This window comes from Dermacentor albipictus, chromosome 5 (genome assembly GCF_038994185.2).
Source record: "Dermacentor albipictus isolate Rhodes 1998 colony chromosome 5, USDA_Dalb.pri_finalv2, whole genome shotgun sequence".
Lineage (NCBI taxonomy): Eukaryota > Metazoa > Arthropoda > Arachnida > Ixodida > Ixodidae > Dermacentor > Dermacentor albipictus.
This window is the reverse complement of record NC_091825.1, coordinates 128,258,724-128,330,812: the sequence shown is the minus strand read 5'-3', so window position 1 is coordinate 128,330,812 and position 72,089 is coordinate 128,258,724. Positions and strand designations below refer to the sequence as shown.

At 46.0% G+C, this 72,089-nt stretch overlaps 2 protein-coding genes and 1 long non-coding RNA gene across 5 annotated transcripts; all 3 read right to left on the bottom strand.

Annotated features, from left to right (window-relative positions):
- Nucleotides 1–5,649: 5,649 nt before the first annotated feature.
- On the bottom strand, nucleotides 5,650–8,390 carry LOC135906342 (uncharacterized). Its single transcript, XM_065437681.1, has one exon. It carries the CDS (start codon nucleotides 7,837–7,839, stop codon nucleotides 7,468–7,470), a length of 372 nt encoding a protein of 123 aa, XP_065293753.1. The 5' UTR covers nucleotides 7,840–8,390; the 3' UTR covers nucleotides 5,650–7,467.
- A 4,298-nt stretch (nucleotides 8,391–12,688) lies between these two features.
- Nucleotides 12,689–45,254, bottom strand: LOC135906412 (uncharacterized). Its single transcript, XR_011514943.1, has 2 exons — nucleotides 44,947–45,254; nucleotides 12,689–13,635 (listed from the first exon to the last, which is right to left on the bottom strand). It is a non-coding gene; the product is annotated as an uncharacterized lncRNA (long non-coding RNA).
- A 16,650-nt stretch (nucleotides 45,255–61,904) lies between these two features.
- On the bottom strand, nucleotides 61,905–67,450 carry LOC139060086 (uncharacterized). Of its 3 annotated transcripts, XM_070538882.1 has the most exons (10): nucleotides 66,926–67,446; nucleotides 65,408–65,500; nucleotides 64,821–64,998; nucleotides 64,641–64,759; nucleotides 64,388–64,559; nucleotides 64,124–64,306; nucleotides 63,860–64,042; nucleotides 63,596–63,778; nucleotides 63,332–63,514; nucleotides 61,905–63,249 (listed from the first exon to the last, which is right to left on the bottom strand). In XM_070538882.1, exons 4-10 carry the CDS (start codon nucleotides 64,672–64,674, stop codon nucleotides 63,177–63,179), a joined length of 1,011 nt encoding a protein of 336 aa, XP_070394983.1. In that variant the 5' UTR covers nucleotides 64,675–64,759; nucleotides 64,821–64,998; nucleotides 65,408–65,500; nucleotides 66,926–67,446; the 3' UTR covers nucleotides 61,905–63,176. The 3 variants fall into 3 exon arrangements, with proteins under 3 accessions (XP_070394983.1, XP_070394984.1, XP_070394985.1); XM_070538883.1 differs by having other exon boundaries at nucleotides 61,905–63,246; nucleotides 64,821–65,500; nucleotides 66,926–67,449; XM_070538884.1 differs by lacking the exon at nucleotides 64,124–64,306 and having other exon boundaries at nucleotides 64,821–65,500; nucleotides 66,926–67,450.
- Nucleotides 67,451–72,089: the final 4,639 nt, after the last annotated feature.

The window sequence follows — 72,089 nt, the reverse complement described above, 5'->3', positions numbered from 1 at the left end:
AAAAATGGGTCGTACTTTCCCCATTGAAGCTACAGTATGTTTTTAAAATGTTGAAGGAATATGTCCCCATTGGGGGGGGGGGGGGGGGGCAATTAGGTGGCAATACAAAATTATGTCTGACTGCTTCCCTCGTGGAACAAAACTACTGATATTTTCTGTGTGGTACGAGTAAATGACGTGCCTAGAAGTAGTTTGCAATTGATTTCACTTCTGTAGAACAGGCCGCGTTTATTTAAAAAAAAAAAGTAGGACTCGTTCGTCCCACCGATGTTCTATACGGTCTCGACGAAAAATCACATGTACACCACTTTCCTCGTAATATGGACCGAAGCACGCTTGGCCAAGTGGCACAGGGGCGACCACACAGAAAAAGCCGGTGCGCACTTCTCACCCTAGCGTGAAACAACACCGGCACCAGCACTTTAATTTTTTTTCACGTGTATTCACTACAAAGGGCGAGAATTGCTGACTGTCTATCACCTCGAAATGCAAGAAAGAGAAATAAAGAAATTTCTTTCTTTCGAAAGAAAGAAAGAAAGAAAGAGAAATGCTTATTTCGAACACAAAATGTAAATCTAAATGCAGCAACGGGCAATAAACTCATCACCTTGAAAGCTTTCTTCTCGCTAGCAAATGTGAGTCATATTCAGGAAACCCGTTCCAACAATAGAAACAATATTTCCAGCTGTTGAGCGCTTGTCGGCAGCTGGTATACCCTCTCCTGAAAACAATTCTCGCATAAAATGTTGAAACCGTTATGTATAAGGCAGCGCCAAAGAAATCGGGTAAATGCGTGTTTTCATTTTCTTTTTTTCCCGCTGAGAAGTGTTTTTCGCGCACATGACGAAGTGGGGCGTGTGTGCCACATTGTCCTACACAGCGTTAGGGTAATTTTGTTGCACCCTTTGTTTCGTTGATCGTAACCTATCAAAATCATTCCGTACCCGCCGCAGCATAGCTCATGTGGCTACGGCGTTGCGCAGCTGAGCTCGAGGTCTCGGGTTCGTCACCAACCGCAGCGGCCGCATTTCTATGGGGGTCGAATGCAAAAACGCTCGTGCACATATGTTTAGGTGCACGTTGAAAAAAAAATCATTGATTTTTCTAAGCGCCACAACCACGATTAGGTCATGAGCCACGACGTACTAGTGGCGCTCCGGATTAATTTGCTCATCCGCGGTTCTTTAACGCGTACCAAATTGTATGGTATGGTATGGTATGGTATGGTATGGTATGGTATGGTATGGTATGGTATGGTTGGTGTGGTATGGAATGGTATGGTATGGTATGGTAAATTTTATTGAGGTGCTGCAGATCGCGAGTCATCACGAAGCGTTCGGCTTCCACGTGGGAACTGGAAGTCCGAGCCTCTTGGCAGCATCGCGGGCCTGCTGGACGGCCCAGAGTTGGTCAGCCAGAAGAGGGCTGCGGAGAACCGGCTCCCTTCTGGCCGAGCTGTTATCGATGATAGAGCGTGACCGGGCACACCGCCAGCGCATGCGTTCTAACGTGGCTATTTATCCGCATTTGCGGTAAGTACCATCGGTGTAAGTATCCGGATAGATTATATGTGAGAGCGACGGATCGGGATACGTATTCGTCTGTAGTAGACAGAGCGCTAGTGCTTGAGATCTTTGAGCCACGGATGAGAAACGAAGTAGGTTCTACGGCTGATGTTCAGTAACCTCGTTGTAGGTCGAGGGGGTGTCCCTGTCCTCTGGGGAGTCGTCTTCCGAGTGGTCGGGGGTAGCGTGGTGGGCAAATTCACGCGCAGTCCCGTGACCCGACTCGTTCAGCTTGGAAGGAGCACCCTCTAGCTGACCCTGATGTGCGGGGAACCAATAAATGAATAATACTGAGGACCTATTTGGAAACGATGCCTTTTTCAAAAGCTCTAACTGCAGACCTCGAATCGCTGTTGATAACATCCCGTGGACTATCCAACAGGGCTATAGTGCAATAATCATGTGTTCAGCAATTTTCGAGCTCCTAGTCCGTACAGAGGCAGCATTGGTGATTCCTTGCCGACCATCGACATTGACTATGGTGAACGCCCGACATCCCTTACAAGAGGCGGCATCCACAAGGCTGACCTGTCGCTGATCACTGTAGATTAGCCGCCCTTGCCCTCCTTCTGCCACGATTCTGTTCGGGTAGCATGTTCCAAGGTATTGGCACGACCATAATGTTCTCACGAATCGACGTAGGAATGTTAGAGAACTCTTCCTCTACTCTATCGGGCTGACGTTCGAGTTCCTGCAAGATGGATCTCCCTGCCTTAGTTGTAGTGAGACGAGTTAGCTGTGCACGCTCCTAGGCATCTCCAATCTCTTCCAGCGCATTGTGAATGCCAAGCTGCGTTAAGCGCTTTGTACAAGTGTATACGGGTAATCCGAGAACCCACTTAGTAATCTTCCAAAGCTCTGGATTCAATTTATCCCGCTCTGTCCGTTTCCATCGATGCATGGCTGCCACGTATGTAACGTGGCACAGAACGAAAGCATGCATTAGTTGGATGAGGTTATCCTTCTTGAGTCCATGATGCCGAGTTGATACCCTCCGAACTAAACAAACGGCACTTTCAGTTTTAGCAATTAGCTTCCCTCTAGTCTTGCCATTTGTACCCCGTCACTCAACTATCATGCCCAAAACCTTCAGTGAATCGACTCTGAACATGCGGCAACCGTTTATAGTATATAGGTTGATGTCTATGTCTTCTAACGCTGTCCAACCCTTGGCCTTTGGACCAGCTTTTTTCGGACTATACAGTAGGAGTTCCGACTTCAAGGGGGAGCATCTGAGGCCGGTGGGTTTGAGATAGGTTTTGATAGTGTCTACGGCCTACAGCAAGGCTCCCTCAAGATGGCCATCATTGCCTCCTGTGTACCATATAGTGTTATCATTAGCATACATGGTGTGTTTGATGTCTTTAATCTCGACAAGCTTTCTGCTGAGACCGACCACGGCTATATTGAACAAACAGGGGGAAATGACCGCCCCCTGTGGCGTGCCCCTATCGCCAAGTTCCAGCAGTTGTGATTTGAGATCGGCCACGCGGACGGTAGCTTTCCTCGCCCAGATTGAGCCGAGATATCGAGTGTGGAATATGCGAATCTAGAACGTTATCGAAGGCCTTCTCAAGAGAAAGTCCCAAAATGGCCTGATTGTCGCTAGAGCTAGTCGTAGCCTACGATTTGACACTTTATCAGTTTCATAGTGTCTTGGGTGGATAAGCCCGCTCAGAATCCTATAATACTATGGGGTCAAATGGCGTTATTCCCCAAGAACCGGGAGAGTAGATTGAGGACCGCGTGCTCCACTACCTTACCGACACAGGATGTAAGTGGGATAGGCCTCAAGTTGTCAACGTTAGATGTTTTGTCAGGTTTGGGGGTGAGAACTGCGAGAGCAGTCTTCGAAGGCAATGGGACGGTTCCATTCCCCCGAATTTCATTATATTCCTCTATGAGGTATGCGAATGGTTTATTATGTAGTTTTCGCAACGTCTAGTTGGAGATGCCATTCGGCACGGTGCGGATCTACCACTGAGTCCATGCAGAGCCCTACGCATCTCCTCAACGCCAAACTCCGCATCCAGGTAGGAATCGGCCCAGCCCTTGTAAACGAGAGGCACGGGAGACCGCCTCGATCCGACTAGGAGATATTTGTCAGCAAGCGTAAGGCTTAACTCATCCTCGGAGGTCAATGCGCGGTACACGAGTGTTTTTTCTTTTTCTTTTTGCATTCAGCTTTCGTTAGAACACGGCTGCCGCGGCCTGGACGAGTTGGGCGCACGCTAAAGAATCCCAGGTGGTCAAAATTAATACGCAGCCCCCAATTACGGCCTATCTAATAGCCCTAGTGTTTCTTTGGGACGTTAAATTCTACGAATAAATCAATTAATCAATCAATCAACACATGTACTAGCTTTCTTTTTACTCGTTGCTGTGGGCGAACGTCTCGCGTTTTTGCTCGTCTTCCGAAGTGCTCTGCACAGTGCGCACCATTGCATATTTTTAAAATTTCATGTCATTCATTCATTCATTCATTCATTCATTCATTCATTCATTCATTCATTCATTCATTCATTCATTCATTCATTCATTCTATTCGCTACTGCACCCTCCGTTGTTCTTAGACCCAGTATATGCTTGTCCCATGTTATATTACTATTATTTTTAAAGGCACCAAGTGAAGAAGACTAGCAGTCATCACGATGCCTGAAACTCTCGTTAGTGGTTTTTCTTCTTTTTTTTTTTTCAGGTGGAAGAGGAAGTAACCCACGAAGTATCAGCGAATGCCGTCGCCACTCTACATCAGAAGCGGCGCCGGCAAGCAAGATCGTTTTTTTTTTTTCATCATTATTACTATTTTTTGCACAGCTATACATCCTGGCGCCACGCATCGTCCCGCAAAACGCGCGTACGTATGCATTCCGGGGACAGAAGGGGTGGGGGGGGGGGGGGGTGGTAGGAGCGGCGAGCAACGTTTTCATCGGTCTCTGCAACCATCAGTGAGACACGTACGCATACGCGACACCGGCTTCACGCTGACGTTGCGCGACGAGTCTAACGACCTCCAGCGCTCTGCGCTGTCTGATTCCACATGCACGATCGCCTCTACACCACCTCTTCTACGTGCCTTACTAAAACAGTGCGAGACAATGAGTAAAACGAGAACAAGGTAAAAGCAGTGGCGAGGAAAGCATATGTCGCCTTGAAGAAGACAAGTTCACTTGTCGAAACGTTGGCTGCTGCTTTCACCTTGTGCTGAGCACGAGGTCGCGGGATCGAATCCCGGACACGGCGGCCGCATTTCGATGGGGGCGAAATGCGAAAACACTCGTGTACTTAGATTTAGGTGCACGTTAAAGAACCCCAGGGGGTCGAAATTTCCGGAGCCCTCCACTACGGCGTGCCTCATAATCAGAAAGTGGTTTTGGCACGTAACACCCCATAATTTTTTTTTCACCTTGTTCTCGTTTTGCTCATCGTCTTGAATTTTCGTCTCCCGCCTTCCCCGTGTTTTCCATGAAAACAGTACGAGTCACCTTATGTGTCACGAAGAGTGCAACAGTCTTGCCAAAATTCTTTACCTGAGCTAACGGCACCAAAATTTCATTTCACACGCGACAATATAGTACTATGTGCAATATATCTACTCTGCAATATATAAATACTTTTTTTTCATTACGAACTAAAGCGACATTTTAAATGAGTAAAAAGATTATTAAAATGATGCTGACGTCATACATATGACGTAAAATCAACCGATATGCGCTGTACTTGATGCTGAACCACAGAAGTGTGACTTGCTGTATTGTGCCTCGCGTTCTTCATCTTCGTCGTTAGTTCGGCTTACGTTGTTGCACGATTCTGGGCTTGCTTGGATCTCCCTCCATCTTATTTTCAGTTGCTCTCAGTGCAACACAATCTCAACGCTCACGCTAAAGTAATTTCTCACCCAAATAATGAACCTCATAAAATATATGCGTTCTGTAATTCACGATATCTAATACGTTCTTTTTAGCCGAGTCGATTACGACACGAAACGTGTGCAGATAACCGGGCAGTGTCCACTTTGCGGGTGCAACGGCCCCATGGGACTGATAACAACATTATGCTCGCAGACAGAGGCAACGACGTGAACTCAAGGAGGTATAGATCATTTATTCGCCTTGTACGAAATCCATGGTAAAGTCAGTGCTTAAGAAAATAAATAGACTAAAACATCGTTGGTGCTTGTGTGTGCATGTGCAGCACTAAATCAACAATTTATGACTATTATTATTACTATTTTGTTTGTGAAGACCTAGTTCACTGAAACAAAAGCATGACTCATTAAAACTCCAGTTCCGCAACCAGCGATGGAAAGTGCACCAAAATCTTAAAAGTCCGCAAGAAAATAAAAGAGGAAGAAGTCGAAGTGTAATGAAGCAAAGTACAAAAGCAGCGCAGGGCAGCAACTAAAACATCTCGGAATCTTAAAATAATTTGTTTTTTTTTACGAGAGAGCACCCCGATATTAGTCATTGAGGGTTTGATTCTTTTGTATGACTGCCCATAACCCGAATGCAGAGCCAATTCTAATAAATACAAAGAACAACAAAATTTAACATTGAGATCACTGTTACCATAACAGGCACTCACATGTGTTGTTGTGACATCAAAGAGGGATAAATGCGTCGGGTTTCTTTAGCTCGAATATTGCACCAGGAGAGAAGATCGTACGTGCGATTTTTTCTGCAGGCTCTTGTTGTCAAAAGCTGCTTTGTTTTGACTGCTTTCCTTTGAGACTGGTCCTCCGGATTCTTCGAAAGCTCCGAAATGTTCCCGAAAACCTTAGAGCCTCAGCATGCATGCAGAAGGAGACTAGATAATGCACTGATTGACATAGATGGGATACTCGTGATGAACGGTGTTTGTTCCAACATAATCAACCTTTCATTTGGCATGGTCACTCTCGCTCCACAAACATAGTGTAAGGTGTAAATTAGGCATGTTTAGATCTCCTTCTCAAAAGAATGTGACGTGGATAATCAAGAGAAAGGGTAAATAAGACCAAATGAAAAAAAATTACCAGCAAGGAATTCCAGTGCAGGGCAAGACTTCCTCCATGCGTTCGACAACTACGCTGTGCCCTGTGCCAAAGCCATTGCACAGGCAAAAAAATTTAAAAAAATAGAAGGAAACAATGGATGAAAACAGGCAAGGCATCTCGTTTTTCTCTCGACCTCGTCATACGCAACCATTGGTGGCTGCCGAAAGAAAAACGCGATAGAGAAGAAACGAAAGAAGAAGAAAAAAGAATTGCACGCGTAGTGGTTTTCGCTAGGCACGTTGTCCTGCTAGACTCGTTGTCTCGCGTCTAGCAGGAAGGCCGCTGCAATGGTCTCACACATGTTGACACGGCGCGTATTTCCACACTCGAATGCACCTTAGCGCAAGGCACGCCCATCAAGGCGGCGATGCAGTTACACCCCTCGAAGGTTCTTTTCACGCACCGCCACCCTCAAAATCACGATCTTTCGGCATGATCAACACGGCTTCACGGTCAGTCTCGGACACGAAGCACACGCAATCATGCACGCATACACATATACAATCACGCCACCCAGTAAGTCGATAAAAAAATATTCCGTGAGTTGAACACGTGGCGGCCGCCCTTGACACATTGACCGATGCCGCTGCTGAGAATACAACAAAGTACAGCTGCCCGGACTAGCATTCTGACAGCAGATGCGACGAACAAATTAAAGTTTCTCTCAACCTTGCGACAATTGCATTGCGTAGCCGTGCGCACAGCTGTGGGACTCAGTGAGGCCTTCGACTGCTGCTTGCTGCCAGTTCGGGCTGCCGTGTAGTTCAGTTTTCCGGCGGCAGACGCCCACAGAAATGTTGGTCCCATCGTGATGTCGAATGCACCGCTGGTCGCAACGAAACGTTGCGCTGAAAAAAGTCTGCGGAATCACCTTATCCGATGAAACAAATGACAGAACACTCTAATGTCCAGTTCCTTCGCCAGCAAGTCCGCGAGTTCGTAGAGGTCCATGTCCGTGAAGATGTGCACCGACGAATCTTTCGTCGCGTGGCTGCTGCCCGCTGCGTTCCAGCGGTCTCGGCCGAGTGCCTTGGAGATGTCCTTGACCAGCAGGTCGACGTTAGGCGGAGAGATCATCTTGGTGCCGTTGGTCGGCCGGTACACGAGGAATTCCTCGTCAACCAAGATCACGACCAATCTTCCGCGCTTCTTGGACAACACTAGCTCCTCCAGCAGGTCCTGACGCAGGAGGCGAACGTAAACCTGGCCCGGGTTCTCGGGGTCCTCGTAGCACTCCATTACTTCCTTCCTGCGAAGCAGCTTCGCTCTCGTATACTGCACCGCTGCTGTGCGAAGGTAATAAGGAACTGACGGCGTCGCAGGTGTCACGTGTACTTTCTTCTCCAAGGGGTTTCGCCGCTTGCACTCCCGAGAACAATGCCTCTCGAGAGGAAGGGTTCGCGGCTCCGAGCCGGCCGATGCGGAGAGCGAAGGCTCGCTTTGTAGTCCTCGCTGTGTGAGGCGGCAGCGGTGGGCCTGCCTTGCGGGAGAGACCGGAGCGGCTGTTGAAGGCCGGCGTTGTCACAGTCACCCGACGAGCGCCGGACGGTGCGCGCTGCTTACAGGTGTTCCGGCCGCCTAGCGCCGACCGAAAGGAGCCGAGCCACGTAGCAGAGAGAGAAGATGCACACGCCGCGGTTCGGGGAGCCGTCGTCCTTTAATAGAGGCGCCACGATAGCGTAGAACGCCGGCCAGGGGCTGTAGGGGTCGGCGGAGCGCACTTTGAGACCATCGTATATGGGCGCCGAGCTCGTGCGGGCCGACGGCGTTATCAGCGCAGGAAACGCCGCGCTATTGCGGCCGTCCTCTCTCACGCCCCCCCCCTCCTCCTCTCCCCCCCCCCTTCACACACGCCACCCGACGGCGCAAGCCCTCCACTTCAAAGCCCCGCACGTCAGCTCCGACGTGGCCCAACTATACGCTCGCGCATGCTTGCCTCGTGAGAGCGCTTTTCCAGCGTATACCGCACTGCCGCCCCCCCCCCCCCTTACCCCATCTCTTCCCCACTCCTCGCCTCCTTGGCTTCTCTTTCCGTTCCCGTTACGGCTCTCGCTTAATCCTTTTTCCTTGTGTGTCGTGTTTTCACGCCCTCTCCCACTGTTTTTGTCTCTTCTGATCCGACTACACTTTATTTTTTGTCTGTGACAACGCGTCGTTGCTTTTCCAGTTTTGTACCTCATCTTTCACAATACATCTTCACCGTTGGCACGCGCCGCCCTGACGTCTCCGAATCCGGCGAGCGTCAGCCGGTCGCCAAGATTATCTGTTCGAAATGCGATCCCTTCCTGGGGTGAACGGCGGTTGCCCAAAACAGAGCTGGCATGCACCTCGACGTCGGGACCTTTGTACCGTGTGAGCTAAATTGTTAAGGGCCCGGGCCGGGCCCTCTGATATGTCGGGCTCGCAGGCAACGTGCATTAGCGGCAAGATATAAAACGGTGATCTCGGCTAGAGCTACTCTGGCTGATTTCAGGAATCCACGTGCTTACTACAACGGCTTGGCTTGTGTACGCCACGTTCCCTTTTGGCAGAGTTGACAAGGAAGCACTCTTTAGTAAAAACGTCGAAGCGAAACCCTTGTAACTTCGCAGCGTTCTTTAACTAGTTTCACGTGCCAGAACTAGCTACTTCTGTACACGACGCATCCCCGTTCGCCAGAGTTGACAATCAAACACTCTTTAGTAAGAACGTCGAAGGAAAACCCTTATAATTTCGTGGCGTTCTTTCACTAGCTTCACGCGCCAGAACTACCTTCTTCTATTTAGACTCTGGGGTTGCAAAATAAAGAACGCGGAAAGTCTAATTCCTTCTTCTGTGAAGGCTTGAGGCAATTTCAAAAAAGAAAAAAAGAAAGAAATGGGCGTCGAAGTCATCGTGCTTCGCTTCGTAAGCAGCTTTCTTTTTTTTTTTCAAACAATTTACTTTAACAACGTTGGCTGTCTTTCTGGTGAAGGTCAGACGAGAGTCCGGTTTCGCGGGTATCGCGCAGTCGACGGCATGTCGCGGACAGGCCTATGCGAAAGAGGACAGCTCGAGGAAATAGTTGACGCTCGCCTCGCGGGAACGTTCAGTCGTGCTCCCAGGGGCTCTGAAGCTGCAAACTTCCTGCTTCCGGTAGCGATCCGCTCTTATTTGGCGACTACGCCAGCGTTTCCGGTTTAACCAAGGCGGAACACTTGTTTTATCATTCTGTCAATATCCGCCTGTTCCGGGCAAGTTCAACGCTTCGCGATGGTGGTGTGACGCCCACATTCACCCAAGAGGCCTGGTTGCACATGTGTTTATGAATACTCAGAGACCGTTTTATTGAAAAATATCAGTCTTTTTTTTTCTACCACTCTTTTTTACAAATAAACTGCGGCGGAGTGCTTGAGTAGGCCGATTTTATTGCAGAAAGAATGACAGAGGACGGTGTACTATACACACGGAATGAAACGCGTCAGTTTAGGAATCACTAATGCTCATTCTTTCGTTTTTAGCATATATCCAGTTGGTGCAACGTCAGCGTGGTTTTGGCGCGATACATTTAGACCAAAGTCCAAATCGCCTTTAGTTATCAGGGGTAGAATACAGAAAGATTTTTGTTCGTAGGTGCTCTTTGCCATTGTTTACGGCCGCCTTCACTGATTATATGCCCAGCATCAGAATTGGCTGGAATTTGTTCTTAAACGTAATTATAGCGTAAGAGCTTTCTGTGAATACAGCCCAGATACCTAGCGAAATGACGAGGCACTCTCGAGTAATTGCAAACATGGAGTGTTCCACTTAAAGGTGCCGTGTCGCGTTTTGTTCCGCGAGTATAGTACATGCAGCTAACAGACGAAAGTTATGAAATTATAATTTTAATTATTTACTTTAAGACACCATCTTACAGCGCCGGCGCAAGGAAACAACTCAAATAATAATAATAATATTTGGGGTTTTACGTGCCAAAACCACTTTATGGTTATGAGGCACGCCGTGGTGGAGGACTCCGGAAATTTTGACCACCTGGGGTTCTTTAACGTGCACCTAAATCTAAGCACACGGGTGTTTTTGCATTTCGCCCCCATCGAAATGCGGCCGCCGTGGCCGGGATTCAATCCCGCGACCTCGTGCTCAGCAGTCCAACACCATAGCCACTGAGCAACCACGGCGGGTAACTCAAACAAGGATGTACATAGAAGACCCGGCGCAGTAGCTTACTGGCTAGGACGTCGCGCTGCCGATTCGAGGTAGCGGGGTCGAAGCTGGTCACGGGCGCTGCATTTTGATGATGGAGAAATGCAAAAACGATCGTGGACTTAGGTTTAGGTGAACCTCAAGGAGCCCCAGGCGATCAAAATTAAACCAAAGGACTTTACTACGCCGTGTCTCATAATCAGTTCATGGTTTTGGCACGTGAAATCCCAGAACTTCAATGAACACAGACGAACGAGACTGAACAAGTGAAGCGCAAACGACTGTCGTTCACTTCAAAACGTATTGAAATAATAATTTTAATTTAATCATGGGGTTTTACGTGCCAAAACCACTTTCTGATTATGAGGCACGCCATAGTGGAGGACTCCGGAAATTTCGACCACCTGGGGTTCTTTAACGTGCACCTAAATCTAAGTACACGGGTGTTTTCGCATTTCGCCCCCATCGGAAATGCGGCCGCCGTGGCCGGGATTCGATCCCGCGACCTTGTGCTCAGCAGCCTAATCGTATTGTAAAAGAAAAGAGAAACCATGAAAAATTAGTGACTGTCTTCCGTTTAGAGAATTCACTTCTTGCCTTGTCGAAGTCACAGAAGGGGCGCTGACACACGCCTACGGTTCCAGATAACATGGCGAGTCTTTCAGAATTTTTCACCTTGTTTTTATCCATGACGTTCATAGGACTGAAGTGTCAGCGATATTGGGCTTACGTTTGCATCTGTCGCAGGGCGCTTCCAAGTGCTCTGGGGCGTTAACGAGGTCAGATGCGTACTTGTGCTGAGCGCTAGGCTAGTTGGCGAACTTCCAATAAAATGAAACTCCACCAAATAGCCCAATTTAAAGCATTACTTTCACAAAAATTTACAATTTCAAAACTGAAGTCAGTCAGTGTACAAGGTATCACAGCGACTCGAATTTACATTGAACTGGCTATTTAAAAAAGAAAGTCTTGCTTACGGTTTGTGAGACGAAGTACTTCGAAGCCAATGTATTTGAGGACAGATATTTAGGAAGGGTATAACGAAGCTTCCATTGGGGGAGGAGGGGGGAGGAGGAGGCGATGTTGATGCCTTTTGTACAGCCAGGCTTCACCTGAGAGCCTTCGAATACGAGAACTTATCAGGGACACCTTTTTTTTTTTTTACAGCTGGCCTTTTTGCGTATTGGTATTATGACGAGTAATATTTAATGCTTCACTATTCAGTCTAGCAGAGCAAGTCGAACCGTGTTGTCTGTCACCTCCTTGACTCCCCCCCCCCCCCCCCCCCCATTCTCAGAGGCACAGCAGCCTACTCGGATTACAAAATACACATAATAGGAGCTGCAAAAGCAAACTTCAGCATGTATTACTGCTGTATCCCTGTAGTTCGTAAAGGGACAATTAACATAGTTTTCTTCCTTTGTGCGTGCTCTTCGCCATTGGACAAGCACTTTTGCTAATGGTAAACTCAACATCGCATTCGCTGGCATCTGCTCTCACGAGCAGGTTTAGCATATGAACATTTTTTTGTGTGAATATGGGCCAGTTACGCAACCACTAGCCTGACTGCGCCACAGGCATGTGAATGGCATCCGGCATCGGGCAGTAACGGTTACGGTAAGCAAGTGAAGCTGCGAAAAATCCTCAAAGTGTTAACAACTGTAAAGGTTTGCGCAACATTAAAGTGATTCTTAAACACTTCTGAAGTCTGTTAGAGGGGCTTTAGTTTCTCAGAAACAATAACCCCGCTAACGAAAATGCCCTTTGTAACGACTGAGTGTTGTGGTGGCCAGGTCCCCGCAAGCTGTCCTAAAAAAGCTTTTCTTTCCTGGTCAACAGCAGCGCTGCCTTTGTTGCTCTTTCCAGCAAGTAAATTCGAATTCATAGTACTAACTCATCGGAATTTGAGAATCAGACACAATGTTACTTTTGTTGAAAAGACGTTTAGCGTTTATTCTGGAGAAAAAGTGTACGCCGCAGATCAAAACTGATGGCTCGTTTGTACAGCACAGTTCCATGACGACACAAACGGAGTCAAGCCTCAAGATGCAACTGGAGATTTCCATGACAACTTGACAGACATCGAATGAGGTGATTAGTTTTTACGTTCCCCTCCCCATCTTCACCCGCATCGCGAGAAGGGCCGGAGGGATGACGTCTCTTTAATCTTAGTTTGCATCCCTACTTGGATGATAACTATTGAAGCTCGGTTCACCCAGCACCGTGTCACTATCTAGGCAGCACCGGAAACAAATCGTGTGATCCGTGAATAAAGGCTCAGGCGCCACAATGTGTGGATCACCCTCCGGCAATTCACGCAATCACCCACTCACTTTCCAGTGCCCTCAAAAACCTCCAGTCCGCGCCGCTCATGCTTTCTAATTTCACCCCTGTCTCCGACACTCGAGCGCGGAAGTCGTTCAACGACTCCCTGTGCCACACCGCGGCGTACTTGACGTCGAAACTGTGCAGTGCCCTCCCCAAATCCCGGCACTGCGTTTCGAGGTCGTCCATGAAGAGCTTCGAGAAGCTGGGAAAATGGCTGACGTAGATCTCGATCGAGCAATGCTCCAGCGCGTATCTCTCGGTCAGCAGAAGCATGACCAGGTCGAGCGTCAGGAGCTGCTGACCTCCGCGGTGGCTGCTTCTCGAGTGCCTCACGATGCGCTGGGCTATGGTGCGGCCGAACCAGCTCGCGACACCCATGATCACAACTTGCGCGGGCCGGTAACTCGATGAAAGCGTGCAGGTGGTGGTCTCGCCAAGAAAGGCTTCCATGTCAGAGGTCGAAGGCACGTCGTAATTGTCGAAGCGTAGTGGCTCCAACGTGGTAGCCCTCGTATGACTCAACACCGGATGCGAGGAAAGAGTAAGCTGGAAAATAAAACGAGATCTTCATTGTAAATCATCCAGCCAAGCTTTTGCGTAAACTGTGTTACGGTAATGCCTTAGGAGTAATTGCGGGGACAAGTTGGTCTTGCATTGTGACTTGCATGTGTTATCGGTAAATGCTATAAGGGACACAAACACAAAACAGAAGAGTACAAAATGCGTTGTCCTTGTCTATTTCGTGTTTGTGTCTGTTCCAGCATTTTGGTAGAATATGCGCTAATGTTAGAACGATGCTTGTGTTGTTCTCGTACACACAACTTTCTTTTCCTTTTCTCTATTATTTTTACGTTGTATACGGGCTTGCTTTTTTAGCGTTTTGTGATTTCGTTAAACGTTATGAATGCGTAGTTACTTCCTCATATATCTTTGTTTTGTGATGTTTGTCTTAGCCAAGATAATGACACGGCCAAGTTCTTCTGTAGCCAAACTTTACCATACTTCACATCTATTAAAGGAACGGAAGATAACCCCAATATGACAATGAAACAAGAAGACAGCTCTGAAGACGTACAGCCTCATGCACCACATGTCTCCTTTAGTGCGCGTGCGTTAATATTTAGCAGTTTATCAATGATTATAATGACACTCGCAAAAAATGGTCGATTCAATGAGATGAAGTATTCACGGCGTGGCATACTCCCAAAGACAGCAAAGAGCGAACAACATGTAACACAGAAGCTAACGGAGAGTAAGCTAAAAAAAAACATACTTAAACTTTTATGCAACTAGTATGGGCACTACGTTGCTATTTGGCACTTAGGTTTCATCGGACTTGACGTGGTTATTTAGTGGCTATGGTGTTGCTCTGCTAAGCGTAAGGTTACCGGATCGAATCCCGGCCCCGGCGGCCACATTTCTATGAGGGCGAAAAGCAAAACATCCGTGTACTTAGATGTAGGTGTATGTTGAAGGACCCCAGGTGGTCAAAATTATTCCGGAGTTCCCCACTACGGAGTGTCTCAAAATGAGACCGCGGCTTTGGCACGTAAAGCCCTATAATTAAAGGATTAATAAAGCGAAAATCAGACATCCACCCGTTCGCAGCAATTGCTACAAAGGAAACCCAGACGCATTCCTCGAAAGGAAAGCCTCGCAATTGAAGAAAAATTCGTCCTGGTCCGGTACTTGAACCCGGGACCGGCGCCTTTCCGGGGCAGCCATTCTACCATCTGTACTAACCAGGCGGCGAGCAGATGGCAGGGCAAAGTCGAATTTGTAGCCAACTCGAAGCAAAGGCAAGAGTTTGAGGCAATAATTCTGCAGAAACCCGCAAGGTGGAGAGAAGTAATTAATAAAGGGAAAATCACGCATCCACCCGTTCGTAGCAATTGCTACAAAGGAAACCCATACGCGCTCCTCAAAAGAAACGCCTTGCAGTTGAAAATTCGTCCTGCTTCGGGACTAGAACTTTTTTCCACCTTCTAAACTACTACCTCAAAGGATTGTTAACATCGGCTTGGTGCTCAACTTGTACGGGCTACAATGACACGTGGTGCCCAGATACACGTATTGAAAGAACGCGCTCTGAAAGCTCACTGGTATACACTTGTTGGAAGTCTCAATTACCCCCCCCCCCCCCACCTTGTTCTTTTTTGTGTGTGTGTTTGGGTGAGCACTATACTCCCGTTATTTAGTTTTCACTCGCTTAGTAGCACGCGTCCTATGGCACAATACAGCAACATTAATTTCCAACGTCATTACTCCAAATACACATGTTTGTTGTTTTTAAATACAAGTGATCCGTTCTCTTAAATATATGTGCGTCTCCTAGGCTCTGCGCAAACAACAGAATTTAAAGGCATACTTCTTTTATTTCCTGAACTTACACCGGCAGATCATCACAGCAAAAAAGGGAAAATATTATAGCCAAGACGTATTTCATGTAATAACACTCGTATATTTGTCAACCTCTAAAAACCCGACAATACGTCACATAACAGTTCTATTTCTCAAATGTTCGTACCGCAAGTGTCATATCTTCTTCTTTTGACTTCAACGCGACACGCTATTCCTTACTTACTGATTTCCTAACTGATTTTCACCTGCTTTTGCGAACAAGATTTACTGTACTAAAAGGTCATCTGATCCCAGCTTTCTAGCACAGGGCTTTTAATTAACAAATCGGAAAACCATGCAAAATATCGCATTCCGTAGCAGCCCGCCTAAGAAAAAAACGTAGCTACAAAATAAAAAAATGGCTGTGGCTTAGCTGAGGTTAAGCCCAGGATGCGAAGCATACTAGCCTTTATTTTAGTTGGTGAACCACTGTTTAGCCTGGTGAACTGCTGTTGCTTGGCTATATTTGGTTCGGCTAGACGAAGAAACAACTCATGCAGGCGAGCGCACGACCTGAGGCCCGGCTATGCAGCTACGCGGCTGCAAGCGAGCGCACGAGTTGAGCCTCCGCTTTTGCAGCTGTTATGACGTCATATGGTAGCTACGCGGCCGCGCGCGGCGCAGCAAGGAAGAGCGTGGTTGTGCGGCTAGTATGCTTCGCATAAAAAGCGAGAGAAAGCTGTCTAAAGAAAGTCTCACCATTTGGCCTCCACTGAAGCGCGGCGTGCTCTTGAAGGCTAAGTGTGTGGCTGCGAGATGCGCTTGTCATTCACGACTTGTCCCGCGCGCAGCGACCCAATTATCGGCATTGAGAGATAGAAGCACGGACGATAGCACGACCTGATTACTTTCAATAGGACAATGGTGTTTCTGGCCGTCAAAGAGCCTTTATCATCCTGCGACCTTTCTCCCGCAGGAGCGGCCTCACCGAGAACTTTCGGTCGAAGTGTCAAGCATGCATGATGCTCAGAGCAGTTGGTTCGGCGCGCGCACGTCGTATCACTCCCCCTGCTAATACATGTGCTGACTGCGATTTCGGCGATGAATAAATGAATGTGCCCTGATTGCCCTGCCTGTCCACTGACTTCTCTGGAAAACGCTGGTTCGTGCCACATACACCAATCTCCATCCTATTGAAAGTGTTTCCGCCTAATCACGCCATGAGTAAATGGATTTCGAAAATAGTCATTTCCGAAGAAAAGGCAAGGCTATGGCCCAGTAAATTATCGAAACAGCCATGTCGACTGACTTCTTTGGAAAACGCTGGTGCGTGGCACATACACCAATCTCCATCCTATTGGAAGTGTTACCGCCTAATCACGCCATGAGTAAATGGATTTCAAAAATAGTCATTTCCGAAGAAAAGGCAAGGCTACGGCCCAGTAAATTATCGAAACAGCCATGTCGACTGACTTCTTTGGAAAACGCTGGTGCGTGGCACATACACCAATCTGTATCCTATTGGATGTGTTTCCGCCACATCACGCCAGGAATGAATGGATTTCGAAAATTGGCACTTCGGAAGAAAAGGTAAGCTATAGCCCAGCAATATATCGAAACAGCCATATCCACTGACTTCTCTGGAAAACGCTGATTCGTGGCACATACATCAATTTCCATTCCATTGAATGTATTGCCGCCTAATCACACCACGAATAACGGGATTTCAAAAATTTGCAATTCCAAAGGAAAGGTAAGACTATAGCCCAGTAAATTATCGAAACAGCCATGTCGACTGACTTCTTTGGAAAACACTGGTGCGTGGCACATACACCAATCTCTATCCTATTGGATGTGTTTCCGCCACATCACGCCAGGAATGAATGGATTTCGAAAATTGGCACTTCGGAAGAAAAGGTAAGCTATAGCCCAGCAATATATCGAAACAGCTATGTCCACTGACTTCTCTGGAAAACGCTGATTCGTGGCACATACATCAATTTCCATTCCATTGAATGTATTGCCGCCTAATCACACCACGAATAACGGGATTTCAAAAATTTGCACTTCCAAAGAAAAGGTAAAACTATAGCCCAGTAAATTATCGAAACAGCCATGTCCACTGACTTCTCTGGAAAACGCTGGTTCGTGGCACATACACCAATCTCCATCCTATTGGAAGTGTTACCGCCTAATCAGGCCATGAATAAATGGATTTTGAAAATTGGCACTTCCGAAGAGAAGGCAAGGCTATAGCCCAGTAAATTATCGAAACAGCCATGTCGACTGACTTCTTTGGAAAACACTGGTGCGTGGCACATACACCAATCTCTATCCTATTGGAAGTATTTCCGCCTAATCACGCCATGAATAAATTGATTTTGAAAATTGGCATTGCCGAAGAAAAGGTAAAGCTATAGCCCAGTATATTATCAAAACAGCCATGTCCACTGACTTCTTTGGAAAACGCTGGTGCGTGGCACATACACCAATCTCTATCCTATTGGATGTGTTTCCGCCTAATCAGGCCATGAATAAAAGGAATTCGAAAATTGGCGCGTCCGAAGAAAAGGTAAGGCTATAGCCCAGTAAATTATCGAAACAGCCATGTGCACTGACTTCTCTGGAAAACGCTGGTGCGTGGCACATACATCAATCTCCATTCTATTGGAACTATTTCCGTCTAATCACGCCATGAATAAATAGATTTCGAAAATTGGCGCTTCCGAAGAAAAGGTAAGGCTATAGCCCAGTAAATTATCAAAACAGCCATGTCCACTGACTTCTCTCGAAAACGCTTCTTCCTGGCACATAAACCAATCTCTATCCTATTGGAAGTATTTCCGCCTAATCAGGCCATGAATACATGGATTTCGAAAATTGGGGCTTCCGAAGAAAAGGTAAGGCTATAGCCCAGTAAATTATCGAAACAGCCATGTGCACTGACTTCTCTGGAAAACGCTGGTGCGTGGCACATACACCAATCTCCATTATATTGGAACTATTTCTGTCTAATCACGCCATGAATAAATAGATTTCGAAAATTGGCGCGTCCGAAGAAAAGGTAAGGCTATATATAGCCCAGTAAATTATCGAAACAGCCATGTGCACTGATTTCTCTGGAAAACGCTGGTGCGTGGCACATACATCAATCTCCATTCTATTGGAACTATTTCCGTCTAATCACGCCATGAATAAATAGATTTGGAAAATTGGCGCGTCCGAAGAAAAGGTAAGGCTATAGCCCAGTAAATTATCGAAACAGCCATGTGCACTGACTTCTCTGGAAAACGCTGGTGCGTGGCACATACATCAATCTCCATTCTATTGGAACTATTTCCGTCTAATCACGCCATGAATAAATAGATTTCGAAAATTGGCGCTTCCGAAGAAAAGGTAAGGCTATAGCCCAGTAAATTATCGAAACAGCCATGTGCACTGATTTCTCTGGAAAACGCTGGTGCGTGGCACATACATCAATCTCCATTCTATTGGAACTATTTCCGTCTAATCACGCCATGAATAAATAGATTTCGAAAATTGGCGCGTCCGAAGAAAAGGTAAGGCTATAGCCCAGTAAATTATCGAAACAGCCATGTGCACTGACTTCTCTGGAAAACGCTGGTGCGTGGCACATACATATATCTACATTCTATTGGAACTATTTCCGTCTAATCACGCCATGAATAAATAGATTTCGAAAATTGGCGCGTCCGAAGAAAAGGTAAGGCTATAGCCCAGTAAATTATCGATATAGCCATGTGCACTGATTTCTCTGGAAAACGCTGGTGCGTGGCACATACACCAATCTCTATCCTATTGGATGTGTTTCCGCCTAATCAGGCCATGAATAAAAGGATTTCGAAAATTGGCGCGTCCGAAGAAAAGGTAAGGCTATAGCCCAGTAAATTATCGAAACAGCCATGTGCACTGATTTCTCTGGAGAACGCTGGTGCGTGGCACATACATCAATCTCCATTCTATTGGAACTATTTCCGTCTAATCACGCCATGAATAAATAGATTTCGAAAATTGGCGCTTCCGAAGAAAAGGTAAGGCTATAGCCCAGTAAATCGAAACAGCCATGTGCACTGATTTCTCTGGAAAACGCTGGTGCGTGGCACATACACCAATCTCCATTCTATTGGAACTATTTCCGTCTAATCACGCCATGAATAAATAGATTTCGAAAATTGGCGCTTCTGAAGAAAAGGTAAGGCAATAGCCCAGTAAATTATCGAAACAGCCATGTGCACTGACTTCTCTGGAAAACGCTGGTGCGTGGCACATACATCAATCTCCATTCTATTGGAACTATTTCCGTCTAATCACGCCATGAATAAATAGATTTCGAAAATTGGCGCGTCCGAAGAAAAGCTAAGGCTATAGCCCAGTAAATTATCGAAACAGCCATGTGCACTGATTTCTCTGGAAAACGCTGGTTCGTGGCACATACATCAATCTCCATTCTATTGGAACTACTTCCGTCTAATCACGCCATGAATAAATAGATTTCGAAAATTGGCACGTCCGAAGAAAAGGTAAGGCTATAGCCCAGTAAATTATCGAAACAGCCATGTGCACTGATTTCTCTGGAAAACGCTGGTGCGTGGCACATACACCAATCTCTATCCTATTGGATGTGTTTCCGCCTAATCAGGCCATGAATAAAAGGATTTCGAAAATTGGCGCGTCCGAAGAAAAAGTAAGGCTATAGCCCAGTAAATTATCGAAACAGCCATGTGCACTGATTTCTCTGGAAAACGCTGGTGCGTGGCACATACACCAATCTCTATCCTATTGGATGTGTTTCCGCCTAATTAGGCCATGAATAAATAGATTTCGAAAATTGGCGCTTCCGAAGAAAAGGTAAGGCTATAGCCCAGTAAATTATCGAAACAGCCATGTGCACTGATTTCTCTGGAAAACGCTGGCGCGTGGCACATACACCAATCTCTATCCTATTGGATGTGTTTCCGCCTAATCAGGCCATGAATAAAAGGATTTCGAAAATTGGCGCGTCCGAAGAAAAAGTAAGGCTATAGCCCAGTAAATTATCGAAACAGCCATGCGCACTGATTTCTCTGGAAAACGCTGATGCGTGTCACATACATCAATCTCCATTCTATTGGAACTATTTCTGTCTAATCACGCCATGAATAAATAGATTTCGAAAATTGGCGCTTCCGAAGAAAAGGTAAGGCTATAGCCCAGTAAATTATCGAAACAGCCATGTGCACTGACTTCTCTGGAAAACGCTGGTGCGTGGCAGATACATATATCTCCATTCTATTGGAACTATTTCCGTCTAATCACGCCATGAATAAATAGATTTCGAAAATTGGCGCTTCCGAAGAAAAGGTAAGGCTATAGCCCAGTAAATTATCGAAACAGCCATGTGCACTGATTTCTCTGGAAAACGCTGGTGCGTGGCACATACACCAATCTCTATCCTATTGGATGTGTTTCCGCCTAATCAGGCCATGAATAAAAGGATTTCGAAAATTGGCGCGTCCGAAGAAAAGGTAAGGCTATAGCCCAGTAAATCGAAACAGCCATGTGCACTGATTTCTCTGGAAAACGCTGGTGCGTGGCACATACATCAATCTCCATTCTATTGGAACTATTTCCGTCTAATCACGCCATGAATAAATAGATTTCGAAAATTGGCGCTTCCGAAGAAAAGGTAAGGCTATAGCCCAGTAAATTATCGAAACAGCCATGTGCACTGACTTCTCTGGAAAACGCTGGTGCGTGGCACATACATCAATCTCAATTCTATTGGAACTATTTCCGTCTAATCACGCCATGAATAAATAGATTTCGAAAATTGGCGCTTCCGAAGAAAAGGTAAGGCTATAGCCCAGTAAATTATCAAAACAGCCATGTCCACTGACTTCTCTCGAAAACGCTTCTTCCTGGCACATACACCAATCTCTATCCTATTGGAAGTATTTCCGCCTAATCAGGCCATGAATACATGGATTTCGAAAATTGGGGCTTCCGAAGAAAAGGTAAGGCTATAGCCCAGTAAATTATCGAAACAGCCATGTGCACTGACTTCTCTGGAAAAAGCTGGTGCGTGGCACATACACCAATCTCCATTATATTGGAACTATTTCTGTCTAATCACGCCATGAATAAATAGATTTCGAAAATTGGCGCGTCCGAAGAAAAGGTAAGGCTATATATAGCCCAGTAAATTATCGAAACAGCCATGTGCACTGATTTCTCTGGAAAACGCTGGTGCGTGGCACATACATCAATCTCCATTCTTTTGGAACTATTTCCGTCTAATCACGCCATGAATAAATAGATTTCGAAAATTGGCGCGTCCGAAGAAAAGGTAAGGCTATAGCCCAGTAAATTATCGAAACAGCCATGTGCACTGACTTCTCTGGAAAACGCTGGTGCGTGGCACATACATCAATCTCCATTCTATTGGAACTATTTCCGTCTAATCACGCCATGAATAAATAGATTTCGAAAATTGGCGCTTCCGAAGAAAAGGTAAGGCTATAGCCCAGTAAATTATCGAAACAGCCATGTGCACTGATTTCTCTGGAAAACGCTGGTGCGTGGCACATACATCAATCTCCATTCTATTGGAACTATTTCCGTCTAATCACGCCATGAATAAATAGATTTCGAAAATTGGCGCGTCCGAAGAAAAGGTAAGGCTATAGCCCAGTAAATTATCAAAACAGCCATGTGCACTGACTTCTCTGGAAAACGCTGGTGCGTGGCACATACATATATCTACATTCTATTGGAACTATTTCCGTCTAATCACGCCATGAATAAATAGATTTCGAAAATTGGCGCGTCCGAAGAAAAGGTAAGGCTATAGCCCAGTAAATTATCGATATAGCCATGTGCACTGATTTCTCTGGAAAACGCTGGTGCGTGGCACATACACCAATCTCTATCCTATTGGATGTGTTTCCGCCTAATCAGGCCATGAATAAAAGGATTTCGAAAATTGGCGCGTCCGAAGAAAAGGTAAGGCTATAGCCCAGTAAATTATCGAAACAGCCATGTGCACTGATTTCTCTGGAGAACGCTGGTGCGTGGCACATACATCAATCTCCATTCTATTGGAACTATTTCCGTCTAATCACGCCATGAATAAATAGATTTCGGAAATTGGCGCTTCCGAAGAAAAGGTAAGGCTATAGCCCAGTAAATTATCGAAACAGCCATGTGCACTGATTTCTCTGGAAAACGCTGGTGCGTGGCACATACACCAATCTCTATCCTATTGGATGTGTTTCCGCCTAATCAGGCCATGAATAAAAGGATTTCGAAAATTGGCGCGTCCGAAGAAAAGGTAAGGCTATAGCCCAGTAAATCGAAACAGCCATGTGCACTGATTTCTCTGGAAAACGCTGGTGCGTGGCACATACATCAATCTCCATTCTATTGGAACTATTTCCGTCTAATCACGCCATGAATAAATAGATTTCGAAAATTGGCGCGTCCGAAGAAAAGGTAAGGCTATAGCCCAGTAAATTATCGAAACAGCCATGTGCACTGATTTCTCTGGAAAACGCTGGTGCGTGGCACATACACCAATCTCTATCCTATTGGATGTGTTTCCGCCTAATCAGGCCATGAATAAAAGGATTTCGAAAATTGGCGCGTCCGAAGAAAAGGTAAGGCTATAGCCCAGTAAATTATCGAAACAGCCATGTGCGCTGATTTCTCTGGAAAACGCTGGTTCGTGGCACATACATCAATCTCCATTCTATTGGAACTATTTCCGTCTAATCACGCCATGAATAAATAGATTTCGAAAATTGGCGCGTCCGAAGAAAAGGTAAGGCTATAGCCCAGTAAATTATCGAAACAGCCATGTGCACTGATTTCTCTGGAAAACGCTGGTGCGTGGCACATACATCAATCTCCATTCTATTGGAACTATTTCCGTTTAATCACGCCATGAATAAATAGATTTCGAAAATTCGCGCGTTCGAAGAAAAGGTAAGGCTATAGCCCAGTAAATTATCCAAACAGCCATGTGCACTGACTTCTCTGGAAAACGCTGGTGCGTGGCACATACATCAATCTCCATTCTATTGGAACTATTTCCGTCTAATCACGCCATGAATAAATAGATTTCGAAAATTGGCGCTTCCGAAGAAAAGGTAAGGCTATAGCCCAGTAAATTATCAAAACAGCCATGTGCACTGATTTCTCTGGAAAACGCTGGTGCGTGGCACATACACCAATCTCCATTCTATTGGAACTATTTCCGTCTAATCACGCCATGAATAAATAGATTTCGAAAATTGGCGCTTCTGAAGAAAAGGTAAGGCAATAGCCCAGTAAATTATCGAAACAGCCATGTGCACTGACTTCTCTGGAAAACGCTGGTGCGTGGCACATACATCAATCTCCATTCTATCGGAACTATTTCCGTCTAATCACGCCATGAATAAATAGATTTCGAAAATTGGCGCGTCCGAAGAAAAGGTAAGGCTATAGCCCAGTAAATCGAAACAGCCATGTGCACTGATTTCTCTGGAAAACGCTGGGTCGTGGCACATACATCAATCTCCATTCTATTGGAACTACTTCCGTCTAATCACGCCATGAATAAATAGATTTCGAAAATTGGCGCGTCCGAAGAAAAGGTAAGGCTATAGCCCAGTAAATTATCGAAACAGCCATGTGCACTGATTTCTCTGGAAAACGCTGGTGCGTGGCACATACACCAATCTCTATCCTATTGGATGTGTTTCCGCCTAATCAGGCCATGAATAAAAGGATTTCGAAAATTGGCGCGTCCGAAGAAAAAGTAAGGCTATAGCCCAGTAAATTATCGAAACAGCCATGTGCACTGATTTCTCTGGAAAACGCTGGTGCGTGGCACATACACCAATCTCTATCCTATTGGATGTGTTTCCGCCTAATCAGCCCATGAATAAATAGATTTCGAAAATTGGCGCCTCCGAAGAAAAGGTAAGGCTATAGCCCAGTAAATTATCGAAACAGCCATGTGCACTGATTTCTCTGGAAAACTCTGGCGCGTGGCACATACACCAATCTCTATCCTATTGGATGTGTTTCCGCCTAATCAGGCCATGAATAAAAGGATTTCGAAAATTGGCGCGTCCGAAGAAAAAGTAAGGCTATAGCCCAGTAAATTATCGAAACAGCCATGTGCACTGATTTCTCTGGAAAACGCTGGTTCGTGGCACATACATCAATCTCCATTCTATTGGAACTACTTCCGTCTAATCACGCCATGAATAAATAGATTTCGAAAATTGGCGCGTCCGAAGAAAAGGTAAGGCTATAGCCCAGTAAATTATCGAAACAGCCATGTGCACTGATTTCTCTGGAAAACGCTGGTGCGTGGCACATACACCAATCTCTATCCTATTGGATGTGTTTCCGCCTAATCAGGCCATGAATAAAAGGATTTCGAAAATTGGCGCGTCCGAAGAAAAAGTAAGGCTATAGCCCAGTAAATTATCGAAACAGCCATGTGCACTGATATATCTGGAAAACGCTGGTGCGTGGCACATACACCAATCTCTATCCTATTGGATGTGTTTCCGCCTAATCAGGCCATGAATAAATAGATTTCGAAAATTGGCGCTTCCGAAGAAAAGGTAAGGCTATAGCCCAGTAAATTATCGAAACAGCCATGTGCACTGACTTCTCTGGAAAACGCTGGTGCGTGGCACATACACCAATCTCTATCCTATTGGATGTGTTTCCGCCTAATCAGGCCATGAATAAAAGGATTTCGAAAATTGGCGCGTCCGAAGAAAAGGTAAGGCTATAGCCCAGTAAATTATCGAAACAGCCATGTGCACTGACTTCTCTGGAAAACGCTGGTGCGTGGCACATACACCAATCTCCATTATATTGGAACTATTTCTGTCTAATCACGCCATGAATAAATAGATTTCGAAAATTGGCGCGTCCGAAGAAAAGGTAAGGCTATAGCCCAGTAAATTATCGAAACAGCCATGTGCACTGACTTCTCTGGAAAACGCTGGTGCGTGGCACATACATATGTCTCCATTCTATTGGAACTATTTCCGTCTAATCACGCCATGAATAAATAGATTTCGAAAATTGGCGCTTCCGAAGAAAAGGTAAGGCTATAGCCCAGTAAATTATCGAAACAGCCATGTGCACTGATTTCTCTGGAAAACGCTGGTGCGTGGCACATACACCAATCTCTATCCTATTGGATGTGTTTCCGCCTAATCAGGCCATGAATAAAAGGATTTCGAAAATTGGCGCGTCCGAAGAAAAGGTAAGGCTATAGCCCAGTAAATCGAAACAGCCATGTGCACTGATTTCTCTGGAAAACGCTGGTGCGTGGCACATACATCAATCTCCATTCTATTGGAACTATTTCCGTCTAATCACGCCATGAATAAATAGATTTCGAAAATTGGCGCTTCCGAAGAAAAGGTAAGGCTATAGCCCAGTAAATTATCGAAACAGCCATGTGCACTGACTTCTCTGGAAAACGCTGGTGCGTGGCACATACATCAATCTCCATTCCATTGGAACTATTTCCGTCTAATCACGCCATGAATAAATAGATTTCGAAAATTGGCGCTTCCGAAGAAAAGGTAAGGCTATAGCCCAGTAAATTATCAAAACAGCCATGTCCACTGACTTCTCTCGAAAACGCTTCTTCGTGGCACATACACCAATCTCTATCCTATTGGAAGTATTTCCGCCTAATCAGGACATGAATACATGGATTTCGAAAATTGGGGCTTCCGAAGAAAAGGCAAGCCTATAGCCCAGTATATTATTGAAACAGCCATGTCCACTGACTTCTTTGGAAAACGCTGGTGCGTGGCACATACACCAATCTCTATCCTATTGGATGTGTTTCCGCCTAATCAGGCCATGAATAAAAGGATTTCGAAAATTGGCGCGTCCGAAGAAAAGGTAAGGCTATAGCCCAGTAAATCGAAACAGCCATGTGCACTGATTTCTCTGGAAAACGCTGGTGCGTGGCACATACATCAATCTCCATTCTATTGGAACTATTTCCGTCTAATCACGCCATGAATAAATAGATTTCGAAAATTGGCGCGTCCGAAGAAAAGGTAAGGCTATAGCCCAGTAAATTATCGAAACAGCCATGTGCACTGATTTCTCTGGAAAACGCTGGTGCGTGGCACATACACCAATCTCTATCCTATTGGATGTGTTTCCGCCTAATCAGGCCATGAATAAAAGGATTTCGAAAATTGGCGCGTCCGAAGAAAAGGTAAGGCTATAGCCCAGTAAATTATCGAAACAGCCATGTGCACTGATTTCTCTGGAAAACGCTGGTTCGTGGCACATACATCAATCTCCATTCTATTGGAACTATTTCCGTCTAATCACGCCATGAATAAATAGATTTCGAAAATTGGCGCGTCCGAAGAAAAGGTAAGGCTATAGCCCAGTAAATTATCGAAACAGCCATGTGCACTGATTTCTCTGGAAAACGCTGGTGCGTGGCACATACATCAATCTCCATTCTATTGGAACTATTTCCGTTTAATCACGCCATGAATAAATAGATTTCGAAAATTCGCGCGTTCGAAGAAAAGGTAAGGCTATAGCCCAGTAAATTATCGAAACAGCCATGTGCACTGACTTCTCTGGAAAACGCTGGTGCGTGGCACATACATCAATCTCCATTCTATTGGAACTATTTCCGTCTAATCACGCCATGAATAAATAGATTTCGAAAATTGGCGCTTCCGAAGAAAAGGTAAGGCTATAGCCCAGTAAATTATCAAAACAGCCATGTGCACTGATTTCTCTGGAAAACGCTGGTGCGTGGCACATACACCAATCTCCATTCTATTGGAACTATTTCCGTCTAATCACGCCATGAATAAATAGATTTCGAAAATTGGCGCTTCTGAAGAAAAGGTAAGGCAATAGCCCAGTAAATTATCGAAACAGCCATGTGCACTGACTTCTCTGGAAAACGCTGGTGCGTGGCACATACATCAATCTCCATTCTATTGGAACTATTTCCGTCTAATCACGCCATGAATAAATAGATTTCGAAAATTGGCGCGTCCGAAGAAAAGGTAAGGCTATAGCGCAGTAAATCGAAACAGCCATGTGCACTGATTTCTCTGGAAAACGCTGGTTCGTGGCACATACATCAATCTCCATTCTATTGGAACTACTTCCGTCTAATCACGCCATGAATAAATAGATTTCGAAAATTGGCGCGTCCGAAGAAAAGGTAAGGCTATAGCCCAGTAAATTATCGAAACAGCCATGTGCACTGATTTCTCTGGAAAACGCTGGTGCGTGGCACATACACCAATCTCTATCCTATTGGATGTGTTTCCGCCTAATCAGGCCATGAATAAAAGGATTTCGAAAATTGGCGCGTCCGAAGAAAAAGTAAGGCTATAGCCCAGTAAATTATCGAAACAGCCATGTGCACTGATTTCTCTGGAAAACGCTGGTGCGTGGCACATACACCAATCTCTATCCTATTGGATGTGTTTTCGCCTAATCAGCCCATGAATAAATAGATTTCGAAAATTGGCGCTTCCGAAGAAAAGGTAAGGCTATAGCCCAGTAAATTATCGAAACAGCCATGTGCACTGATTTCTCTGGAAAACGCTGGCGCGTGGCACATACACCAATCTCTATCCTATTGGATGTGTTTCCGCCTAATCAGGCCATGAATAAAAGGATTTCGAAAATTGGCGCGTCCGAAGAAAAAGTAAGGCTATAGCCCAGTAAATTATCGAAACAGCCATGTGCACTGATTTCTCTGGAAAACGCTGGTTCGTGGCACATACATCAATCTCCATTCTATTGGAACTACTTCCGTCTAATCACGCCATGAATAAATAGATTTCGAAAATTGGCGCGTCCGAAGAAAAGGTAAGGCTATAGCCCAGTAAATTATCGAAACAGCCATGTGCACTGATTTCTCTGGAAAACGCTGGTGCGTGGCACATACACCAATCTCTATCCTATTGGATGTGTTTCCGCCTAATCAGGCCATGAATAAAAGGATTTCGAAAATTGGCGCGTCCGAAGAAAAAGTAAGCCTATAACCCAGTAAATTATCGAAACAGCCATGTGCACTGATATCTCTGGAAAACGCTGGTGCGTGGCACATACACCAATCTCTATCCTATTGGATGTGTTTCCGCCTAATCAGGCCATGAATAAATAGATTTCGAAAATTGGCGCTTCCGAAGAAAAGGTAAGGCTATAGCCCAGTAAATTATCGAAACAGCCATGTGCACTGACTTCTCTGGAAAACGCTGGTGCGTGGCACATACATCAATCTCCATTCCATTGGAACTATTTCCGTCTAATCACGCCATGAATAAATAGATTTCGAAAATTGGCGCTTCCGAAGAAAAGGTAAGGCTATAGCCCAGTAAATTATCAAAACAGCCATGTCCACTGACTTCTCTCGAAAACGCTTCTTCGTGGCACATACACCAATCTCTATCCTATTGGAAGTATTTCCGCCTAATCAGGCCATGAATACATGGATTTCGAAAATTGGGGCTTCCGAAGAAAAGGTAAGCCTATAGCCCAGTATATTATTGAAACAGCCATGTCCACTGACTTCTTTGGAAAACGCTGGTGCGTGGCACATACACCAATCTCTATCCTATTGAATGTGTTTCCGCCTAATCAGGCCATGAATAAAAGGAATTCGAAAATTGGCGCGTCCGAAGAAAAGGTAAGGCTATAGCCCAGTAAATTATCGAAACAGCCATGTGCACTGACTTCTCAGGAAAACGCTGGTGCGTGGCACATACATCAATCTCCATTCTATTGGAACTATTTCCGTCTAATCACGCCATGAATAAATAGATTTCGAAAATTGGCGCTTCCGAAGAAAAGGTAAGGCTATAGCCCAGTAAATTATCAAAACAGCCATGTCCACTGACTTCTCTCGAAAACGCTTCTTCGTGGCACATACACCAATCTCTATCCTATTGGAAGTATTTCCGCCTAATCAGGCCATGAATACATGGATTTCGAAAATTGGGGCTTCCGAAGAAAAGGTAAGCCTATAGCCCAGTATATTATTGAAACAGCCATGTCCACTGACTTCTTTGGAAAACGCTGGTGCGTGGCACATACACCAATCTCTATCCTATTGAATGTGTTTCCGCCTAATCAGGCCATGAATAAAAGGAATTCGAAAATTGGCGCGTCCGAAGAAAAGGTAAGGCTATAGCCCAGTAAATTATCGAAACAGCCATGTGCACTGACTTCTCTGGAAAACGCTGGTGCGTGGCACATACACCAATCTCCATTATATTGGAACTATTTCTGTCTAATCACGCCATGAATAAATAGATTTCGAAAATTGGCGCGTCCGAAGAAAAGGTAAGGCTATATATAGCCCAGTAAATTATCGAAACAGCCATGTGCACTGATTTCTCTGGAAAACGCTGGTGCGTGGCACATACATCAATCTCCATTCTATTGGAACTATTTCCGTCTAATCACGCCATGAATAAATAGATTTCGAAAATTGGCGCGTCCGAAGAAAAGGTAAGGCTATAGCCCAGTAAATTATCGAAACAGCCATGTGCACTGACTTCTCTGGAAAACGCTGGTACGTGGCACATACATCAATCTCCATTCTATTGGAACTATTTCCGTCTAATCACGCCATGAATAAATAGATTTCGAAAATTGGCGCTTCCGAAGAAAAGGTAAGGCTATAGCCCAGTAAATTATCGAAACAGCCATGTGCACTGATTTCTCTGGAAAACGCTGGTGCGTGCCACATACATCAATCTCCATTCTATTGGAACTTTTTCCGTCTAATCACGCCATGAATAAATAGATTTCGAAAATTGGCGCGTTCGAAGAAAAGGTAAGGCTATAGCCCAGTAAATTATCGAAACAGCCATGTGCACTGACTTCTCTGGAAAACGCTGGTGCGTGGCACATACATCAATCTCCATTCTATTGGAACTATTTCCGTCTAATCACGCCATGAATAAATAGATTTCGAAAATTGGCGCTTCCGAAGAAAAGGTAAGGCTATAGCCCAGTAAATCGAAACAGCCATGTGCACTGATTTCTCTGGAAAACGCTGGTGCGTGGCACATACACCAATCTCCATTCTATTGGAACTATTTCCGTCTAATCACGCCATGAATAAATAGATTTCGAAAATTGGCGCTTCTGAAGAAAAGGTAAGGCCATAGCCCAGTAAATTATCGAAACAGCCATGTGCACTGACTTCTCTGGAAAACGCTGGTGCGTGGCACATACATCAATCTCCATTATATTGGAACTATTTCCGTCTAATCACGCCATGAATAAATAGATTTCGAAAATTGGCGCTTCCGAAGAAAAGGTAAGGCTATAGCCCAGTAAATTATCGAAACAGCCATGTGCACTGATTTCTCTGGAAAACGCTGGTGCGTGGCACATACACCAATCTCTATCCTATTGGATGTGTTTCCGCCTAATCAGGCCATGAATAAATAGATTTCGAAAATTGGCGCTTCCGAAGAAAAGGTAAGGCTATAGCCCAGTAAATTATCGAAACAGCCATGTGCACTGATTTCTCTGGAAAACGCTGGCGCGTGGCACATACACCAATCTCTATCCTATTGGATGTGTTTCCGCCTAATCAGGCCATGAATAAAAGGATTTCGAAAATTGGCGCGTCCGAAGAAAAAGTAAGGCTATAGCCCAGTAAATTATCGAAACAGCCATGTGCACTGATTTCTCTGGAAAACGCTGGTGCGTGGCACATACATCAATCTCCATTCTATTGGAACTATTTCCGTCTAATCACGCCATGAATAAATAGATTTCGAAAATTGGCGCTTCCGAAGAAAAGGTAAGGCTATAGCCCAGTAAATTATCGAAACAGCCATGTGCACTGACTTCTCTGGAAAACGCTGGTGCGTGGCACATACACCAATCTCTATCCTATTGGATGTGTTTCCGCCTAATCAGGCCATGAATAAAAGGATTTCGAAAATTGGCGCGTCCGAAGAAAAGGTAAGGCTATAGCCCAGTAAATTATCGAAACAGCCATGTGCACTGACTTCTCTGGAAAACGCTGGTGCGTGGCACATACACCAATCTCCATTATATTGGAACTATTTCTGTCTAATCACGCCATGAATACATAGATTTCGAAAATTGGCGCGTCCGAAGAAAAGGTAAGGCTATAGCCCAGTAAATTATCGAAACAGCCATGTGCACTGACTTCTCTGGAAAACGCTGGTGCGTGGCACATACATATGTCTCCATTCTATTGGAACTATTTCCGTCTAATCACGCCATGAATAAATAGATTTCGAAAATTGGCGCTTCCGAAGAAAAGGTAAGGCTATAGCCCAGTAAATTATCGAAACAGCCATGTGCACTGATTTCTCTGGAAAACGCTGGTGCGTGGCACATACACCAATCTCTATCCTATTGGATGTGTTTCCGCCTAATCAGGCCATGAATAAAAGGATTTCGAAAATTGGCGCGTCCGAAGAAAAGGTAAGGCTATAGCCCAGTAAATCGAAACAGCCATGTGCACTGATTTCTCTGGAAAACGCTGGTGCGTGGCACATACATCAATCTCCATTCTATTGGAACTATTTCCGTCTAATCACGCCATGAATAAATAGATTTCGAAAATTGGCGCTTCCGAAGAAAAGGTAAGGCTATAGCCCAGTAAATTATCGAAACAGCCATGTGCACTGACTTCTCTGGAAAACGCTGGTGCGTGGCACATACATCAATCTCCATTCTATTGGAACTATTTCCGTCTAATCACGCCATGAATAAATAGATTTCGAAAATTGGCGCTTCCGAAGAAAAGGTAAGGCTATAGCCCAGTAAATTATCAAAACAGCCACGTCCACTGACTTCTCTCGAAAACGCTTCTTCGTGGCACATACACCAATCTCTATCCTATTGGAAGTATTTCCGCCTAATCAGGCCATGAATACATGGATTTCGAAAATTGGGGCTTCCGAAGAAAAGGTAAGCCTATAGCCCAGTATATTATTGAAACAGCCATGTCCACTGACTTCTTTGGAAAACGGTGGTGCGTGGCACATACACCAATCTCTATCCTATTGGATGTGTTTCCGCCTAATCAGGCCATGAATAAAAGGAATTCGAAAATTGGCGCGTCCGAAGAAAAGGTAAGGCTATAGCCCAGTAAATTATCGAAACAGCCATGTGCACTGACTTCTCTGGAAAACGCTGGTGCGTGGCACATACATCAATCTCCATTCTATTGGAACTATTTCCGTCTAATCACGCCATGAATAAATAGATTTCGAAAATTGGCGCTTCCGAAGAAAAGGTAAGGCTATAGCCCAGTAAATTATCAAAACAGCCATGTCCACTGACTTCTCTCGAAAACGCTTCTTCCTGGCACATACACCAATCTCTATCCTATTGGAAGTATTTCCGCCTAATCAGGCCATGAATACATGGATTTCGAAAATTGGGGCTTCCGAAGAAAAGGTAAGGCTATAGCCCAGTAAATTATCGAAACAGCCATGTGCACTGACTTCTCTGGAAAACGCTGGTGCGTGGCACATACACCAATCTCCATTATATTGGAACTATTTCTGTCTAATCACGCCATGAATAAATAGATTTCGAAAATTGGCGTGTCCGAAGAAAAGGTAAGGCTATATATAGCCCAGTAAATTATCGAAACAGCCATGTGCACTGATTTCTCTGGAAAACGCTGGTGCGTGGCACATACATCAATCTCCATTCTATTGGAACTATTTCCGTCTAATCACGCCATGAATAAATAGATTTCGAAAATTGGCGCTTCCGAAGAAAAGGTAAGGCTATAGCCCAGTAAATTATCGAAACAGCCATGTGCACTGATTTCTCTGGAAAACGCTGGTGCGTGGCACATACACCAATCTCTATCCTATTGGATGTGTTTCCGCCTAATCAGGCCATGAATAAATAGATTTCGAAAATTGGCGCTTCCGAAGAAAAGGTAAGGCTATAGCCCAGTAAATTATCGAAACAGCCATGTGCACTGATTTCTCTGGAAAACGCTGGCGCGTGGCACATACACCAATCTCTATCCTATTGGATGTGTTTCCGCCTAATCAGGCCATGAATAAAAGGATTTCGAAAATTGGCGCGTCCGAAGAAAAAGTAAGGCTATAGCCCAGTAAATTATCGAAACAGCCATGTGCACTGATTTCTCTGGAAAACGCTGGTGCGTGGCACATACATCAATCTCCATTCTATTGGAACTATTTCCGTCTAATCACGCCATGAATAAATAGATTTCGAAAATTGGCGCTTCCGAAGAAAAGGTAAGGCTATAGCCCAGTAAATTATCGAAACAGCCATGTGCACTGACTTCTCTGGAAAACGCTGGTGCGTGGCACATACACCAATCTCTATCCTATTGGATGTGTTTCCGCCTAATCAGGCCATGAATAAAAGGATTTCGAAAATTGGCGCGTCCGAAGAAAAGGTAAGGCTATAGCCCAGTAAATTATCGAAACAGCCATGTGCACTGACTTCTCTGGAAAACGCTGGTGCGTGGCACATACACCAATCTCCATTATATTGGAACTATTTCTGTCTAATCACGCCATGAATACATAGATTTCGAAAATTGGCGCGTCCGAAGAAAAGGTAAGGCTATAGCCCAGTAAATTATCGAAACAGCCATGTGCACTGACTTCTCTGGAAAACGCTGGTGCGTGGCACATACATATGTCTCCATTCTATTGGAACTATTTCCGTCTAATCACGCCATGAATAAATAGATTTCGAAAATTGGCGCTTCCGAAGAAAAGGTAAGGCTATAGCCCAGTAAATTATCGAAACAGCCATGTGCACTGATTTCTCTGGAAAACGCTGGTGCGTGGCACATACACCAATCTCTATCCTATTGGATGTGTTTCCGCCTAATCAGGCCATGAATAAAAGGATTTCGAAAATTGGCGCGTCCGAAGAAAAGGTAAGGCTATAGCCCAGTAAATCGAAACAGCCATGTGCACTGATTTCTCTGGAAAACGCTGGTGCGTGGCACATACATCAATCTCCATTCTATTGGAACTATTTCCGTCTAATCACGCCATGAATAAATAGATTTCGAAAATTGGCGCTTCCGAAGAAAAGGTAAGGCTATAGCCCAGTAAATTATCGAAACAGCCATGTGCACTGACTTCTCTGGAAAACGCTGGTGCGTGGCACATACATCAATCTCCATTCTATTGGAACTATTTCCGTCTAATCACGCCATGAATAAATAGATTTCGAAAATTGGCGCTTCCGAAGAAAAGGTAAGGCTATAGCCCAGTAAATTATCAAAACAGCCACGTCCACTGACTTCTCTCGAAAACGCTTCTTCGTGGCACATACACCAATCTCTATCCTATTGGAAGTATTTCCGCCTAATCAGGCCATGAATACATGGATTTCGAAAATTGGGGCTTCCGAAGAAAAGGTAAGCCTATAGCCCAGTATATTATTGAAACAGCCATGTCCACTGACTTCTTTGGAAAACGGTGGTGCGTGGCACATACACCAATCTCTATCCTATTGGATGTGTTTCCGCCTAATCAGGCCATGAATAAAAGGAATTCGAAAATTGGCGCGTCCGAAGAAAAGGTAAGGCTATAGCCCAGTAAATTATCGAAACAGCCATGTGCACTGACTTCTCTGGAAAACGCTGGTGCGTGGCACATACATCAATCTCCATTCTATTGGAACTATTTCCGTCTAATCACGCCATGAATAAATAGATTTCGAAAATTGGCGCTTCCGAAGAAAAGGTAAGGCTATAGCCCAGTAAATTATCAAAACAGCCATGTCCACTGACTTCTCTCGAAAACGCTTCTTCCTGGCACATACACCAATCTCTATCCTATTGGAAGTATTTCCGCCTAATCAGGCCATGAATACATGGATTTCGAAAATTGGGGCTTCCGAAGAAAAGGTAAGGCTATAGCCCAGTAAATTATCGAAACAGCCATGTGCACTGACTTCTCTGGAAAACGCTGGTGCGTGGCACATACACCAATCTCCATTATATTGGAACTATTTCTGTCTAATCACGCCATGAATAAATAGATTTCGAAAATTGGCGTGTCCGAAGAAAAGGTAAGGCTATATATAGCCCAGTAAATTATCGAAACAGCCATGTGCACTGATTTCTCTGGAAAACGCTGGTGCGTGGCACATACATCAATCTCCATTCTATTGGAACTATTTCCGTCTAATCACGCCATGAATAAATAGATTTCGAAAATTGGCGCGTCCGAAGAAAAGGTAAGGCTATAGCCCAGTAAATTATCGAAACAGCCATGTGCACTGACTTCTCTGGAAAACGCTGGTACGTGGCACATACATCAATCTCCATTCTATTGGAACTATTTCCGTCTAATCACGCCATGAATAAATAGATTTCGAAAATTGGCGCTTCCGAAGAAAAGGTAAGGCTATAGCCCAGTAAATTATCGAAACAGCCATGTGCACTGATTTCTCTGGAAAGCGCTGGTGCGTGCCACATACATCAATCTTCATTCTATTCGAACTATTTCCGTCTAATCACGCCATGAATAAATAGATTTCGAAAATTGGCGCGTCTGAAGAAAAGGTAAGGCTATAGCCCAGTAAATTATCGAAACAGCCATGTGCACTGACTTCTCTGGAAAACGCTGGTGCGTGGCACATACATATATCTACATTCTATTGGAACTATTTCCGTCTAATCACGCCATGAATAAATAGATTTCGAAAATTGGCGCGTCCGAAGAAAAGGTAAGGCTATAGCCCAGTAAATTATCGAAATAGCCATGTGCACTGATTTCTCTGGAAAACGCTGGTGCGTGGCACATACACCAATCTCTATCCTATTGGATGTGTTTCCGCCTAATCAGGCCATGAATAAAAGGAATTCGAAAATTGGCGCGTCCGAAGAAAAGGTAAGGCTATAGCCCAGTAAATTATCGAAACAGCCATGTGCACTGATTTCTCTGGAAAACGCTGGTGCGTGGCACATACATCAATCTCCATTCTATTGGAACTATTTCCGTCTAATCACGCCATGAATAAATAGATTTCGGAAATTGGCGCTTCCGAAGAAAAGGTAAGGCTATAGCCCAGTAAATTATCGAAACAGCCATGTGCACTGATTTCTCTGGAAAACGCTGGTGCGTGGCACATACACCAATCTCTATCCTATTGGATGTGTTTCCGCCTAATCAGGCCATGAATAAAAGGATTTCGAAAATTGGCGCGTCCGAAGAAAAGGTAAGGCTATAGCCCAGTAAATCGAAACAGCCATGTGCACTGATTTCTCTGGAAAACGCTGGTGCGTGGCACATACATCAATCTCCATTCTATTGGAACTATTTCCGTCTAATCACGCCATGAATAAATAGATTTCGAAAATTGGCGCGTCCGAAGAAAAGGTAAGGCTATAGCCCAGTAAATTATCGAAACAGCCATGTGCACTGATTTCTCTGGAAAACGCTGGTGCGTGGCACATACACCAATCTCTATCCTATTGGATGTGTTTCCGCCTAATCAGGCCATGAATAAAAGGATTTCGAAAATTGGCGCGTCCGAAGAAAAGGTAAGGCTATAGCCCAGTAAATTATCGAAACAGCCATGTGCACTGATTTCTCTGGAAAACGCTGGTTCGTGGCACATACATCAATCTCCATTCTATTGGAACTATTTCCGTCTAATCACGCCATGAATAAATAGATTTCGAAAATTGGCGCGTCCGAAGAAAAGGTAAGGCTATAGCCCAGTAAATTATCGAAACAGCCATGTGCACTGATTTCTCTGGAAAACGCTGGTGCGTGGCACATACATCAATCTCCATTCTATTGGAACTATTTCCGTTTAATCACGCCATGAATAAATAGATTTCGAAAATTGGCGCGTCCGAAGAAAAGGTAAGGCTATAGCCCAGTAAATTATCGAAACAGCCATGTGCACTGACTTCTCTGGAAAACGCTGGTGCGTGGCACATACATCAATCTCCATTCTATTGGAACTATTTCCGTCTAATCACGCCATGAATAAATAGATTTCGAAAATTGGCGCTTCCGAAGAAAAGGTAAGGCTATAGCCCAGTAAATCGAAACAGCCATGTGCACTGATTTCTCTGGAAAACGCTGGTGCGTGGCCCATACATCAATCTCCATTCTATTGGAACTATTTCCGTCTAATCACGCCATGAATAAATAGATTTCGAAAATTGGCACGTCCGAAGAAAAGGTAAGGCTACAGCCCAGTAAATTATCGAAACAGCCATGTGCACTGATTTCTCTGGAAAACGCTGGTGCGTGGCACATACACCAATCTCTATCCTATTGGATGTGTTTCCGCCTAATCAGGCCATGAATAAAAGGATTTCGAAAATTGGCGCGTCCGAAGAAAAGGAAAGGCTATAGCCCAGTAAATTATGGAAACAGCCATTTGCACTGATTTCTCTGGAAAACGCTGGTGCGTGGCACATACATCAATCTCCATTCTATTGGAACTATTTCCGTCTAATCACGCCATGAATAAATAGATTTCGAAAATTGGCACATCCGAAGAAAAGGTAAGGCTATAGCCCAGTAAATTATCGAAACAGCCATGTGCACTGATTTCCCTGGAAAACGCTGGTGCGTGGCACATACATCAATCTCCATTCTATTGGAACTATTTCCGTCTAATCACGCCATGAATAAATAGATTTCGAAAATTGGCGCTTCTGAAGAAAAGGTAAGGCAATAGCCCAGTAAATTATCGAAACAGCCATGTGCACTGACTTCTCTGGAAAACGCTGGTGCGTGGCACATACATCAATCTCCATTCTATTGGAACTATTTCCGTCTAATCACGCCATGAATAAATAGATTTCGAAAATTGGCGTCCGAAGAAAAGGTAAGGCTATAGCCCAGTAAATTATCGAAACAGCCATGTGCACTGACTTCTCTGGAAAACGCCGGTGCGTGGCACATACATCAATCTCCATTCTATTGGAACTATTTCCGTCTAATCACGCCATGAATAAATAGATTTCGAAAATTGGCGCTTCCGAAGAAAAGGTAAGGCTATAGCCCAGTAAATTATCAAAACAGCCATGTCCACTGACTTCTCTCGAAAACGCTTCGTCGTGGCACATACACCAATCTCTATCCTATTGGAAGTATTTCCGCCTAATCAGGCCATGAATACATGGATTTCGAAAATTGGGGCTTCCGAAGAAAAGGTAAGCCTATAGCCCAGTATATTATTGAAACAGCCATGTCCACTGACTTCTTTGGAAAACGCTGGTGCGTGGCACATACACCAATCTCTATCCTATTGGATGTGTTTCCGCCTAATCAGGCCATTAATAAAAGGATTTCGAAAATTGGCGCGTCCGAAGAAAAGGTAAGGCTATAGCCCAGGAAATTATCGAAACAGCCATGTGCACTTATTTCTCTGGAAAACGCTGGTTCGTGGCACATACATCAATCTCCATCCCATTGGAAGTATTTCCGTCTAATCACGCCATGAATAAATAGATTTCGAAAATTGCCGCGTCCGAAGAAAAGGTAAGCCTATAGCCCAGTAAATTATCAAAACAGCCATGTCCACTGACTTCTCTCGAAAACGCTTCTTCGTGGCACATGCACCAATCTCTATCCTATTGGAAGTATTTCCGCCTAATCACGCCATGATTAAATTGATTTTGAAAATTGGCACTTCCGAAGAAAAGGTAAGCCTATAGCCCAGTAAATTATCGAAACAGCCATGTCCACTGACTTTTCTGGAAAGCGTTGGTTCGTGGCACATACATCAATCTCCATTCCATTGAATGTATTGCCTCCTAATCACACAACGAATAAATGGATTTCGAAAATTGGCACTTCCAAAGAAAAGGTAAGACTATAGCCCAGGAAATTGTCGAAACAGCCATGCCCACTAACTTATCTGGAAAACGCCTCTTCGTGGCACATACATCAATCTCCATTCTATTGGAAGTGTTTCCGCCTAATCACTCTATGAATAAATGGATTTCGAAAATTGCCACTTCCGAAGAAAAGGTAAGCCTATAGCCCAGTAAATTGTCGAAAGAGCCATGTCCACTGACTTCTCTGGAAAACGTTGGTTCGTGGAAAATATCTCGATCTCCATCCTATTGAAAGCATGTCCGCCTAATCACGCCATGAATAAATGAATTTCGAAAATTGCCACTTCCGAAGAAAAAGTAAGCCTATAGCCCAGTAAATTGTCGAAACAGCCATGTCCACTGACTTCTCTGGAAAACGTTGGTTCGTGGAAAATATCTCGATCTCCATCCTATTGAAAGCATGTCCGCCTAATCACGCCATGAATAAATGGATTTCGAAAATTGCCACTAAAAGGGGCTATAAAATTCCGATAATGACCAGCTTACATGGTCGATGTCTACAACTGTCTGCAATACGAGACAGCTTCGTCCAATACCTACTGATATCAGCTGGTACATTAGTCGGCCTTGTACAAATGCGCGCATAGTGTTATAACTTGGCAGTGCACGTATTTAAAGAAAAAGTTGTGCTCCGCAGTCGGTATCCGCGTCTGCTGTGCACTACGTCACGATTATTCACGTCTACACTCTAACGAAAAAAGGACTAAAAGGGGTAGGGAGGTTAGTCCTTTTGGGGACTAACTGATTTGCCACAACCATTAGTCCTTTTGGGGACGAACTGACAGGGGATGAACTGTTACTCCCCATGCGCTTACTCCTTCGGGGACTAACAGTTGCCCCTGCCCGATGGTCCTCAAGGGTGTAACGGTAATTCGTTCCGATGCTCCGCAAAGGTGGAATTAATTAAATTAGGCATTTATACCCTTATAAAAAATTAATGACCTAAAAAAAACGTGCCCGAGAGCAGGATTCGAACTCACGTCCTCTCGGTCACAAGTCAGGTACGCTAACCACTTCACCACGCCGCTTTTTTTTTCTTTATTTCCAGACAATCAACAAACACATCAATACATACTGCTGAGGATTCAGCAGTATGTATACATACATACTGAGGATTCAGCAGTATGTATACATACATACTGAGGATTCAGCCTAGAAGGATGTGACGTACGTTTATTAGCTTACGCTGATGATGTTGTTGTTTTCTATGAAGATAAGGAGAGTGTTTGAGCTACCATGACAATTATGCGTGAGTTTTGTGACATGACGGATAGCAATATAAACTTCAATAAGTGTGTCGGCTTGTGGCACGGCCGGTGGCAAACAACGCCGTGTGTTTTTGAAGGTATGCAGTGGAAGCTCACGCCTGGGATTTTAGGCACACTTCGAGACACTAAAGACTTATGGAATGGCAAAGTGCGGGATTTAAAAGCTCAAACTGATAAGTGGGCCGGACGAGACCTCTCTATATTTGCACGTGCGGCTATCTGCAGAATCTTCTTGGTGAGCAAGCTGTGGTATCTCATGCAAGTCATGAGCTGTTCCCGATTCAACTTCAAGAAATTCCATAGAGTATTTGCTGTTTTTGTGTGGCAGTCTGAATATGAAAGAACAAGCAGGAACAACTTGTTTCGCAAGTTGGGTCAGGGGGGATTGTCATTACCAAACTTATACTTAAAGCAACTGATTTCTAGATTTTTGTTCTTACGAGACACGACAAATCCTTTCTTACGAACAGTTATTCAAGTCCGATTGAGCAAGGTCTTACCTAACTTTGTTGTCTCGATGAGGGAGGGTGGATGTTACGCAACGAGTAAATTTTTACGTGAGGTGGTCGTAGCATTTAGACTTTTTTAAACCACCACTTTTCCATAGAACATTTGGCTGCAGTCAGTCGTAAGCGGATAAGCTCGGATTTAATAGATATTATGTTCCCAGAACCATTATATCGATTAATGTACCGCGAAGGCCAGGGGAAAGATGTCCTAAAACGTGTGAAACGAATGATTGTACCAGGGGGAGTCAAAACATTCTTTTTTAAACTACATACTAATACCTTGCCTGTAAAAACATGGCTAGAAGAAAGAGGGGACTATTTACCATGGGGGACTAACTGTTTGATTTGCAAGAAACCAGAAACTATAGGACTTCACGACGCCGCTTGCTTGACAAGAGGGGATATTCAGACAAGGTTAAGCATAGGCACGCAAGCGCGGCAATATAAAAGTGACTCCGTATTTTGTGCAAGCTATGCAGTGAGAGTCTAACGTTGAGTGTACTTGCAACCATAAGCGACTGCGAAAAGAAATCAGCCCGAGTATTTTTTAGGGTGATTTAAACTGAGGCACTACGCCATGTATACGTGTAGCGAGCTCAAACGGGCCACCGAAGACGACAGAGAAGGGCAATTTCTCTGTCGCTTAGCGTGTGCCGTTTGAGCTACACATCGCTTCAGTTCGCAACCTCTTTGGAACGGAAGGAACTTAGGTATTGTTAACCAAGAAAATCTAGCCGTCTATCAATGACTTGAGGGTTTAATGTGTATCGCTCACTTATGGGGTGCGCACGATGGGCATGCTTCTTCACATTCCACTTTTAAGTTTCACGTAATTTTCTCACGAAGAGGCAAGGTGCTGCTTTGCATGTAGTTCAATAGACAATGCACGAACTTCGAACCATTCACGATTTATAGACAATACCGTTTTCGCCGCATCGCTCCATGACACGGACGAAAACAGCGAAGTGCCTGGGGAGTAACTGTTGCCGTTCGTCCTCCCATTGCTCTCTTTCCGAGCAGGGACTAAACACTTACTCTCCAAAATTTGCACACGGCACGCACATTCATGCAGTTAGTCCTTTGAGGGACGAAAGCGCCCTTTTTAGGACTAACGGCGCAGTTACTCCCGTTTTCCCCGGGATTTCTCTTAGAGTGTACGAAGCTACAATGATCAGCCCCCTATGAGCGTACATCGTCACTTTCACTCCTCAGCGATACCGTTATTTCTCGAGAAGCTGGCCGACTGACAGGCAGACTCCGTGGCCTCGTTTTGGAATCGGGTTAACGGCTGCCTGCCGACGGTTCTAGCAGCTCGCCATGAATCAATGTATTTGGAAAGATACGTGTGAAAAGAGGGTGCGTAATTGTGTCTCTGCTATTTCCTTTTTACCTCGTCATCATGCTGAATTATTGTCCCAAATGAAAGGAAGCCATCTCCAAGTTCTGGCAAAAATCATAAAAAAATTATGGGGTTTTACATGCTCAAACCACTTTATGATTAAGAGGCACGGCGTAGTGGAGGACTCCGGAAATTTAGACCAACTGAGGTTCTTTAACGCGCATCTAAATCTAAGTACACAGGCGTCCTCGCATTTTTCCCCCAACGAAATGAGGCAAAATGCCTATACGAGACAGCTTCGTCCAATACCTACTGATATCAGCTGGTACATTAGTCGGCCTTGTACAAATGCGCGCATAGTGTTATGACTTGGCAGTGCACGTATTTAAGAAAAAGTTGTGAAAGCCAAGTCACGAACGATTCGCTGATGATATTGCCTTGCTTAGTAACTCAGGGGACCAATTGCAATGCATGCTCAGTTACCTGGAAAGGGAAAGCAGAAGAGTGGGTCTAAAAATTAATCTGCAGAAAACTAAAGTAATGTTTAACAGTCTCGGAAGAGAACAGAAATGTACAATAGGCAGCGAGGCACTGGAAGTCGTAAGGGAATACACCTACTTGGGGCAGGTAGTGACGGCGGATCCGGATCATGAGCCGGAAATAATCAGAAGAATAAGAATGGGCTGGGGTGCGTTTGGCAGGCATTCTCAGATCATGAACAGCAGGTTGCCATTATCCCTCAAGAGAAAAGTATATAATAGCTGTGTCTTACCAGTACTCACCTACGGGGCAGAAACCTGGAGGCTTACGAAAAGAGTTCTACTCAAATTGAGGACGACGCAACGAGCTATGGAAAGAAGAATGATAGGTGTAACGTTAAGGGATAAGAAAAGAGCAGATTGGGTCAGGGAACAAACGCGAGTTAATGACATCTTAGTTGAAATCAACAAAAAGAAATGGGCATGGGCAGGACATGTAATGAGGAGGGAAGATAACCGATGGTCATTAAGGGTTACGGACTAGATCCCAAGGGAAGGGAAGCGTAGCAGGGGTCGGCAGAAAGTTAGGTGGGCGGATGAGATTAAGAAGTTTGCAGGGATAGCATGGCCACAATTAGTACATGACCGGGGTTGTTGGAGAAGTATGGGAGAGGCCTTTGCCCTGCAGTGGGCGTAACCAGGCTGATGATGATGATGATGATGAAATGAGGCTGCCGTGGCCGGGATTCGATCCCGCGACATCGTGCTGAACAGCCCAACACCATAGCCACTGAGCAACCACGGCGGGTGAAGAAAAGGGAAGTGAATGAAAACATAACTTGGCGCCCGTGGGATCCGAGCCCACAACCTCCGCATTACGCGCGTATTGCACTACCAATTGTGTTACTGGGGCGGCGATCAATCCGTCCACTAACTTGGGTATTTATTTTACAGCGAAGCTGTATACCACTACCGTCCAAGGAAAGTTTCGTATCGTTCGCTTAGTAAGTAAAAAAAAAAAATAACTCCCTATGCGTGGGCCGGTCCCGGAAACAGTGCAATGCCGGGCCGACCCGCGGCGGAGGTGCAGTTCGCCATTAAGGGTCCCACATACACAGCTTCGCTGGTCATCCTTCTTCACAGAGTGGAAAGGCACTGAGTTTTTTTTTCTTTTTTTTTTACTAGATCTAGCCCTAGGAGTGTTAACCAGCACTACTAATGGCCATGGTGGGCGGATGTGGAACATCCTTTTTTGTCCTGTTGGCGTCCGTCACACGTGATCTAAAGTGAGTAGGCACGTGGCTGATATAAAACCTCGCATGCTACCTAATGACATAACGCTGCAAGATTCGAGACCCCCGCCATGAAGAAACGGGAGAAGGGGAACTAAGGGCCTCGTTTTTGTTAATTACGACCCCATAAAGCCAACAGACTACGAAGCCAATGAAAGCATTGGGGAAATTAGCTGCAATGGAAAATGAATTGTAGGAAATAATCAATAAAAGTGAAATGTAAGTTGTCGCCGATGGGATTATATTCCATTATATTCGTGGTCGTGGTATTTACATCCAAATATGGGAGCCTCCTTTAGGCAGCGAGTAGTTGAAATAGTTATTTCCCGAATTACATGGACAGCGGGAGCATTCAATTACGCCTTTTCTTATAATTCTCGAGTGCTTGTACGCGTTTGTTCGTTAACTCAGACATAGATTATATATGTGCGAGCTCTACCTTTTCGCTAACTAGATAAGCAATGCAGAAACAGTCGTTATATTATCGAACAAGGAATGAACATAGACAGCATGGTTGGTCGGTTATTTGGTGGTAAAATGGCGCAAACTGCTTCTGGGGATGAGGCGGTACGAGTGCTCGAAATGTAAACATAGATTATTTTATCTATAGGTATTAGTGTATACCGTTTTCCAGGTTACGGTTACCTGCGCTGTTGTTATTAGTACAGCAATAAGCTTCACCTTGTAGATTTCAGAAAAATAAGCTGAAAGGCGGAAAATCTTACCCATCGAGGCTTTTGGTCTTGTGTCGTTTTCTTATCTCCACTCCCATTCTCGCGCTGCGTGGTTGAGGCATCCATCCCGGAATGAGACGCTTATCACGGTTATTTTCAAACAATCACTTCCTCCTCCTCCTCGATGCCGAGCGGAGGGAATGCAACGGAACCCTCCTTTCCACAAGTCTCTAGATACGCAACCAACCGATATAGGTCTTAAATTTCAAATATGGACACCTTGGATAACTTGGTTTCGGCAGCTTAACAGTGTCGGCCGAGAAACGGAGCGCTCAAACTTCGCTGCCATCTTTTATGCTTACCACGTCCAGGCGTGGCATAGATTACGATGATGATGATGATGCCATTGAGTCTGGCGCATACCCACTCACAGGGAACGGCCAAGAGTCGGGCAGAATTTGCTTATGTGTTTAGGTAGTGAATTTAAATATCTATCATTTTGTTGCCTATATTGAAGCGAATAGCCATGTGATCAACTTCTTTCAAACGCAGATTGCAGTTTTTTGAGAACGTATAGTTCTTTGTAGCAGCTGCACGTGCTTGAAAAATATTCTACACTGCGCGGCGAAAGGATTGCATGTCATAAATCTTCTCCTTAAATCTGCGTCCTTTAATGCGATTATCATTCTTTGGGAACTTGGACCAGTATGCGGTACGTCTCTCAGTTTGTCCGTGCGAGCCAAACCTCTTACATGCCAACCTGGGTCCCTGGGTTGCTCAGAGAGAGAGGGAGAGAGAGAGACAGGGAGGGAGCTTACCTGGGTTGCTCAAGTATGTTTTAGTGGATAGTGTTGCGTACTCCAGGGTAGCGTATCGTACTGCTGCCGAGTTGTAGCGACGCCTGTTTATCAAAGCTCGACCGACGTTACTATTGGGTAGCGTGGCGTGGCGGCGTGCTGCAGGCATCCGGAAGACCATGGCGACCAGGCAAGCACGAGACGATTTGTAGTGCGAAACTTGCACGGTTTATTCAAAGGTTGGTGAAAGATGATGAGAAGAGAATGAAGTGTTAAAAAAGGTACATTTCGGCGCCCTTTAAATGGGCTCTCTACAATCGTGGGAGGGATCTTGCTTCCGTCGACGTCACGTTACAGGCACAGAGTCTGATTCACGGAAAGAGGGCCCCGCCTCCGGTTATACCAAGCCTCTGGTTATACCAAGTCTCTGGTTATACCAAGCCTCCGGGAATTGTAGCCGCTCGTCCTCTTTTGCACATTGCTGGTTCGTGGAAGTTCTCCTGTAGAGTTTGACAGTTCGAGTCGAGTACAGGGTCCCTCTAAAATCGCGCGCGCGCACACACACACACACACACACACACACACACACACACACACACACACACACACACACACACACACACACACACACACACACACACACACACGCGCCCACACGCACGCACACATACACACACACACACACACACACACACACAACAACAACAACAACAAAAGAGGCCTGTAATCACTGCGGGGCTCCCGCCAGACCGGCAGACACTCGAGATTGCCTCGAGTTAGGAAGTCGCACTTCGTTTCGACGATGCATGGTGGGCGAAAATCCTTTTTTGCACGGCGTGCTAGGTGCCAACCGTAACAATAGGGCATCGTTGGGCCAACGTAGGTCAACCGAGTATATGACACAGGGTATGTGCTACTCTTAAATGCACCTCTTTCGTGCCACATTGGGTGAGTGCGCAAGTGCCACCGGCTACGTGCCGCTACTGAACGAACATCTTTGACGCCAACTTGAGTGACTACGTATGTGCCACTCTTCAATGAAAACAATAAACCACGTACTATTTCTCTTGTAATGGGCGGAATCAAACCCGCGTCATGTATAATCAGGCAGCGTTGTCTGAGCTAGTACATATTCAAACAAACGACGCGCGCGGAGCTCGCGGCGGCGTCGGCAGATGGCGCTGCATGCCCAGATGTGCGAAAAAATTAATCGGGCTTTGCGTGCCAAAACCACGGCCTGATCATGAGGCACGCCTTATAGTGGAGGAACTCGGGAATAATTTGGACTACCTGGGGTTCTTAAACGCTGTTAAGAACGGCGCGATGACGTGCAACTTTTGCCTGCCGGTTGCGACAGCAGCGGCAACCTTGTCTCGGAACGCTACCGTTACGCTCTAGCCTCGTCGCCATTGTGACTAAACGGGCTCGGCTGACCAACTATTGTTACTGAGCCCACGGGAACGTCTAGTGAGACCTCTTCCCAAGCGCCGATCAAGACGCAAGACAATGGGCAGCCGGCGGGCGCGCTGCGGGGGTCAGCTCGGGGAATAAAATGCCCCTACGGTGCCTGGTCGTCTCCCCTACGGTGCCTCGTCAACTCGCCCACGGTTCCTGGACGGCCGTTTCCGTCACCTGGGTATCGGGTGAGGATAGAGTGTTTATAAACCGTTGTTGCGCGGCTGCTCAGGACACTCTCTCTCAAGCAGTCATGTTAGACTGATGTACTTTCTCTCGCAGTCATGCTAGGCTTATGTAGATACTGTAAATAAACCCATATTCCTCGTTCTCGATAAGAAGCAGTGCTTCCCTTCATCAACGTCTTCAGCGTGGATAAGTTGGACGACGGCATAGGCCAGCTACCTTCTAATTCATGCCGGACTCCAACCTTGACAACGGCTTACGAGCGATGGGATTGAGCGCCCAATCTTGACAACGCGCACCTAAATCAAAGTACACGAGTGCTTTCGCATTTCGCCCCCGTCTAAATGCGGCCGCCGTGACCGGGATTCGATCGCGCGACCTCGTGCTTAGCAGCCCAACACCATAGCCACACATATTGCAGGTGCACGTAGGCCTCGTGCACGACGCGCTTCGGCGACGGCAATAAACGGTGTTTCGCTACGTTGCTTCAACGCTAAGCACATCAATGTCGGCATTCATCGTGAGATGAATTCAGCTGCCACTTTTTATTTTCTTTCTTCTTCTGCACATACTTCTCTCTCTTTCTCTCTCTTTGTTTACTTTGGTTCGTTCAAATTTTGCGCGAGTCGACCCATGGGCGCAAATAACCGTGATACGCTGCACCATTTGCCCCCAAAGTTGTCGTTTATTTTTTGTCTTTTTCTTCTATAGGTTTGCCTGTCGGCTCTTCGACGACCAGAGGAACGTCGAAAATCCCGAAAGGACATATTCTTGGGCAAGTTGGTGCTTAAATTTTGTAGGTGTACTTGATTGTGGCGCGAAGCACATTTCTTGAAAAGGATACAGAAAAAAAAGAGAAGACACTGAAGCGTCCTCTTCTTTCTGTCCCCTCGCCACGGAATGTATCTCGCGCCCCAATCAAGTATACCAAGGAGAACATCGACAAGACGCTCAACAACGAGCGCAAGTTGATAAAGCATAAAAAAAAATCTACTGTATAAACGCCATGCACGGAGAGCTAAAAGCGAAAAGGATTCGCCAGCATTCGCAGCGAATGTGTTCACGGTGCGTGAAAAGGAAACGGGTTGTAGGGGTGGCGGGATGCCCGAAAACGAGGCGTGCGTTCGGTTTTGTGGCCGAGTTTAATGAGACGCGCTCATTAAGCTCCCCGCACGTTGCATGCTGCTCCGAGAGTCCTCTCGCCCGCGTATTCCGCGTCCCCCGCTGTGTCTTTCGTGCACGTGAACATGCTGAATGGGGTCTGAAGCTATCGCCCGAAGTCTGAAAGGCGAACTACGCCGGTCTCTCTGTTTAGCTGCTGCTAGCCCTGGCACTATAGAAGCCGAGCGCTAGAAGCACCCGCAATTGCTGGAACACGCAAATCGAAAGGCCGCAACGAAAGGTTTTGTTTTTATTGCGCCCAGTCTTTTTATCTGGTTTACTTTGCTTTCTTCTCGCTCTGCTTTCAAGAGTTGTTCAAAGTCTCCCTCGCGCCAATTTCTTCTTTTTTTTTATTTCCTTTGAAGAATGTTATCTGCAAATGTTCAAGCAGAGACGGGCTGTTAGATTTTCGAGACCCCGTTGTAAGAAGACCGAAAGTGCATGCATGCTGTTCGCTTTGACCTTGGTGTTCACCCGACATTAGTTAACGAAAGATAAAGGAAAGTGGGGCGAAAGATTGCAAAATGCGTTTTAACGAGAGTGTGGTGCATTCGAACTTGCGAAATTCTTACGAAACGAAACATACCGAAAGGGTAGCGTGCTTGCGCGATAGAAAACGAAGTTGAAATTCTCCTTAGACCAACATCTTCATACTGCCAGCATATTGCGTCTGTTTGATTTAATTTCCTCTCCTTATGCTCAAGCTGAATACATTTGCCTCACCGGTATCCTGTCGCAATGTGGCGTTTGCCAATGAGAGCGGCTTGTTTCAGATTCACTTGAACATGCTCTTCAGACTCAATTTGTGATCGAGAACAATACTCGGCTTATAGGAGTCCATATACCATTCGTGTAAGAGGAACCGTAGTTGTAAAAAAAATCGTTTATTGACGCGTTTAATTTAGTCAGCTTTCTTGTTTGTTCTAGTGCTTTTTCCCCCAGAAAACTGCACGTTGTTCTTTTTTATTATCTCACTTAGTTACGTTATGAAACGTTACGTCACTCAGTTATGAGAGAGAGAAAGCAAGGGATCGTGCACATTAGCTCTGCAAACGGTCACTAATACCAGTCGACGTCAAATACAGGAGCAATTTGCTATCCGAGTCAGTGCCACATGAGGCTACGGACTAAACAATGTTTTATTTTCGTCAAAACTCTGGGGTTCGAAAGTGGGGTTTTGGACCGAGGATCGCCACTGTGATCTTCGGAGCAGCGCGTACAGAAGACGGCCTAGTGCAAGTATATTTATCTCCATGCCCATGCTAAAGCAACTGCTGAGCCAATTTTTATTAAGCTTGTTGCATTTAAGAGAGGCAGCTGAATTCTATCCCATATCAGGAAGCAGGACCCGCATTCAGAGGGGAAAGAAAACAGCCTCTTACGCTTGAATTGTTCGCAACGGCAAATCCTAGCCAATCTTTATAGTGGACATGTTATTGCGAATGCCGCTGTCGAATACCAAAGAGCACTTACGACCGAAGAGCTAAGCGAATTCGGCCCTACAACTTCAATTTAGGCTCCGCATGTTTGTACAATTATTGCCGGAAACTGATAAGTAACTGATCCGGTCCCGCAAAAGATGTCCGAGTCGCGCTGACGGAGAACGCAGGGGCAAGTGACAGGAGCAGCCATGGGTACAGTCGGTGCGTAGGTCGCATCAGTCATGGCGTCGGTGGGCAACGTACGATGGCGGAGCTCCATGGTGACTTGAGGAATTCCAGCAACCTGCACAAAATGTAATGATGTTTAATTAAATGCGAGAAACAGCAGATAAACAGCAGCCTAGCAGCAGCGAACAGCCCGAGCTCTTGTTGTTGTTGTTGTTGTTGTTGTTGTTGTTGTTGTTGTTGTTGTTGTTGTTGTTGTTGTTGTTGTTGTTGTTGTGAGTGGCCACGGTGCATATCCACAGTGGGGGATATGCCACGAATTGGGTGGTTCAATTAGGTGCAGAAAAATAGTAATATTAACAAGGGAGTCAACAATTTGAGCGTTGGGGTTTTGAGCTCACCTGCAAATCACAGCAGGGGTCGTCGTCGTCGTCTCCGAGCTGCTATCGGAAACTCGAGGCGTGGCTGCCTAATTACAGAAGTACCGCGTTTACAAATCGATAACTCGGAATCAAAACGTATAGCACTTCCGTAAACTGCGTATGATATGGTACCATATATATATATATATATATATATATATATATATATATCATAGGTTACGTGAATTCGTTACGTGTGCAAGGGTTCAGCAAAAGTCCTACTAATAAATTGTGGGCAGATTACAGGATTGCGATATCGTCTTTTATTAATCAGTTACGGATATGCAAGCCTGATGCTTCTGCTCTTTTTTTATATATTTTAAATAATAATCTACTACCTAAATTAATAACCCACTCTCTGCATTCTGCAGATTTTAATTTCCTCCTTTCCATGCGGCACACATCCTCAAAGTCGTGGCACTCGAAGTCGAGCAACACGATCTGTGTGCCTTCACGTAGTATTTAAATGGCAATTTCTGAGGCAAGGCGTCCTCTGACGATCATCACTCGGCCGGGGGGGGGGGGAGGTGAATAAAGGTCCCAACGTAAACATGGCGAACAGAACCTGAGGGCAAGCAACACATTGTTTGCGAGCATGCCGACTCCTTTCTTCACTCAACCCACCTTTTGTGTTAGGCACTTGAAGTGTGGAAAAGTTTTCATTTCCCAGCCTCCTATTTTTAGCGCGCCACCGGGGGGGGGGGGGGGGGGGGGGCTTCCTGAGCTCAAAGCTCTGTTTAGCTATCGAGGCTATGTTTGCAAACGAATGTCCCATGGCTGCCGAAACACTCGTTTCAACAGATAGGCGACGAACAGCCGCAGTCTCATTGTTCAGAAGCGCGATAAAGCCTCGGGCTCTTTCTTCATTGCATTTCGGGTCCCCGACGAAGCTGTGGCTTTGTTATTGTTGTCTCTTGTTTTTACTCCACGAACGTCAAAGGAACGCTTCCTGCTTGCAAATCGGGACTCGCGTTTGCGAGAGCTTACGAGATATCCTCGGCTCCGGCATCTCCTGTGCACGTGCAGTTCACGAGACTTTTGTTCATTGATCCCGAGTGCAGCACGTGGCAGCGAGTGAAGTGAACGCCACACCAAGGTCCGCCATTCGCAGAAAAGTTACGAACTCTAGAATTGTTCGTAAGAGCAGATGACGGCGTACGGCGACGTCGGACACACATGGTTTGTGATCTCTGCCGGCCGTTGTCCAAAAGGATTTACGAAAGATTTTTGTATTCTGCCCCTGCGCTGTCCGTGACGGCTTTCAGCAGTTCTAATTGCGCGGGGACCGAATTCACAAAGCTCGTCGTTCGTAAATGCACTTACCCATTGGCTGGTCGCCTTCACCCAACATCAGGATTGCAGAACGTTTCCCTTGCAAACAATTATAGCGTAAGGGCTTTTTGTGGAAATGGGTTAGTACAATAGAGGCACAAAAATGTAATTTCTTTCTTTTTATGGCGACGCAGTACTTTCGGCAGATCGGTATAAGAACTAGTGCAAGGATCGAGGAAATAAGAGCCTCGCTTATTAATTCTTACTTCTTACTTCATGTCTTGTGACTGGCGCAGCATGGCCTTAGTTGCCTTTTTGCCATTAAACCAAAATTAACTAACTAATTCTTACTTCGGGAACGATGTAATTGCGGAATGAAGTCAGTGATTATGTTCATAGCACACGTACCTCACGTGTCATTGTCATAGTTGTAAGATGTAGAGAGTACGTTTTACGCAATTTACACCGGGTACTTTTAAGCCGCTATACACCCATGTCGCAAATATCTTTGCTCGTTGACCGCGCCACCGGTTGCATCATATCATTTCTTGGCGCTCTTTGGCCATCATTGGCCCTTGCGCCACAAGAACACGTTCATCATCATCATCATCATCATCGTCGTCGTCGTCGTCATCATCATCATCATAAAGTCAGTGGTATAGGCATGTACCCTGGTACATAAACGAAGTGGTATCCTTTTTTTTTTCAAAAAAAGCAGTTCAATAATGATTATTCAAATGCTGTCAACTTCGGAACAGATCTCTCGCCCAGCAATAAAGCGTTCCCTGTGTTCCTACCACTTTGCAAACATGTACTCTAAGTATTCCTTCCTCTACCAGTTGAGCACATGCTGTTATTTGCACTTGATTTCAGCAATCGTGTCAAAACGGCGACCTTTGAATTGGATTTTTAATTGGCAAAAGAAAGCAAAGTCAGCGGGAGCCCAAATATGTTGAGAGGGAACGTGTGTAACAGAAACCATGTTGTTCCCCGAGAGAAACTCGCTTGTGCGGAGAGCTCTCTGACAATTATGGTCATGCAAAATCCCAATTCCCATGCACCACAGGTCAGGCTGTTTTCGCCAGATAACTTCCCTTCACACGCTAAAGGCTGGCTGTAAAACTTGCCTGTTGATGATCTGACCATTCAGAACAAATTCCTGAAGCCCAGTGCTGGTGAATGACTAAAACCACGATGAGCATGTACTTCGTCAAGCTGCGGACTTGCCTAGCCGTTTCTTTTTCTTTCGGTGGTGGGCACGTTGGGCTTTTCCATTGCACAGTCTGTTACTTCGTCACGGCGTCGCACACGCCCACCCATGTTTCGTCCCCAGTGAGGATGATGATCATCATCAGCCGATTTTCATGTCCACTGGAAGACGAAGGCCTCTCCCAGCGATCTTCAGTTACCCCTGTCTTGCACTTGCTGATTTCAAGTTGCGCCTGCAGGTTTTCCTGATTTCGTTACACCACCTAATTTTCTGACGTTCCCCGTGGTGACACTCGGCGTGAAAGGTGGACCTCTCGCAGGTTTCGCTTCCACTGACTTCGCTTTCTACCCAAGATTAAATATTGAGCTCGAAAGTCCCCGCTTTGAAGCAATCGTCGAAATCAAACGTGAATCAGAGAAAGTGATCGACTCGTGGAGGAACGAAGACTTCCACGACATATTCTCAAAGTGGCAGGAACATAGGGAGCGCTGTATTGCTGCGCCGTGCGAGTTCCTTAGAGGTTATAATATTTGAAGGTACATAAAAAAATGACTTCTTTTTAAAACAGAGGTACTCTCTACGATATCCGACACCACTTTGTATGTAGTGACCCTATAAATCGTAATTTAGGCAATAGCATTATGTTGCGAAAATAATAACCAATAAGCTAAATTATTAACTTCACTTAGTCACAACTTTATTCAGTAATACGAACCCGATTTCCGATGTCTGCAAGTGCGCCTGATGTGCCGCCAGAGGGAATAACCGCTCTATTTTCCACTCAGTCGTTAATGTTTTCCATTCGAAGCCTTCGCTGGAACTCTCGGTATAACAGAGTCGCTGTCCAGAGCATGTGTCAGCACGGCAAACACTCGGCGGCTGAGTGTGACGCAAATGCCGGCGTCGCGTGTCAGAGCGGAAAAGCTCGTCCTCTGAAACAGCAAGGTCACAAGCCTTCGAGAATCCCTGAAGCCTCCTCGTCTATCTACAAGACGCCAAACACTCCGGAGCGTATCAGAGCTGTTCACGTGAGAAGAGGAGAAACGCGTTGCTCTCAAGTGTGGCGACATTCATTCTCAAGCATGCGCGACGATAAGAAATTGTGACACATCGTTGATATAGAAATTAGATCGCCTCGCTGAGACGCACTAACAGCCTTACGTTCGGAAGAGAGAATAAAAAAAAAAGGAAACTGGGGTCAGGGCCACTGCATCCACAGACCTACTTGCGCGCAAGGTTTTGTAAGGGCACTCGACCACTGGCGGCGATAAGTCAGATTATGAAAGGAAATATTTGTCATGACCATGATAGTAGCACAAATATAAAAAGAAAACGCATGCTGGTTTCTCAAAAGCAATGTTCGTGGTTGAATGAGGAGTGATCTTTGCGCGGAGATTGAACCCGAGACAACTGTCTTTCCGGTGCAGTCATGCTGTCATCAGCGAAACAGGAGAGTAGTGTGGATGACCAAAGCAAGGTCAAGTCAATCAACAACCCAAAGCGCAGCACACTGAAGTATGTTCGAGAGACTCTCGGATTTAGAGCATCCATAATGCTAAGCATTCTATTCTGCATGCAGTCACTTTATTGAAGGCAGGCGGGCGGACGGTGTATATCACCGCTTAAGTGGGCACCACCCGGTGATAGAAGGGAAGTCTAAAGGGACGACTGGGTATATGCACTGGATATGTGCCCCTCTCCGAGGGCAGCCACTTGTTTCTTGCGGGTGGGGGGGCGGTGTCTCTCGCCGTTTAATTGGGCCGATCCAAGTGATAGTGCATGTATCTTACGGTTTATCTGCGGTTATCTCGACGTTATCTCACCTTTAGTGTATCTCGCTGTTTTCGTGGGCCAACCCCTCAGAATGTGCAATCTGAAATTATTTGGCACAGTGCGTGACTGTGTGCGTGCACTACGTTTTAGTTTGCTTTTAAACTTACATCTTGCCAATACAAACACTCTAACTTACTACAAGTTCTAACACTACAGCATATGATCTCAGCATAACCGTTCGCTACAGAATACAACCATTCTCTACACATTATGAATGTTCCGCATTACGTAGACGTCAACTACAGCCGAGTCTGACATTTTTCTTTTTCTTTCGTGTCACTTGCTCCAGCTTGAGGTTTTCCGCAGTACCGAATTTTTAGGGCACATCGTATTGGCGGTTAGCACCGGCGTCATGGACAACAATGTCGTACTCGTGGAGTGCGCCGAGAGCAGGGGCGTGGTCCACAGCCTCATGTTTTCCCTGCCAATAAGTTGTCAAAGAATAACTGGCTTCCTCCGGTGCAACCAGTGGAGAATCTAGGAGACCGTACAATGACAGGATGCATGCGCTGTGAGCTCACATGTGCGCTGAATGCACTCGAAATTTCCACTTATTATTATTATTATTATTATTATTATTATTATTATTATTATTATTATTATTATTATTATTATTATTATTATTATTATTATTATTATTATTATTATTATTATTATTAGTTCCGCCGCACGCTTGCAAAAGAGAATAGTAACCTAAAGCTTGTTTTAGAAATTACAAGTGCAGGGATACCAAACATTATATGCCTACGTACGTGGCAGCGCTTATTCCTGGCTTCCCTGTGCATTCTACGTATAGGTACGCCAACAGCATAAAAGGGCGTCCACAGCTACGTAAAGATTTCACGTTTATGAAGATGCCCCTCTTTCGGGCTTCTGACGTGCATGGTCCGGACATACGTATTCTGCAAGGCTGGAATGAGTGCTGCCACATATGTCTGATGGGTTTTACGCTTTTTCATTCTCCGCAAAGCTATTACGGAGACCGGAACTGCCCAAACGCGTAAGCGCATATACGCCAAAATGTGCACCTTCCCTGAAAATTGGCTTGTGATTCAACAAGGTCGTAAACCTACCAGGACTCTTCTCCTTCTTTCTTTCTTTCTTTCTTTCTTTCTTTCTTTCTTTCTTTCTTTCTTTCTTTCTTTCTTTTCACGCTTACTGTGGCATGAAGGTCGTTGGTGTCTGAAGACCAGCCCGATGGTCTTGTTAGGGGAAGATGGGGAGGAGATTCCGAGCCAATCGTCTTAAAGACGGTTACGACAAGCATTAGGACGTTTATAGCCACTCTTTCTGCGTGTTTTGGTCGCGCCCGTTTTCTCCTGGTATTACTTGGGCTTCTGGACGTGATCGCGTATCTGTTGACCACCAGTTAGTTAAACTGAGTTACTAAGGTTTGAACGACCATGCTACACCCGCCACGTCAGATAAAAGAAGGTGAGTAGAATTTGCAGACCTTGCGCTCAATCGGGACACCCCGCCGTTGTGTGGCAGCCGTATAGGCGGTAGAACGTCTTGACCGCGCCGGCTATAAGGTGCCGAGATGTTACTGCATCACTTTATGCGACTTGCCGGAGAGACATTGCTCTTATCTCGCGAAAGGCGCATTACGTTCGCTCAATAAAGCGAATGGTATCAGGCCGTCATAACAGGTGAGGTTGTTGGCTGTGATAGCAATGCGTCAGCCGAGTGACATTTGTAGAATGGCGACTCGCATCTCTGGCTCACTTTCGTGTTACTGCGTATACAGCTGCGTGCGACCAGCGTAGTTTCAATGCGCGAAAAGTTGCATCAAAACACCAGGCAGCGGCCTCGAGGCGCGTGGACGCGCGCTGGCAACCATAGGCCAAGAACAAGGTACATAGCTGAACATAGTACAAACAAGCACACGTAACATAGCACGTGTGTGCAATGCTGTACGGGTTTAGTGTGCAGCGTGCGTATTCGAAATACTGCATGTGAAAATTATATGCACGCGGGCGCTGCAGTATGCAGAAAATTAATTTCGCAGAATGTCGCACATGAATCGAAAACTCACAACGATTACCAATCTACCCAGCTCGTAGGAACGCTGCACGTGAGGACGTGAAACTTGTAGGGTCACAATGTAAAATAAGTAAAAAGAAATTAGCACCAATACGTTTGTAATCGCGTATATACCGAACCAATTATTGGAGAGAGAGATAGATAGAAAGGGAGGGAAGGAGGGAGGGAGGGAGAGAGAGAGAGAGAGGGAGGGAGGGAGGGAGGGAGGGAGGGAGGGAGGGAGATGGGAAATAAGGAAAGGCCGGCAGGTTAACCAGACTGAGTCCAGTTTGCTACCCTACACGTGGGGAGGGGAATGGGGAGTGAAAGAGAATTATTGGAGAGATCACTTGTGCTAACTCCGTGCTCAAAGATGCACGCGACGTAGCACCTTCCATTTACGCGCGTGTGGCTCTGAACTTTGAAATATTACAGCTCTTTCATAAATTAGCGAGGCATCTCGACAGGAAATCTCAACATCGGGTGAAATTGAAGCGGAGCCTTTCTCGGCGCTCCCGACTAGATCGTCAAATGCAACCACGAAACACTCCAGCAGTCCATTAAGGTATGAGCACACTGATCGCGTCGTGGGGCCCCAAAGCGGTAAACCATAACCCAAACTTTCATATTCAAGAGGATCGAGTGCCTCGTGTCGCCGCCAGACGTCTGGCGCAATCTAAAATGGATTCGCCGACGTTGCGCGCCGAAGCATCCGTGATATTTGCGAGCCAAGTTCACTCAACTCCAAGTAGATGGCGAAAGCACTGGTTTGCAAGCAAAAAGAGAAGAAACAAACATCTCCGAGGCAAGAATCTTCAGTAACGACCTCTCTGGCGTCCGCGAAGACCCAGGCGGGAATGGAACGCCGCTGTTTCCGCTGGCTCGCATACCACGAGTTCCACGCGAAAGTCGGGCCTCCACCGTGCGAAACAGTGACAGAGCTGTGCTCCTGTTGTCGATTGGTTTTTCTTTCTGTCCCGCTACCCTCGTGATGTAGCAATTCTTGAATTCTTCAAAGGGCGTCGGCCGCTGCGTGCTGTCACTGCAGCGCTTTGTCCCTTCCACTCTAAATAGTTGATTTCAGTCTCATTTGTGGTGATTACGTCGTCAATTGAACGCTGAGAAGCTTCTGTTTTTCGGTCCCTAGAATCGCCTTCGGTTCTGTTGCGTCAGGAGCAATTCTGTTTCGGGACAGAACGCGAACGACAGTGCTGGCCGCACATTTGCATTGCATGCCTTGAACGAACGAGGCGGTTCTGGCGACAGAGATAGTTTATGGCTACGCTCCTTGATGTGCAGGCGATTAAGAAATGGTGATTACGTGGTACCAATATACCACTCCCTTCATTCGATGTGAGACATGAGTCAACACATAGCCATCGAGAAAATTGAAGGTCAAATAAATTTTGCACCGCTTGGCTACCGTACATGTGTTCGCGCATATAGTAAGCCCGCAGTTCTTTAACGCAGTATGCATTAAACGCTTACCTAACTCAGTTGTAAAGTATGTTGGACTACACCGTCCTTTTTCGTATTGTCTTGTCCTGTCGTGCACTGTCCGCTAATAATGCTGAAAATAAGAAAAAGAAGAAATTCCGTTAATATATTTTTTACGCAGATATTTGCACACGCAACTCTTCTGGCTGCCTACCAGTTCACCTCCAATTGTTTGGGTTTGACATCGTGCAACTTAGCAGCAACTTCGATACGTCCGAGCTTCGGTGCTTTCTACAATCTTATGAACGGTATCCACCGGATCACCTTCAGTGATTCGGTGGATCGGAGAAACAAAGTTGCCCTGCTCCAGGGATCGCACCCGGTACCAACGCCGCTGTGGTGGTGTACCGTTTGAGCTAAACTGTGGCCGAATTCGCGAAGGTTTTAGTTTTTAAATGCCCTTCGTCATTGGGGAGCTGCTGCAAATAATATGTCCAGCTTCACGATTGACTGGAATTTTCTTTTACACGACCAATTACGGCAAGCTATAGCTTTTTGTGAATGAAGGCCCAGAAGGCTAGGAGGCCGAATGGTTCAACTGGAAAGAATTGGGACGCACGGAATATGACAAATCAGTTCTGCGGAAGCCAGCTAGGTAAAGGAAGCAATGAAAGGGGCAATTCTCTTTCATAATGCTCCCTCCATCTTTCGGACATATTAGTGAAGGCGGCTGGCCAACGGCAAAGAGCACTTACGAATGAAAATCATTATGAATTCGCCGGCTGAGTTCGTATTGAGAAAGACCTCTTAGGTTACGATTGTTCGTAAGTGAAAATTTCAGCCAAACGCGATGCTGGAGATATTATTTATGAATGCGATCGGGCAATGGCAAGCTTTCTAAATTCAGCCCTTCGTCTGCCATATCTCTATAGTTTTCGCTTATCGTCTTACACGCTTTCTCGGCACCTTGTCATTCATATGACAGCACGCATGCACGATCAATAATGCCATTTTGATCATGCTTGTCGTAGTACCGAATCACCGAAGCAGAGTAGCACTGGACGCGGGTAACCATTTGGGGAAGTATACCCCCCTTGGAAATCCGTCATTCGGGTGCTTGCACTGAGAGTTACTCTGTCCGCGACTGGCCAAGCGCGAGGCGCGTCATAAAAGCATTTCTGACATTACTAAGCATTTTTAGTTATTTATAATGAATTGTCGTTACAAGTTGTCGTTAGACATACTGGTCATATCATAGTCATTATTAGTCAATACAAGTCATTTGGGTCATTATTAGTCATTACTGCACCCTGCTAAGCATTTTGTCATGTGTAATCAGTTGTGATCGTTACAGGCTGTCGTTGGACATGTTATTCATATAGTCATCAGTACACATTATAAAATCATTTCAGTCATTACTGGTCATTACTAAGCATGTTTAGCCATTTCTAATCAATTGTAGTCGTTACAATTTGTGGTTAGACATATTAGTGACTTCGTAGTCATTTGCAAGTCCTTTCAGTCATTATTAGTCAATACTGCTCATTTGTTAAGCATATTTAGTCGTTTCTAATCAATTGTAGTTGTTACAAGTGGTTGTTACACATATTGGTCATTTCATAGCCATTACTAGTCATTACAAGTCATTTCAGTCATTAATGCTCACTAGTTAGCTTTTTAGTAATTCATAATCAATTGTGATCATTGCAAGCCGTCGTTAGCCATACCGGCCATTTCGTAGTCATTAGTAGTCAGTACCAGTCATTAGTAGTCGTTACTACTAATTACTAGACATTTCTAATGAATTACTGTCATTACAAGCCGTTCTTAAACATTTTGGTCATTTCAGAGTCATTAGTAGTCATTATTAACCTCTACCGATCTCTACTATAACGTTATCATCCACTAACTGTCACTATCAATAATTATTCATTCTTTAATCTGTCTTTAATATGTCATGGCGTGATGCGCTTCGGCGGACACTCCAGAGGTCAGGTCCGCTGACACAAATTTCACCATGAGCCTAGAAAGGCATTCATCTTGAAAACTTTGCGAATTTGGCCAGGTAAGCTTTCCTTTCATACCACTAATTACGCCACTACTAAATACTTACCTGTACAGTACCCAGAAGAGTCAGGATACCTCAATTAGAAACAGTAATGAACAGCATACAGAAACTCCTATAACTAGCGATGAGGTCAGAAGGGCCTTGGCAAGACATGGAACGAGGAAGAGCGGCAGGAGGAGATGGAATAACAGTCGATTTATTAAAAGATAGAGGAGACATAATGCTTGGAAAACTGGCGGCTATTTATAAGTTTCTCTCGACTGCAAGGGTCCCAGAAAACTGGAAGAATGCAAACATTATACTAAACCACAAAAAGGGAGACATTAAAGATTTGAAAAGTTATAGGCCCATTAGCTTGCTCCCAGTATTATATAAAATATTTACCAAAATAATCTCCAATAAATTAAGCGCAGCACTGGACTGCAGTTGACCAAGGGAACAGGCTGGCTTCAGGAACGTATACTGTACAATGGATCACATTCATGGAATCAAGCAGGTAATGAGAAACCTGCGGAGTACAATCAGCTGCTCTACATGGCTTTCATAGATTACGAAAACGAATTTGATTCAGTAGAGATACCAGCAGTCAGCGGCATTAAGTAACGAAGGAGTACAGGAGGCTTACAGAAATATATTGGAAAATATGTACAAAGATTCCACAGCTGCTCTAATTCTCCACAAGTATGAAGATACCTATAATCTCTCCAATACTATTCCCTGCGTGCTTGGAAGTATTCAAGCTATTAAATTGGGACGGCTTAGGATGTAAGGATCAACGGCGAATGTCTATGCAAACTTCGGTTTGCAGATGACAGTGTCCTGTTCAACAACACTGGGGACGAGTTGCAACAAATGGTTGAGAACCTTAACAGAGAGAGTGTAAGAGTGGGGTTGAATATTAAATTGCAGACGACAAAGATAATCAATTACCAGGCAAGGGAACAATAGTTCAGGATAGCCAGTCAGCCTCTAGAGTCTGCGGAGGAATAAGTCTACCTAGGTCGATTACTCACAGGAGACACTGATCATGAGAAGGAAATTTACAGAACAGAATTGGCGTTCATACGGCAGACATGGATTACTGGAAGCTTACCGTTATCACGAAAAAGGAAGGTGTACAATAAATGTACAATCAGTACAACCGGTGCTCACATATGGGGCACAAACCTCAAGACTGGCAAAAAAACTAAAGCAAGTTAAGGACCGCCATATAAAGAGCGGTAGAACGACGGTAGGCGTAACAGGAAGAGAGCGGTGTGGATCACAGAGCAAACGGGCATAGCAGATATTCTAATTCACATTAACAGAAATAAATGGAGCTGGGCAGGTCATGTAATGCGTAGGTTAGATAACCGGTCGACCATTAGGGTTACAGAGTGGGTGCCAAGGGTAACGCAGTCGAGGACGGGAAAAGGACAGGCGAGGTGAAGAAATTTAGAAATTCGCAGTCGCAAGTGGAAACCAGTTGGCACAGCACAGGGATAATGGGAGATCGGAAGGAAAGTTAGTCTCTGGAAGGAGGAGTTATCGACTCTGGAGCCAAGTCCAACATTTTATTTCAGTTCACATACAGCGGCGGTGAACGCCGAAGTGTTGACAATATCCGCTACAGGAAAAAAAAAATCAAGATGTTTACAACAGTACAATGTTCTGAGCAAAGGGCAAAATAGGGCTATACAAGATACAATCGCCATTTTATTAAGTTCCAGTGCACATCGCACAGCAAGAACATGTTATAGAAAAGTACAAGTGGCTGCAAGCACGTAAATTGGCCCAGGGCAGTGAGCACTGAAGGACACAAGGAACGGTGATGTAACAGTCTGTGCGGCGGTGGCATCCGATAAATGTGCAACCTTGCTGAAGGGAGGTTCACGATCTACTTCACTTGACTGTAGTGGTACGCAGCTTTACCGCTAAAATGAATAATGATAGTAGACAAGTTTTTTAAAAAGGTTGGTGCCATGACAGCACTAGATTTCAAAGGATAAGCTGATCATCATGATCCTGACGAGCTAACATAAATGTTTTATTGCCTTTAATTCACCTCATGTGCTTTTTGCAATGGTACGCTGATGCTTCGTATTAGCCAGGATGGATGACTTGATAAACAAGGAAGATGCGGATAAGGTAAAGATACAAACAGACCATTGGATCAGAAAAGTTCACAAAATGAGGGCCATCGACAAATACGAGTGGGCGCCCTTATATCAAGGGGAACGCCCAGAGCCAAAATTCGAAGGGTTTCCGAAAAAATCCGCGACCAGCACTGCGGAACCATCAACGAGCTTTCTGTAGGAATTCACCGATTAAGCGAGGCCAGCCAAGAAAAATGTGATCGATGAAATGAGAACGCAACCAGGGAAAATGAGGCCTACGACATGAAGGGAGCGAAGTCGCACGCGCGTAGAACAAACGGACAAGTAACAACATACAAGCAGCAACACACACGCATGCTGATACGAACACATACGCGCGCGCAACTTCGCAATATGAACCAGCGTCAGCGTACCATTACGAAAGCACAGAATGGGAATTAATGCGCACTAATCTCCATAATGACTGAGCAGTACCACGAACAGTCAAGGTCTCTCAATACGAGAGTATCTAACGGCCATGATACAGGTACCGGGCGGAAAGGACTCGCGCAAGGACGTCTCGTGGTGGGCGTGTGCCTCATGAATCCGTAGTGGTGCAGCGTCGTCGAGGCAGCATGGAGCACGCAGAGATGGACTTTTCTTGCTGCTCAACGTCATCGGGCGAAGCACTGCGATAACTGTCGCGACAGCAAGGCTTGCCGCACTACGGCGAGGACTAAATTTCGTCCCCTACTACACAGGCGGGAGAGATCTTGACGGGCTGCCGATGTGAAGACAAGAGTTGCCTACTGAAACGACAAGAAAAAAAAATGCGTGTTAATGAGCTGTCAACACACTGTCGCATTACGGGTAAGAAAGACATTTACTTACGCGCAGTCGACGTACTCCAGGGCGGGTCGGGCCGGTTTCTTCATTCGCCAGGAAGCCTGTAGCTGTGAGGCCGGAGCACTAGTGTGCAGACGGTCGGACGAGGTACGCTGAACGTCATGCGGCAGGGACACGGCAGGGCCCAGGAAAATCGGCCGCAGGTGACCGATGGCCAAGACTGGGGAACTGAAACGACAAGGAGGAGCCGTGTTAAGCACTCGTCAGCACAATACCACAGAAGGGCCAGATGAACTCCGAGTGACTTACGCGCAGCCGACGTGGTCGAGGGCGGGTCGGGCAGGTGTCTTCATTCGCCAGGAAGCCAGTAGCTGTGAGCCCGGAGCACTAGTGTTCAGACGTTTGGACGAGGTACGCTGAACGTCATGCGGCAGGGACACGGCAGGGCCCAGGAAAATCGGCCGCAGGTGACTGATGGCCAAGACTGGGGAACTGAAATGACAAGGAGGAGCCGTGTTAAGCACTGGTCAGCACAATACCACAGAAGGGCCAGATGAACTCCGATTGACTTACGCGCAGCCGACGTGGTCGAGGGCGGGTCGGGCAGGTGTCTTCATTCGCCAGGAAGCCAGTAGCTGTGAGCCCGGAGCACTAGTGTTCAGACGTTTGGACGAGGTACGCTGAACGTCATGCGGCAGGGACACGGCAGGGCCCAGGAAAATCGGCCGCAGGTGACTGATGGCCAAGACTGGGGAACTGAAATGACAAGGAGGAGCCGTGTTGAGCACTCGTCAGCACAATACCACAGAAGGGCCAGACGAACTCCGATTGACTTACGCGCAGTCGACGTGGTCGAGGGCGGGTCGGGCAGGTGTCTTCATTCGCCAGGAAGCCAGTAGCTGTGAGCCCGGAGCACTAGTGTTCAGACGTTTGGACGAGGTACGCTGAACGTCATGCGGCAGGGACACGGCAGGGGCCAGGAAAATCGGCCGCAGGTGACCGATGGCCAAGACTGGGGAACTGAAACGACAAGGAGGAGCCGTGTTAAGCACTCGTCAGCACAATACCACAGAAGGGCCAGACGAACTCCGATTGACTTACGCGAAGTCGAAGTGCTCGAGGACGGGTCGGGCAGGTGTCTTCATTCGCCAGGAAGCCTGTAGCTGCGAGGCCGGAGCACTAGTGTGCAGACGGTAGGACGAGGTACGCTGAAGGTCATGCGGCAGGGCCCAGGAAAATCCGCCACAGATGACCGATGGCCAAGACTGGGGAACTGAAACGACAAGGAGGAGCCGTGTTAAGCACTCGTCAGCACAATACAACAGAAGGGCCAGAGGAACTCAGTCCGACTTACGTGCAGGCGACGTACTCCACGGAGGGTCGTGCATGCAGGACACTCCGTGTGGGACACTATAGGCGCAGAGATGTTGCTCGAGTGGGCCAGAAGTGGAAGTGTAGGGTGCGTACTTGAAGCTAAAAAAAAAAAGGGGACAGCTTTTCAAATTACGAATATAACCAGAAAGCAGGTACTCACCATAACAAGCGTCATCGCACGAGCGGTGGTAGATGAACTCGTCGAACGTGGTCCGCGTGTCGAGCGACAAAAACAGCGTGACACGAAGAATGGGAAAGTGACCACGTACTTTGGCCGCAGCGCGCCGCGCCGCGGACCGAAGGCAACGTCCGTTCTTTCTTCAGCGTAGCCAGATGAACTGGAAGCAATACGCCACTGGTTAGCCTGACGCTAATTCCGCGTGCCACCGACTTCCGCGGTTCCACATTTCGCGCCCTTTCGCGCCCGTGGACGCGAAACTGCGGCCGGGAAGCGACAGGCACTCGGAACGGGCCGATGGCCGTGTCGCAAACCAGAGAGAGGACCCCTGCCAGCTGTGGCCTACGCGCAGCGTCAGCTACCTTGTTAGCTAAGCCTGAAGCTGGAATCGCCCCACCCCGTCCTCTCCGTTTCCGTCACGGCGACGGCCCGATGTGGCTGCGGCCGTTTAAGAAAGCTCGTGCCTGATGAGGCACTGCAGTTAACTACACATAGTTTGCCAATGTTGTCAATCAGTTTTGATGGGGAAGTTAATGGCCGAGCCGCCCTCGCAAGCTAAGCACTCCCACCTCGTCGATTAGATGCCGAAGCGACGCTGCGGCGACAGATGCTCCGTGGTCCCCCAGGGTAGTTCCACGGTCACTTGGTTGCACAAGCTTCGCCTACGGATGGAAAAAAAAAAAAGAAGACAAGTCATGATAAGCACAGGCTTTCCGCAACGTAGCGCAATGACACAAATAATGCGACCACGAATAGAAAGGGCTGGTATAGGAATGTCTCAGAAAAGGACGTGTATTTACATATAACCCGAACTCACTTTCAAGAAGAAAAACTCGTAAAAGCGCATGCATCGCAGGGCTTTAATCGTTACTGTGCTCAAAACGAAGTAAACGGACGGACGGACTCGGACACCTCCCTGTCGGCGAGAGTGCAGTCATTCGTTGCTCCAACTAAAGTTATTGGGCAAACAACACCTCACATATTCCAGCGACACAAAAAAACGCGACAAAGTCCTTCGCGACTTGCGCGGCGATTGACCGCGCGACTTCGAAGACCGCGTGAGGCGCTTGAACATCGGCGTCTGTTCCCTTGCGCAGAGCTGCGATAGTTACACGGCGAGCACATTAATGCGGCACTAACGGCGCTGTAAATCAGAATGCGGGGCAAAAAATACGCAGTGGCAGCGGGCACGGAGAGGTGGAGTGCAGAAGCGAGCAGCCTTTTCCAGAGCTGCGCCGCCCGCGGGTCCTGCGGTGCAAGACTGCACTGTCGAACGTTAGCCGCTGGGCTCGAGTAGTACGGCTGACGCGCGGAAAAAAATAAGAAAAAGCTAGGAGCTGGATGCCTCATCGCCTTATTGTCCTGTTCCGATCTTGTGCGCTCGCTTCCCACCGCCATAGCCGCGCTGCACGGTAATGTTCCATGCAATACGAGGCACAGTCGCCCGCCATCACTCGCGCTTGCTTGGAACGTCATTTTAAAGGCAACTGAACGGTCAAGGAAGCGACGAGTCGCGACTACTTTCCGCGCGTGCGCTGTGGACACGCAACTCGAGCCCAGCTGTTAGGCATGGTTAGCGTTAAGACAAGCTGCTCCGCAGAGCCCTTGCGGCGTGCCATAGACGAGGCGGCTCAGCTCCGTACATAACAGTATTGAAAACGATATATGCTTGCTATACTAATCCCAAGACGTCGCCGAAGCGCGTTAAGAGGCCCGAAATATCGAGGGGGAACTCGTTATATTTGGGGAAACAGGCTAGTCACGCGTCGACGGCTAAACATAGGAAGAGGGCTTCGTGCAGGTATGACAGAAAAAAAAAAAAAGAGGCCGCGCCAACGAAAGATATATAGGCTGCTCCAGCTACGTTAGCCAAGTTGTTACAGAAAAAAATAAAGAAAAAGCAAAGTGCAAGACAGTTTTAAGGCTACGGTGTTCGGTTGCCGGAAGTCCGACGATAGAAGACCACATATTGTACAATTACACCACGAATGCTTCATTTTATTTTAATAGCTTGGATTATCTTATCTGCGACGTACAGTATGCACACGCACGCGCACACACACACTCACAAAAACAAAGTAACTCACCTCGCAAGGTAGTTGAAGTACGCGGCGACGACAGTTGCCTCGTTGTCCCTCGGTTAGATGACACGGTCAGTTCGTTGGCGGGAACACGCGCACAAAAGAAAAGACCATGGCAGGCGCGACTTGAGACCTTGTCGGCAAGGCGTCGTCGGCGTCAGGCGTGACAGCTCGTGCTTAAGAACGAATTTGGAATGGCCGCCGCGTCTCGCATACGTATTCCGGGAGCTCCAATGGGCCGTGCCAGAATTCCGGAGCAAAACAAAGTCCCGTAACCTCAGTTGCAGAAGTCGTGGCCATAACTGGTGCAGCCGCGACTTAAAGCTTCGAAGCACGCCATACAGCAGAAGGCAGAGGCGGAACCCATGGCTACTTCGGAGTGGATGAAGTGGTTGACACCGCGCCTAACGTCGACAATCGCTGCCGGAGCATACATAGTAAGATGCAGAGGTTCACCTGATTCGGGCGGCTGCGGCGGGAAACGCAAAGTGACGGGCGGGTCACTCGGCGGCCGCATCTTGTAGCAAAATTTAAGCACGGTTCTCAGCTGTCGGCGCATGCGCTGCTGTGCCCGGGCATCTTTCCTTCGTGCGCCGTACGTCATCGCTCGTAGCCATATGACCGCAACAGTCGTTATCGCCGAGATCCAACAACTCGGCACAACCGCTGGTCAGCAGGAAAAAAAGAAAAAAAGAAACCGAGGAGACCCAAAGAAGATGATCGTTGCCATAATCTGGCCTTCCATAATCCGCCGGTTTCGGAATGCTCCAGTATAGCGTCCACTTTGTTCAACTGCGGCTGCGTGCCGCGCCGGGGATTACGGTAGCGCCACAGAGAAAGGATTCTGTATACCGCCGGCATCGTCTATCGATGGGGCACACGAACGCAACCACCGCTCCGCACACATCACGCCGCCGTCGTGTTTGCGACGTGCTGTCACAAACAGCGTAGACTTGCAATCCGCGGGCGCGTACTCCGTAACGCGTCGGAACCCCTTTCGAGTTTCATTATCGATTTCATATTCATTCGCGCCGTCTCGTTACGGACTGCTAGCGACAATGATTCGCCGTTCATTTTATGTGACCCCGCGTTCCAGTTGTTTCGATTGCATAATAAAAGTACTAGTGAAACATCGTCACTTGCACGCAGAGGTCATAAATATACAGAGGGTGTCCCAATTAAATATCATGCACCCTTATTTAAAAAAAGAGCGCAATTGAAGTTACTCGAAGAAAACCTATTGCATGTTTTTACGGTATACCGTGGCGTAGCTGCCAGTAATTTTTCCATTACTGAGATTTAATTATGTAGTTGTAATTATTAATCTAATTCAAGACGTTTTATCCTAATTATCAAATTGTCAATGAGACATTTGTAAGCACAGCCAAGCTACACCTAACTGGAGCATCTTCAGCGACGTACTTATTGCGTACTAATTTTTCCAACGCCGCAAAATATGAAAAATACCACGTGACTGGCGATCCCACATACATCAAAAAGCATTGCCCTCGAACAAGCTCCCTCTGTGTTAGCCAGAACAAAATAAAGGAAATAAAGAAAAACATGGTGATCGAGCTAATTCCTTATCTGCCGTGTCCCGGCTGAAGTAACACGCCACGTTTGGTATTGATTCGAAACAAGCTGTGATAGCTGCTGTCTTAGCGTGGGTAAGGTGTACGGATGTTTCTTTTTTCTTTTTTGCCACAAAACCTATCGCCACAAAATCGAATTGACAACGTCAGTGCAAAGGCTTAAAGGTGCGCTTTGTTTCATCCCAGACGCCATGTCTTCAATGGGCAGAAGAAGAGAAGAGAAACTTTATTGCAATGAAAAAGATTTGAAGGAGGGGTGGTCGGAGCCTCTCAAGTCCAGGTAGAAAGAAAACATAGTCCTTGCCTTCGGAGCTGCAAATGGCAACAAGTGGAAGGCCGCAAATATATATCAGTCATGCAAGTGTGGCGGTATACGAAACGCATCGACTATCATCAGAAATTATGAAAGCCTGAGACAGACCGGCAGCTTCCAGAAACAGCGACGGAGGACTCCATCCTTTAGCCCTATAGCCTACGCACGGATGTTCTGGCATTTACCGACTAGAACCCTCTTACTAGCGTGAGGGACGTGGCCGCCCAGTCACCAATTTTCAAGTCATCAGTTTCATCATCATCATCATCATCATGATCAGCCTATTTTATGTCCACTGCAGGATGAAGGCCTCTCCCTGCGATCTCCAATTACCCCTGTCATGCGCCAACCGAGCCCAACTAGCGTCCGCGAATTTCCTAATTTCATCGCCCCACCTAGACTTCTGCCGTCTTTGACTGCGCTTCCCTTCTCTTGGTACCCATTCTGTGACCCTAATGGTCCAACGGTTATCTAACCTGCGCCTTACATGACCCGCCCAGCTCCGTTTTTTTCTCTTATTGTCAATTAGAATATCGACTATACCCGTTTGCTCTCTGATACAAACAGCTCTCTTTCTGTCTCTAAACATATATGCCTAGCATTCTTCGTTTCTTCGTTCCATCGCTCTTTGCGCTCTTCGAGTCATCAGTTTCGATGATTCTAAATGACGTGGCTTTTTACCCGTACCACGTCGACCTGCACCAATGCGTGGAAGATAAGGACCCGCAGAAACGTCTAGATTTCTCGAATTGAGCCGTCACAAAAGCCAATGAGTCACCGGACTTTTTGAGCAACATCACGTGCACAGACGAAGCCAATTTTTGCAGAAACAGCCAGGCAAATTTTCATAATTAACACTATTGGAGTGACTCCAATCCACACTGGGTAAAGCGCACTCGGCACCAGTACCAGTGGTTGTTCAAATGTGGATTGAAATTCACGCCGGTGCTATATTCGGTCCCATCTTCTTCGATCACACACTGACTGGACAGCATTAAATGGACGAAATCCTCGAAGGAGTGGTGGATGAACTTCTCAGCGAAATCCCGCTGTCACATCTTCCACTTCTGCGGTATAAGCAAGGTGGGGCACCAACTCTATGGAACACACCAAGCTTGATGCACACACGTCTACACCGACTGGGCCCTTCCTTCCGACATCGACCCCCATCTGGACTCTCTCGACTCGAGACAGCACTACTTTGCCGACTGTGGCTTGGTGTCGCTTGCACAAGATCCGAATCGGTATGGACGAGAGTGCGGCTTGCAGACACTGCGGCGGTGAGGAGACTAGGACATCTACTTTGCCACTGCCCTCGGTACAGCACGCACCGGCTGTGACTAGCGACCGCGTTGGCACGCCTTGACGACAGGCCACTTTCAGAAAAGTCAGTTTTGGAATGGCGACATGAACTGTAGTCGCACAGAAAGTCGGTCAAGGCTTTGGTGACCTTTTTACGTGGCAGTGGCCTATTAGAAAGACTATAATGATCCAATTCCGTACCTTTTCATTTTTCCTTGCTTTTATTTTTGTCACCAATCTTCTTTCCGTCTTTACTTCCCCTTTCCCTTCCCCTAGTGCAGGGTAGCAAACCGGAGGTTTAAACTCTGGTTAAACTCCCTGCCTTTCTCTCATTTGCATCTCTCTCTCTCTCTCTCTCTCTCAGACACACACACAACACACAGCAGCTGCACCCGAGCACGAAACTGGCTGGATGCGACTTTTCATGCGCCATAGATTGGAAAGCATGGGGCTGTAAATTCTAGGGTGGTTGCTTGCGATAGTCGGCAATTCATGATCAAAAATAACGTACAGTGCGAAGGACAAGCACTGCGAGAGACGACATACAGCGCTGTGTATGTCGTCCCTCGCACTCCTTGCCCTTCGCGCTGTACGTTATTTTTGATCCTGTAAATTCGCCGTCTAGGCCACCTGACCTTCCCCCACTCGATTTCTTTCTTTGGGCTTATGCGAAAGATCGTGTTTACATGATTGGGACGGACGTCAGATGTGCTCAAGGCAAGGACAATGGACGTATGACGCAGAATTCCAGCGTCGGTCATCAATAGAGCCACCGAAGATGAGATAAAGCGCACCCAGTACGGCGTAGCTGCAGAAGGAGACCTATTCGAACACGTCCGCTGGGTAGCAGCTGGTGTTCAAAGGCGCTTACGAATTCATAGATCATAAGGGCACACGGAAATCTGATGGTTTTCGAATGCGCAAGCATTTCCATCCTTACCCAACGGAAAAATCGTCCCTCCGTCCCTTTCGTAAGACGATCGCTTTCAACATAGCGCCAGCATCAGCGAGCGAATTCACCTGCGTGCTACCTCTCACTTCAACGCCAACGAAGCGGCGAGAACACATCGCTCGCGGAGCTCTCAGCACATGCCGCACTCTGCTGCTTTCGCAGATCATCTTCAAGATACGGGCCGCGCCAGACGTAGCCGCCGACGTAGCACGGTTGAACACGGTTTACAATGGTTCCGCTTACGTAATAAATGTTGCATATATTTCCTTCATTTGCAACACCTCCCTGCTCATTTCATCCCACGTGCACATCCGCTGCGGGCTATCTGTAATACCAGTGAATATTGCTTCCAGTCGCCTCGTCGACGTCGGCTCGTGCGGGTCTCACTTGACAGTTCGGTGTTGCAACCGCGCTTCTCCGTTGCACGGTTCCTACGCGGCCATTCTAACAATTATGCGAAAAACGATAGCACACTACCACTAAACATCACGTCAGTACTACGAAACGCTTACGTATCATTCAGATCAAGCCTAGAAAATATTCTGGGTGAATTTTCTTTTTTTAGTCAAACGTCCCGATTGGCAATACGGCTCATTTATGGAAGCATAACATTTACTTTCTTGAACCCATAGGTTTTGACTTTTCTCTACACGTGTATCGCTTCCCGGTCTGCTTATTTCGCCTTTGGCATTATTTTTATTTATTTTTTGTTGCCACGAACCGGTTTTTGTAGCACGTATACACTCTTATGAAAAATAATACCGTCACTCTTATTTAGCTTTGGTCCGGAGCAAGCTTCTGGCGCGAAATACAGCTGCATGCACAGTCTTTCGATGTGGTGCGAACAGAGCCGGGATATTGAAATATTCTATGTTTATTCCATTGCTTTTCACGCTTCGTGCCTTGTCAGAGCGGCGCTTGGGCAGCGTTATCAAGGGGCTTTTTTATCAATGTGGCCGTCACTTCAGTGAACAATTCTTTGAGGTCACACGAAGTTTCTGCAGATGCAAT

What these genes read in the sequence shown, in the direction of transcription:
- LOC135906342 (XM_065437681.1), bottom strand. Translation starts at nt 7,839, where the DNA reads ATGGAGTGCTACGAGGACCCCGAGAACCCGGGCCAGGTTTACGTTCGC.
- LOC139060086 (XM_070538882.1), bottom strand. Translation starts at nt 64,674, where the DNA reads ATGCACGACCCTCCGTGGAGTACGTCGCCTGCAC. An exon ending in CTCGACCACGTCGACTGCGC is followed by an intron (nt 64,043 to 64,123) that starts GTAAGTCAATCG and finishes TTGTCATTTCAG; the next exon opens with TTCCCCAGTCTTGGCCATCA. An exon ending in CTCGACCACGTCGGCTGCGC is followed by an intron (nt 63,515 to 63,595) that starts GTAAGTCACTCG and finishes TTGTCGTTTCAG; the next exon opens with TTCCCCAGTCTTGGCCATCG.